This window comes from Microtus pennsylvanicus, chromosome 8, assembly GCF_037038515.1.
Source record: "Microtus pennsylvanicus isolate mMicPen1 chromosome 8, mMicPen1.hap1, whole genome shotgun sequence".
In the NCBI taxonomy this organism is placed as follows: Eukaryota; Metazoa; Chordata; class Mammalia; order Rodentia; family Cricetidae; genus Microtus; species Microtus pennsylvanicus.
This window is the reverse complement of record NC_134586.1, coordinates 105,201,968-105,272,834: the sequence shown is the minus strand read 5'-3', so window position 1 is coordinate 105,272,834 and position 70,867 is coordinate 105,201,968. Positions and strand designations below refer to the sequence as shown.

The 70,867-nt window shown below is 46.1% G+C and overlaps 2 protein-coding genes across 5 annotated transcripts; both read left to right on the top strand.

The window, feature by feature from the left end:
- Positions 1-643: 643 nt before the first annotated feature.
- On the top strand, positions 644-23,952 carry Cyp4f22 (cytochrome P450 family 4 subfamily F member 22). The gene is made up of 12 exons (XM_075984224.1): positions 644-865; positions 3,552-3,696; positions 10,336-10,389; positions 11,198-11,325; positions 11,492-11,616; positions 14,417-14,684; positions 16,780-16,846; positions 16,942-17,071; positions 19,809-19,942; positions 21,818-21,882; positions 22,452-22,534; positions 22,932-23,952. Exons 1-12 carry the CDS (start codon positions 644-646, stop codon positions 23,107-23,109), a joined length of 1,599 nt encoding a protein of 532 aa, XP_075840339.1. The 3' UTR covers positions 23,110-23,952.
- Positions 23,953-50,721: 26,769 nt separating this feature from the next.
- LOC142856591 (cytochrome P450 4F6-like) lies at positions 50,722-69,559 on the top strand. Of its 4 annotated transcripts, none has more exons than XM_075984226.1 (13): positions 50,738-50,865; positions 51,179-51,377; positions 55,694-55,838; positions 60,235-60,288; positions 60,376-60,503; positions 61,360-61,481; positions 64,073-64,343; positions 64,678-64,744; positions 64,911-65,040; positions 67,727-67,860; positions 67,948-68,012; positions 68,169-68,251; positions 68,602-69,559. In XM_075984226.1, the coding sequence occupies exons 2-13, from the start codon at positions 51,180-51,182 to the stop codon at positions 68,777-68,779; spliced, it is 1,575 nt and encodes a 524-aa protein (XP_075840341.1). In that variant the 5' UTR covers positions 50,738-50,865; position 51,179; the 3' UTR covers positions 68,780-69,559. The 4 variants fall into 4 exon arrangements, with proteins under 4 accessions (XP_075840343.1, XP_075840341.1, XP_075840344.1 ...); XM_075984229.1 differs by having other exon boundaries at positions 50,800-50,865; positions 55,694-55,993; positions 58,210-60,288; positions 68,602-69,365; XM_075984227.1 differs by having other exon boundaries at positions 50,857-50,959.
- Positions 69,560-70,867: the final 1,308 nt, after the last annotated feature.

Sequence of the window (70,867 nt, the reverse complement as noted above, 5' to 3'; positions counted from 1 at the left end):
ACACCCCAGAGAGAGAGAGAGAGAGAGAGAGAGAGGGAGAGAGGGAGAGAAAGAGCCGGAGTGTTGATTTACTAAGACTCCAGAGCCATTGGTTGAGAGCTACTTTGTGTCTGCATGCATGTGTGCATGCATGTGTATTGCTTTCTGGGACTCTATCAGTGCCCAAACAGAGAAAGTCCTACAGAGTGTGTCTTGGGGCTGGAGACGTAGAGAGAGGTTAGACTACCTTCTGGATATACCATCTCCTTCCAGTACTGCAACAACAAACAAACAAATGAAAATTAAATAAATAGAAAAGTAAGAAAATAAGGGTGGTGGGGACTAGGGATGGAGAGATGGTTCAGCAGCTAAAAGCAACAACTTCTCTTCCAGAGGACTTCAGTTTGGGGCTCCCAGCACTCATAACTCTTTATAACTCGGAACTCTCTTCTAGCCTCCACAGGTACTGCACGATCCCTTCACCCGGATACACATAATTAAAAATAAGCCCCCTTTAAAATTTGTCTTTGTCTCCTAAAGGAAGGTGTGTGTGCTGCCAAAGTGAAGATTGGGGGTGAGCCCAAAGACACTTGGGGACCCTCCTGTGTGTGGAACAGGCCTTCGGGAGCCTGGTTGTGTTGATTAGTCCCGCGTGTCTTCTAGGATGCTGCCCATCACCGACTACGTGTTGTACCTGCTGGGGCTGGAGAAGACAGCCTTTCGTGTGTATGCTGTGTCCACGCTGCTGCTATTCCTCCTTTTCTTCCTCTTCCGCCTGCTCCTGCAGGTGTTCAAATTATGTTGGGACTTCCGCACCACTTGTCGCAGGCTGAGCTGCTTCCCGGAGCCTCCAGGCCGCCACTGGCTGCTGGGCCACGTGAGCATGGTGAGTGAGCCTTGGTAGAGCTGGGCCTGCTGAGGTTAGAAGCAGATTCACTCTGTGTAGTAGGAGACCAAACCTTAGAGAAGGCAAGCATTTGCCCAGGGTCACACGGTTGGGAGGAGGCAGAGCTGACGATAAAATTAAGTTGGTACCCCCTGATGGCTAACTTTCCTAATACTGGAAGCTGCAATGTAGGCCACTGGATACTGGACTGTGGACATCAGTGCTCTTACTCAGAGCTGAGTGTTACAATAAAGACCTGCCAGGTTGTATGTAGCCACTAGTACAATAGCGTCTCTACAGTTACCGGGGTAACCAACTGTCCTTTAAAGAAAATTATCCATGCTGCCTAGAACAAAATAGTAGTAGTAGTTAATAATGATGATGATGATAATTTCTTTCTGTAGCTTTCTATATATAGCAACAATTCCAGTGTAGCTGGGAGATACTGATGCCCATAAAATTTGGGGTATGGAGCCTAGAGTGGGGACAAGTAGGGGCCTCCTGGAGATTTTGTTTCCCTACCCTTACCTGTTAGGGTGAGTCTTGTTCTTTTTGCTTGTTTGTTTTGAAACAAGGTCTCTTTATGTATCAAGCTTCCTAGAACTTGCTCTGTAGACCAGGCTGGTCTTGAACTCACAGAGATCTGCCTGCCTCTGCCTCTCAAACTGGGATTAAAGACGTGCACTACCATACCTAGCTACTCTCACTATTGGAATACTATGATACTATACTGAGATTCTAAATCTTTGCATTTTTTTTTTACAAAGTCTTGTCATTACAGGCCAGGCTAGCCTCAAACTCATAAGCCTCCTGCCTCAGCCTTTTGAGTGCTGGGATCACAGACATATGTAAGCACGCCTGCCTCATCTAAATTTTTTTTTTTTTTTTTTGTTTTTTTTTTTTTTTTTTTTTTTTTTGGTTTTTCGAGACAGGGTTTCTCTGTGGCTTTGGAGCCTGTCCTGGAACTAGCTCTGTAGACCAGGCTGGTCTCGAACTCACAGAGATCCGCCTGTCTCTGCCTCCCGAGTGCTGGGATTAAAGGCGTGCGCCACCATCGCCCGGCCTAAATTTTTGTTTTTAATTTTATTTTGAGATGGTCTCACTCTGCAGCTCAGCTTGGCCTGGGGTTCGTATATAGCTCAGGCTAGCCTCAAGCTTACAGCAAATCCTCTTGCCTCAGCCTTATGAGTGTTGAGGTTACTGTTGGGAACTCATGCCTGAGACAGAAAGAGTCTCTTTAAAAAGTGGGGAGCTAAACATAAATTGAGAGTCCCTGCTTAGGGACACACACACACACACACACACACACACACACACACACACACCCCATTCAAGACATAAACATTGGTTCACATGGTGACAAACCTTTGGACCCAGTTACTCAGGATGATCACAGAACACAAACATTCATCTTGGGCAACACAGGAAGATCTTGTCTTTTGTAGCTAGCCTGACTTTGAAGTTGCTGTCTTCTAGCCTTCCTGAGAAATTCTGGATTCCAATCATTCCAATCCTTTCCTGCTCACACACCACCATGGCTCCCCATTGCTATCCGAAGGAAGGCTAAGGTTCAAAGTCTTCTGGACTGAGAACCCCAACCTCTTGACTTGTCCCGCTCTCCTTCTGTGGTCTCCAGAACTGACTTCCCATTTCTTAAGCTGGCCCCTATGAAACTGTGTCCTTGGTCCAAATATCTTTTTCTTTTAGGTGAATATTCATGCTGATCTCCAAGCACATACTGGCAGAAGGCCTTCTCTGCTTTCAGGCTTAGTTTGTTTTTCCTGAGAAAAGAGTCTTAATGTGTAACCCAGGCTTCTATAACTGTTATTATCTTCCTGAAAGCTAGGCCCAGCTCTTCTCTCTCTCTCTCTCTCTCTCTCTCTCTCTCTCTCTCTCTCTCTCTCTCTCTCTCTCCGTATGCCTCTGTGTCTCTATCTCTCTATCTTTCTCTCACTCACTCCACAGGGAACTCCTATAACACAGTCTAGTCTCAGACCTATTATGTAGCTAAAGATGATATTGAATTCCTGCCCTCCTGCCCTCTACCTGTCGAGTGTTGAGACAGCAGACATTTGCCACTATAAATGCTTTAATAGTATTTTTTAAACTAATATTGTATTATTGTTTTGTACTTTGCTTTTCTGTGGCTATGCTAAAACACCCTGACCTAAAGCCACTTAGGGAAGGAAAGGGTTTGTTTGACTATGCTTCCAGGTCACCTTCCATCACTGGGGGAATTCAGGAGAGAAGCAGAAACCATGGCGGTGCACTACCTTGCTCCCTTTGGCTTGGGGAGCTTTCTTATACAGCTAGGATCACCCGCCCATGGGTGGTACTGACTACAGTGGGTTGGACCCTCTTACATCAATTACCAATAAAGGTAATTCCTCACACACATAGCTACAGGTCAGTCAGATTTGCACAGTCTCTCTATTCTCAGCCGTCCAGGTGACAAAACTAAAGAGGACATACATCAAATATTTGATAAATCCAATTCTTATTGCTGTATTTACTATTTTCTCTCTCTTTTCCTCTTTCGCTCCCTCTCCCCGTGATGCTATCTTTGAAATCCATGCTCACACAAATACTGGGCAAGAGTTCTACCCCTGAGCCACACCCCTGCCCCTCACTAAGGGATTCTAAGCTGAATTGTCGTGTCTTTGTTGCCTGTTTCTGTCTGCCGCAGTATCTTCCCAACGAGAAGGGACTTCAGAATGAGAAGAAAGTCCTGGATACCATGCACCACATCGTCCTGGCATGGGTTGGACCTTTCCTGCCTCTCTTGGTGCTTGTACATCCCGATTACATCAAGCCTGTGCTGGGTGCTTCAGGTAGGCTGGTTGGGCCTCAAAGGCATGAGTGAACTTCCAACTCCCAGAACCTTCCTGGGCTTGTAGACATGAGGGTACTATAGAGGAAGGGTTACTTGAGTAGGGATTTGAGGAATGAACAGAAGTTCACCAAAGAGGGCCAAGCACTAAAGGCTGGAGAACAACATGGGAAACAGGGGGACTATGTGAGAGTCTCAGAAACTGTGCAAGGCTGTGCACCTACTGGAAGTCACATCTAAGTAATTTGTTCATCCAGATTTGGGTAAGTGTTGCTCAATTCTAGGCCATGGCATTTTCTTCATTAAGATTGTGATCTGCTCACCATGACCAAGCATTTCAGTGATCCCATGGCCAGCTGGCTGGAAGGGAGGCAGATATGGATACTTCTGTCTGCTGTCCTTACTTATCTCCCAAGTGTGCTTGATGACTTCTCAGTAATTCTCAGCACTCAGCTCCAAGGGCCGTGTCTTCCAGGAAGTCCTTCCCGAATCCTCCAGGGGTCTCTGTCTTTTAGACCTGCCATTCTTAGTCCTAATCCTTTAGGATGAATGAGTTTCTATTCCTCTTGAAGTGGATCTCAAGAATGACCTTGCCTGGAGCTGATTGTCTTCATAGCCCCAAGGGGACTGGTTTGGTATTTGGAGAAAAGGGTCTCTTTTTTTTTTTTATAATTTATTTCTATTTTATGTGCATTGGTGTAGGTCTGCGTGAGTGTGTTAGATCTTGGAGTTACAGACAGTTGTAAGCTGTCATATGGGTGCTGGGAATTGAACCCATGTCCACTGGGAGAACAGTCAGTGTTGCTAACAACTGAGCCATCTCTGCAGCCCCGAAAAGGGTCTCTTTATTTAGCTCAGGCTGGTTCACACCAAAGATCCCCTCAAATGTGTGCCACCATTCTGGTACTGGGGGGCCCCGGGAGCTTCCAGCCCTCCTGCCCCTCCCTGTGAGTCTGTCCACTTCCACTGTCACTGTTGCCCAGGCTGGACCCTGTTCCCCTTCACTGTGTTCTCTCCTTATGGAGGCAGAACCAGGCCAGGGTACAGTGCATTGGTGTGAGTCGGTGTGTTCGCAAGGTTGTGCAACAGCTCACTCTTTCTAGTTTCAAAGGTTTTCATCATTCCTACAAGTAGCTTGCGCCTGAGGCAGTTTCGCCTCTGGTTCCTCCCTGCTGAACTTCCCGGCTCCCAGAACCTGCTTTCCGTCTAGATGAACTTGCTGCTTCCAGAATTTTTGTTTTTTGGTGTGGTTTCTCCCAGTCAGCCTTTTGTCTTCCTGGTCCCTCCATACCACTGTGCTCTTTTTATGATCCATTGTAGAGATGGATCGAATTTCACTTGTTCAGCTACCCGATGGCTGTTTAGAACAAACCTGCGGGGAGCGTTCGCTCTCACAGTCCCCCTCCTCCTGCTTCTGCTCCTTTATTCCTTCTTTCTTTTCTTCCCACAACAGAATTTTTTAAAAATTTGTTTGTGTGTGTGTGTGTGTAGGTCAGAGGACAATTTGTGGGAATCAATTGTCCTTCAACCACGCAGGTCTCAGGGATCAAACTCAGGCTGTTTGGCCAGTGAGGCAGATGCCATCTTACGGGCCCTCCTCTGCCTTTCTCCCCGATACCAGGCATGGAACTCAGGGCCTTGAGGACCATTGGCAAACACTTTGCCACTGAATCCTTTCTCCTGAGTCCTTTCTAAGAAAGGCTTTATATATTTTATTTGTGTACGCATGGTTATGTGCTTGTGCATGGGGCTTGGAAGCACGTACCCTTACCTGCTGAGTCAGCCGTGGAGTCCAGGGTCTCTTGTTCACTGCTGTTGGCCAGAGACCTTCACCTGTCCCCACCTACCGCCTCACTGCAGAGGTACCACCCTGTCTGGTCTTAAATGGCTCCAGGAGATCCGAACCCAAGTCCTCACCATTGGGAGGCAAGCGTCTTACCTCCTGAATCATACTCCCCAGCCCTGTATTTTACTTTCTAAGGAATTCCCTTGCCATTTTCCACAGAGACTTAATTGTTCAGCACTCAATCCACAAGTGCTTGCTGCCAATAAGTGATAACTGTAACTAGAGCAACGCACCAGCCAACAGTTGGTTCATCTGTCAATGACACACATGCAGATTTATGGAGTGTCTCTCGGGATAAGGGGCAGGATGGCTCGGCAGGCAAAGGTGCTTGCTGCCAAGCCAGATGACCTGAGCTTGGTTCCCAGAACCCCATGGTGGAAGGAGAGAACCTCCTCCTGCAGGGTGTCCTCTGACCTTCACCTGCATACCTTGCATGGCACTCATACACATACACGTGCCCACTCATACACGGAAATATTATTAAAAATAATAAAGAAAATGAGATGGAGGGTCAGAGTGGTGACCTGTGTAGGTTTTTCATAACAAATATCAGCAGGGCTGAAGTCTGACCCCAGGCCTGGCTGTCAAGCACAGTTTTGTGTGTATGAGCATCTCTGAGCTGGGCACCGTGTAGTAGGAGCCTTTTCCAAGCACTTTCCCTTGAAGTGGCACTGCTGGTCTGGTAGAGATCGTTTTCTTTCTAGCACGACTGTCATGTAAGAACAGGGAGAGAGTTGAGGATGAACTAGAGGATGGGACAGTAAAAGATCCCCTTGCGAGAGAGCTTCCTGGAAAAGGGATCAGTAAAGCCAGGCTTTGAAGGATGTGTAGGCGTTAACCAGGTGTAGAGTTCAAGACAGAGAGGCTTGCCAGTCCAGAGGTACAGAAGTGGGAAGGTTTAAGGGAACTCAGGTGCTCTGAGTGCGTAGAGTGGAGGGTGTGCGCGTGGGGAGTGAGAAATGAGACGGAGAGTTCAGAGGAAGCTGGACCAAGGAGCAGATGGGTCTCCACTTTATCCTGGGGTGCTAGTGCCAATGGCAGGTATATGAGCCAGGCAGCAGTTGACCAGATCTGGGTGTCAGTAAGACTCCTGACTAGTGTAGCCTGGATTCCAAAGTCAAGACGAGAGAGGTTGACTGTCCTGCTACCTTGCTTTCAGTGCTTCTTCCACTTCGAAGCCTTTGGGCCTTTCCAGGATCCCTACCTCTGTGGCTCTCTTAGCACCTGGCACGCCCTCTGCGGGTTTGATAATTGACTGGTGTGGTCCTCTCCTTCCCTTTCCCACCCCACCCAGGAGCTCCCGCAGGCAGGGAGTGGAGCGGAGCCATCCTTGGATCACTGGCTTCACCTTGCATGGGCTGGGCACAGAAAGGCAGCAGAAGGGGCGTGCCTGTGTGCCCATGAGGGATGACTGTGCATGCGTTTGCCAGTGCAGGGAAGGGTGCGAGGGTGGCTGAGTCACACTGGGGGCACGTATCTCTTTCTTGGGTGCCTCTCCACTCAAACCTTTCTATGGTGTTTAGTTTTCTTTTACTCTTTGGGGGCCCACCACCCAGCTCCCACATAAATACATGGAGACTTATTCTTACTTATGAGTGGCCAGCCTTAGTTGGGCCAGCTTTTCTAACTTAAATTATCCCATTTCTCTTTAACTACGTTTGCCCCTGGGATTTTTACCTTCCTTTATTTTATATATCTTTCTTTCCTTCTTACTCCGTGGCTGGATTTATAACTGGGTGGCTGTACCCTAGCGTCCTCCTCTCCTCCTTTTCTCGCTTCTCCTCTTCCTCTTCTCTCTTTTAGATTTCTCTTCCTATTTATACTCTCTGCCTGGTGGCCCCATCTATTCCTCTTCTGCCTAGCTACTGGCTGGTCAGCTCTTCATTAGACCAATCAGGTGTTTTAGACAGGCAAAGTGAAACAATTGCAACTTAAAAGAATTCAGTACATCTTTTCATTGTTAAACAGACATTCCACAGCATAAACAAATGTAACACATCTTAAATCAAACATTTGTGTACAAGAAGGACATATCCATTAATCCAGCCAGCCAGCCACACATATTTCTATATATTCATCTACTCATCTGTCATTCCACTCACCCACTCAATTATACATCCATGCATGCATACATGCAATTTTCCATGTATTCATCTGCTCACCCATCCAACCATCTGTTCACCTGTTCAACCACACATATGCTTATCCATCCACCCACCCATCCATCCATCCACCCACCCATCCATCCATCCATCCATCCACCCAATCATTCAATCATTCATGTACATATCAACCATTAACCTACCACCTACCCATCTACTTATCCCTCTTTTCATCCATCCACCAATCCCACCCACCCATCCATCCACTCATCCATCCATCCATTCATCAATCCAACTATCTATTTCTCCTTTCCTTCCTTCCTTTGCTTTATTCTTTTAAAATAAAAAAACAAGTGTGCACGTGTGTCTCTCTGTGTGTGCATGCATGTGTGCACACACATGTATGTGTATGTACACACTTGTAGTTCAAGGCTCGACATTTTCCAGCTAAACTTGTGAGCCTCAGAGACTCTGTTTTCACTCCCCAGCTCTGGAATCACAGGTGCTTGCAGCCAAGCCTGACTTATTTTAATTAGTTTTTATTTTCTTATTTTGTATGTGTGTTAGGGCAGGTGTGAACCACAGCACATAAGCAGAGATGAGAGAACAACTTGCAAGAGTCTGTTCTCTCCTTCAACCATGGGGATTTGTGGGATCTAACTTGGGTTTTTGGGCTTGGTGACAAGCACCTTTACCCACTGAAGCATCTCACCGGGCTGTAACTTTTTTCCCAGGTTCTGGGGATCCACAGTCAGTCCTCCTGCTTGTACAACAAGTACACTTACTCTCTGAGCCCCTTTTCCAGCTCCTGTTTTTTCTCTCATCTGTCTACCATTTGATTCATTCATTCACTGAATGATAAAGGTTTTTGGTATTTTTTTTTTGAGGCAATGTCCCAGGCTGGCTTTGAACTCACTACATAGCCCAAGGTGTTTCTGAACTTCTGAACTTCCTACCTCCTCCTGGGATTTCAGGTGTGTGCCACAAGTCCAGCTCATTACATCAGCTTTGATTTCTCTTTGTAACATCATCTGATGTTCTGAAACTCATAGTGCCAAATAGCACCCCCATCTTTGAAGGTCTTGGGGACATGATGTCCCACGGTGACATGGGATTCCTTCTTAGATCTCATTGCAAAGCTTATGATTTGCTACTTCACAGATAAACTGTAGTATACCAGGCTTCTGTACGAAGCCATCAGTAGCAGGACGTTCACCCTGGCATCCAGGTGCTGCAGGCCACTCTGGAGTCTTTCCCCTTGAAGAACTGCTGGGGGTTCAGCCCTGGCCCCATGACCTGCCTCATTAGTTCAGGCTCAGCCAAACCTGCCATGTCTGCTTTTCTGGAGCTTCTTGGTCGTCATGGCAGCCAGATCCAGTCAGAAAACTTGGTGGATGTGGGTAAAAAAGCTTCACGATTCCCTAACCTGTGACTCGGGCAATATCTAGCTTTTGGTGTGTGTGTTGGCTTGTGGGTGTGTGTATATGCATGCGTGCATGTAAAGTCCTGAGGGTATCCCAGCTGTCACTCCTCATGTGCCTTCCATCTTGTGTTTTGAGACAGGATCTCCCACTGGCTTGGAGCTTGTGAAGACTGGTTGGCCAGTGAGCCCCAGATGCTTCTTTTTACCTTCACATGGCTGGGATTATAGGTGCATCTTAAAAAATAAATTAACTTTTATTTGGTATGTCCGGAAGGGAGAGGAGGCACTAATGTGCCGTAGTACATATGAAGAGGTCAGAGAACAACACTTGATTCTCTCCACCTTGTACACACCAGAAGAGGGAACCAGAACTCATTACAGATGACTGTGAGCCACAATGTGGTTGCTGGGAGTTGAACTCAGGACCTCTGGTAGAACAGCCAGTGCTCTGAGCCATCTCTCCAGCCCATTTTTTTTTAATATAAGGAAGTCCAGCATTCAGGACCAATGAGGTGGCTCCGTGGGTAAAGTCAATCGTTGGCAAGCCTGACGAACTGAATTTACTCTCTGAGACCCACATGGAAGAGGAGTGCTGACTCCTAAAAGTTGTCCTTTGACCTCCATGTAAGTGCCAGGCACGTGTGTGCTTACACACACACACACACAGATAGATAAATACATACATATATACATGCAGATTTTCTAAAACTTGGGTCTCTTTTGTATTTATTTTTAGTGTGTACATTCGTGCACGTATGTATAAGTATGCACTATATCATGTATGTGGATGTCTGAGCACAGGTTGTGGGAGTCAGTTCTCCCCTTTTTCCTTCTGAGTCCCAGGAATTAAACTCCGGTCATCAGACTAGCAGGAAGCATCCTTACACACAGAGATATCTAGCAGGCCCTTTCCTTTTAGTAAAACTATTAACACAGCAGCCCAGGTTGGCCTGGAACATATTATGCACATAACTGAAGCTACCCTGAAATGTACAGTGATTTCTGACTTAGTGTATCAACTGCTCGTATTACAGGCATGCAACACCAAGCCCAACTCAAGGCTCTCCCGCAAGAGCCATGGGGAGCCATGGGAGGTGTTTGAACAGGAGAGGCTTAGGTTCAGATCAGCATGTTATAAGATTTATCAAGGGATGGATGTGAAGGTGGGGAGAGATGGGAGGGCAGGAGCCCAAAGAAGAGGCCCAAGGAAGTCATAAGCAGAGGTCGGAACTCGGTCTGGGATCACTGCTGCCTCTTCTCTCTCCACAGCTGCCATTGCGCCCAAGGATGAGTTTTTCTACAGCTTCCTGAAGCCTTGGTTAGGTGAGTGCCACAGGGAGGAGGGTGATCCTCACTCAGAGCAGTGGAAGGAAACCAGTTTACTTTGCAACTTTGCAAAGTTGGGTGCTAGCATGGAGAACAGGCAAAATGGCTGCCTTCCCCCTCCATTCAACCCCAACTGGTTTTTATATTTCTTTTTTATTTATTTATGTTTGTTGATTTATTTTAGTATATTGGTGGTTTTTCCTGCATGCATGTCTGTATGAGGGTGTCAGATTCCCTGGAATTGGAGTTACAGACAGTTGTGAGCTGCCATGTAGGTGCTGGGAATTGAACCTGGGTCCTCTGGAAGAGCAGCCAGTGCTCTTAACTGCTGAACCATCTCTCCAGCCCCAGGTTTTTATATTTCTAATGTTTCTCTGCCCTTTGGATTTCTCATTGGCTAAGTTCTTCATGGAGGTACTGTCATTCTGGTGTCTAGCATTGTCCCTTCCTCAGATTCCTGTCCCATTAGTTGAGGACAAAAAGGCTCACCTGTTGTGTATCTTGGGACTGGAGACTCCCTCTGCTTCTGACACAGGGGCTTAGACTTCCTATACCTTTCAGTTTTAGGATAAATTGAGGTCACGTACAGTAGGCACTGGCAGGCAGCTGGGGAAGATGTGGCAGGAGGTGGGGTTGCCCCCTGACTTTCTGTCATTTTCTAATGGACTCTAAACACACTTCATATTGAAAAGGGAGCCAAAATGGTTGTCTTTGAGACAAGAAAGTCAGGGGAGTGTATGGGGTTTCTTGGAGGGCTTAGGTCAGGGAGAGGAGCGGTCTCTAGCCTTTGGTTTTCTGGGTTCAGGGGATGGACTTTTGCTCAGCAAAGGGAACAAGTGGAGCCGACACCGCCGCCTGCTCACGCCTGCTTTCCACTTTGACATCCTGAAGCCCTACATGAAGATCTTCAACCAGAGCACAGACATCATGCATGTGAGTCCCGAGACTCATCTGGGCAGGCCTCAGAGTAGAGGGGCAGGCAGTGTCCTTGCCACACCTGAAATGGGTTGGCAGTGGGTCCCCCTTGTTCCTGTCTGAGCAGCTGTGGTCTGCGGTCTTCACGGTCTTCAAGCCTGGTGGCCTCGTGTTTCCCTTCCAGGCTAAGTGGCGGCGGCGGCTGGCAGAGGGCTCGGTGACCTCCTTCGATATGTTCGAGCATGTCAGTCTTCTGACCCTGGACAGCCTTCAGAAATGTGTGTTCAGTTACAACAGTGACTGCCAGGAGTGAGTGTGACCCCCCAGGGTAGGTGGGGGTGGGAGGAGAGCGGGACCCTCCCTGCTGTGAAGCAAGCTTGGCTGTGCACCCTGAACCTTGTTCTCTTTCTTTTTCTTCCTGGTGGCCCCCAAGGTGACATCACCTCTCTAAGCCTCCATTCTCCTATACAAAACAATCATAAAAAAGGATCAAGTGAGATTTTGGTTGGGTGTGGTAGTCCACACCCGTGATCCATAATTGCAGCATTTGAGAGGTTGAGGCAAAAGGATCTTGAGTGTGAGTTTAGCCTGGACAGCTTAGTGAAGCCTCATCTCACAAACCCCACAGAGCTAGATGGCACACACCTTTAAACTGAGCACTCAGGACACAGAGGCAGGAAGATTGCTCTGAGGTAAGGCCAGCTTGCACAGTGACCTTTAGGATAACCTAGGTTGCATCTTGAGAACCTGTCTCAAAAGCAAGCAAGCAAGCAAAAACCCCATATAAATACATAATTAAGGAGGTAAAATGGTGTCAACCAGTGTCCTCACACTTAGTAGATGCTCAGGAAATGCTGCTCTCCCTTGTTCCTCCACAGAGAGGGCACAGCACAGAAATGTCCACCTCATTCTTTCTTTGATTCCTCCCTCTCCTTCCTCTTTTCTCTCCTTCCTTTCCTCTTGTCCTTTCTATCCTTTTTCTTCCCTCTTATTTTGTCTTATCCCCTCTCCTTCCTCATCTTCTTTGTCTTCATCTCTTTTCTGTATTGCTATTTTTCTTCATCCCTATCTCCCTCCTTCTCCTTCCTTATGCCCACTTTCTTTTCCTCCTTTAAAATATATACGAAAAACTTTGTTTATCTCTGAATACTATGCCTTTGTGTCCATGCATGGGCAGGCATGTGCACATGAGTACAGGGGGCCATAGAGCCTAGAGGTGTCAGAGGCCCCGGAGCTGGAGTTACAGGCAAGCTGTGAACTGTCCAGCATGGGTGCTGGGAATTAAACTTTATTCCTCTGGGAGACTAGCATGTGCTCTTAACTATTGGGTCATTCTTCCATCCCATCCTACAGGCTTTCACACAGTACCCAGGGTGGCCTCTTGATCATCCCTGATTTCCCCTCTTTAGTGTTGGGATTACAGGAGGGAGCCACCACCCCTAATCCTTCTCTGAACAAAGATGAAAATATCTGATTTTGAGAGATGCTCTCAGGATGAAACAATGTGGCATCTTTCCTGGCTTGTAAAAAGCATTCAGTGAATAGTTGTTAACTGAACTAATAAAATAATAATCACGTAGGTTTGTTCATTTCCCAAATATTCCTTATGGGGCTGGTTGTGCACCTCTGAAGTAGAGTGCCTCTTATTGTAGGAGGCCCTGGGTTCCATCTTTACTCTTGCGCAATGAAATATAATAAGCCTGGAACAGGGCTTAAGAGATGATCCAGCCGGGCGGTGGTGGCGCACGCCTTTAATCCCAGCACTTGGGAGGCAGAGGCAGGTGGATCTCTGTGAGTTCGAGACCAGCCTGGTCTACAGAGCTAGTTTCAGGACAGGCTCCAAAACCACAGAGAAACCCTGTCCCGAAAAACCAAAAAAAAAAAAAAAAAAGAGATGATCCAGTGGTTACAAGCACATGATGCTCTCGCACAGGATGGGAAATTTGGTTCTCAGCACAAATGATGGGCAAGCAGTTAACGAACCACCTATAGTTTCAGTTCCAGGGGTATCTGGTGCCCTCTTCTGGCCACTTAGGGCACATGCATGCATGTGGTGAACACACACTCAGATCCCCACAAGAGCTGGCTGTGGTGGCAGAAGTCTGTAATCTCAACCCTTGGGAGGCAGGTGCAGGAGGATTTCTGAATTCAAGACCAGCCTGGTTTACAGAGCAAGTTCCAGGACAGCCAGGGCTACACAGAGAAACTCTGTCTCAAAAAACCAAAAAAGCAAAACCAAAACCAAACCAAACCAAAACAAAAAAAACCTCATGGGCTGGAGACATAATTTAGTGATTAAGAGCATTTAATGCTGCTGTGTAGGACCCGGTTTGATCCCTAGCACCTCCCTGGCAGTTCAGCACCATCTGTAATTCTAGTTTCGTGGGATCCAGCTCCTGTTTCTGACTTCTGAGCGCACCAGGGACACATATAGTGCACAGATGTGCAAGCAAAGCACTCATACACATAAAATAAAAATAAAAGAATAATAAGACAAAACCCTTTAAATAGAATAAGTCATGTGGTGGTGGTGCAAGCCTGCAATCCAAGTACTTGATGGGTAAAGACTGGGCAACAAGAGACTGTGTCTCAAAAAAACACAAAAAGACTGGAGATATAGCTCAGTTGGTAGAGTGCTTGCCCAGTACACGCAAAACCTTGCAGTCCATCTCCAGCCACACACACACACACACACACACACACACAGAGAGAGAGAGAGAGAGAGAGAGAGAGAGAGAGAGAGAGACAGAGAGACAGAGAGAGAGAGAGACAAAGACAGACACACAGAATACAGGGCTGGAGAGGTGGCCAAGCTATAAGAGCACTTGCTGCTTTGGAGAACTCGGCATTCAGTTCCAAATACCCACGTGGCAGCTATCAATCAACTGTAACTCCAGCCCCAGTGGATAAGACTCCTTTTGGTCCCTTCACGAACTACACACAACTGGTGCACAGACATAGATGTTGGCAAACACTCATACACATAAAATAAAAACAATTTTAAAAATAACAAAATATTACAGAAGGTCTGTCTGTCATTATGCATCGGAGACGGGGCTCATGCATGTCTCTGGGCCGCACGGGTGGCTCACTGCCCTTCTCTCTGCAGGAGAATGAGCGATTACATCTCTTCCATCATCGAACTGAGCGCTCTGGTGGTGAAACGCCAATACCGCCTGCATCACTACCTGGATTTCATTTACTATTTCACGGCCGATGGGCGGCGCTTCCGCCGGGCCTGCGACACCGTGCACAAGTTCACCACCGAAGTCATCCAGGAGCGGCGGCGGGCGCTGCACCAGCAGGGCGCAGAGGCATGGCTGAAGGCCAAGCAAGGCAAAACCTTGGACTTCATAGACGTGCTGCTGCTAGCCAAGGTGAGGCTGGGTGGAAGTAGGCTCCTGGCTCCAAAATTACACCCAGTGCTGAAAAAAAGATTCTCAGACTCGTGGGGATTACAGTTATGAGCTGCAGTTCTTCTACAAGAGCAGCAAGTGCTCTTAACTACTGAACTATCCTTCCAGTCTTTTTGTTTTCGTTTTTCGAGACAAGGCTTCTCAGTAGCTTTGAAACCTGTCCTGGAACTAGCTCTTGTAGACCAGGCTGGCCTCGAACTCACAGGGATCCGTCTGCCTTTGCCTCCCGATGCTGGGATTAAAGGCATGCGCCACCACCAACCGACACATTCCAATCTTTCTTGTTTGTTGCCTCTTCTTTACTTTTGAGGCAGTATCTTATTTAGCCAATACTAACCTCAAGCTCTTTGTGTAGCTGAGGATGACTTTGAATTTCGGATACTCCTGCCTCCGTCTCCCTAGTGCTGGCATCACAGGGATGTGTCACTTAGCTTCTTGTGCGGAATTTTTGATACAGTTCTGGATTCCAGCCCTGACTCAGAGGGTATCTGATTGATATCATCAGACCCCAGCAGGATAAATGGCTGTCAGGAGTTGCTCAGTAAATGCAGGTGTGCAGCATGTAAGAGTAAACGGTGGTGTGCAAATACGACGGTAGCCCTTGCGGAGATTTAAGTCAGCTCTAGGTAACTTAGAATAGCTGGGTATGGCGACACAAAACCCCAGAACTTGGAAGGTTGAAACAGGAGGATTGAGAGTTTGAGACTACTCTAGGCTATGTGACCTGTGAAGAAATGAAGAGGAGGAGAGGGAAGAGGAAGAGGGTTGGCAAGATGGCTAGGGGCTAAAGAGGCTTGTTAGCAAGTCTGATGGCCAGAGTTCTAGCCATAGAACTCACGTGATGGAAAGAGAGAACTGAAAATTGTTCTGACCCCATAGGCCGTATCTCCCAGGAGAGATTTGAGAGGCAGGTGTGTCTAGGAAATACACAGTCCTGACTCCATCTGCAGCAGCAGCAGCAGCAACAACAAAAACACACATATGCACACACTCCTAATCACTTAGTGAAACTGTATCTGGTAGTTTATGTAAATGGTGAAATTACCTAATGCATTTCCTCCTTTTCTTTTTACATTTATTTGTTTGTTTGTTTGTTTATTTATTTATTTTGTGAGTACATGAAGGTGTGTGAGCATGCTGTCATAGTGAAATTACCTAATGCATTTCCTCCTCTTCTTTTTACATTTGTTTATTTATCGAATCTATGAAGGTGTGTGAGCATGCATGTGCCACAACATGAATGTGGAGGTCAGAGGGCAAACTGTGGGAGTTGCTTCTCTCTTACCATGTGGGTTCTAGGGACTGAACTCAGGTTGTCGGTAGGAGACACCTTTATGTACTGACCCATCTTTCTGTCCCCCTCACTCAGTTTTTGAACTGTCACATAATTGTCAAGTGATGCCTGTATGAACTCCCTTTGACATTCCTTCCCCTTTCTAACCTTTCATCGTTTATAGTACGTTGCATCCTTCACTCTACTTGGAGTATTTATTCCCTGTTTAGTTTCGGAGAGGGGTGGATGGGAAGCCAGGCACAGTGGTGCACAGAAGTGCACGGCCCTTGGGAGACTGAGGTGGAAGGAAGTTTGAGATGAGTCTGGGCTGCATATGGAGTCTCAAGAGAGGGTGGAGTAGAAAGGGCGAGCTGAGGATATGGCTCATCAGGTAAAGATGCTTGCTACAAAGACCGATGACCTGAGTCAGTCCCTGTGATCCACATGTTCAAGGGAGAAAGGATTCCAATAAGTTGTCTTCTGATTCTCTCATGTGCAGCATGTTGTGTGTGCATGCAAGTACACACAAATGTGAACACACACACTAAATAAGTAAATACGTATGCACACAATAAATAAATAAATGTAAAAATAGAAATAGGAAGAGAGGAAGAAAGACAAGAAAAAGGCAAATGCAAAGAGGTAGGTCTTACTTTGGGGGTCTTCTAGGTTGTGGGAAGTGGGGTAGAGTGGGCTCAGCATCCTCCAGATCTGACTTTGGGGGACCTGTAGGATATGGGAAGTGGGGTAAAGCAGGCTCAGCATCCTCCACTGCCATTGCAGGATGAAGAGGGAAAGGAATTGTCTGATGAGGACATCCGGGCAGAGGCTGATACATTCATGTTTGAAGGTAAGGATGCCGAGTTAGGCGGGGAAGTGCGGCTGTCCCCCTGGTTTGGGGAGTCTGCCTGGAGGTGGCAGCTTTACCATACCTATCTGCCCCAGGTCATGACACAACGTCTAGTGCGCTGTCGTGGGCACTGTTCAACCTGGCGAAGTACCCGGAGTACCAGGAGAAGTGCCGGAAAGAGATCCAAGAAGTCATGAAAGGCCGGGAGCTGGAAGAGCTGGACTGGTCAGTTGGGAGGGTCAGGAGGATTGAAGGGAGGAGTCTCTGCTCTATCACTTTCGGGTTATGTGGCCTTAGACAAGCCCCTTCAGCTTCCAGAATTCCAACTAGTAACATAGGGCTGACCGTGATGCCTACCCCTTCTTCCGTAGTTCTCAGAACCATTCCACCTAGCAAACATCCCTCAAATTCAATGGCTTGTGGCCAGCATTTAGTTATCACTTTACCGGCACGTGATTTTTTGTGGTTATTGAGCCCCGTTGTATGGAGTGGGGCTACTTCCAAACTGTTGTCTGGATTCAGGTTTCTTCCAGGAATCTCTTAATTCTGCTAGGATCCGGTGTTCCTCTGGGGCTTGTTCTTCTCAAAGATTCCAGAAGTGGGAAAAAAAAGTTATGCATGCACCAAAACATCGTGGAGGAGGCAAATCCCACAGTGAAACTCAACAAGAGTGGGGCGAGAAGATGCCTGTAGACACATTACTCTCTGGGAAGGGATGTTTCAGTTTGGCAGCAGCGGCATGCCAGGGTGATCATGTTTGCAGGGAGGAAGTGCAGAAGAGAAAGCAGGAAGACAGTCTTGAGCTGTGAGCTGACTCTGAGGGATGCAGAGCAGAGCCCTGTGGCCAGGCGTGGTGGCACACCGGCCATTCCAGCCTTCAAAGGCTGAAGCAGGAAGAGTTCAAGGTCAGCCTTGTCTATCATGTTTGAGGCCAGCCAGGGCTATATGAGTCACTGTTTCAAAAAACAAAAAACAAAAGAGGTCTGGGAGATGCCGTAGTTGGCAAAATGCTGACTTGTGAACATGAAAGAAAATCACGCTAAAAAAAAAAAGCTGGTGTTTTAGTTATTGTTTTATTGCTATAAAGAGACACCATGACTATGGCAACTGTTATAAAGGAAGGTATTTGACTGGGGCTTGCTTATAGTTTCAGAGTTTAGTCCATTTCCATCATGGCAGGAAGCATGGCAGCATGCAGGCAGACATGGTGCTAGAGAAGGAGCTTAGAGCTCTGTAGCTCAATCTATAGACAGTAAAGACAGAGACACTGGGCCTGGCTTGTGCACTTTACGACAGCCACATAAAGCTTCTCTGGGGCTGGAGATACTGCACGGTGGTTAAGGGGTCCTGAATTCCAATCCGAGCCCTGAGCAGCTCACCATTGCTTGTCATTCCAAGTACAGGTGATATGGTGACCCCTTCTGGCTGTCACGGGCATCTGCATACATGTGACAGATACACCCAAAACTAACCTGTTAGAGTTAGGTGTGGTGGCGCACAAGTCTAGTCCTGGAGGCTGAGACAGAAGGATTGCAGTAAGATCGTGATTAGCTTAAGCTATATAACAAAACTTTGTCCCAAACAACGCAATGCACACATACATGCATGCACAAGAAAGAAAGAGTTTTGATTTTAAAAAAATGAACTAATAGTTATAACTAGTCCATTTTGGATTTCTGAGTACAATAAACTATTCTGAAATTGGCAATGAAACAGAAAATACAACAGATGAAATCTGCAAAGGATGCATACAGGCTGGTAACTTGCTCCTGCTCTTAGGTTCCCAACTGCTCCATTACCTCCTTTGATTGCACAACAATTCATCAATGCTAGGTTAGGGCTGGCCCCAGAAGCCAGCCCCATTGCTTGCTATTTCTTTTGTCACTGCTCTGACCAGTTGATGGTCAGATAAATGTGTCTGAACCTAGGACCTCATATATACCAACCAGTTGGACTATCACTGAGAAACATCCTCGGCCATCTTTTCCTTTTTTGTTTCTATTACATTTATTTCTTTATCTAACGTGTGTGCACGCATGTGTGTATTACTGTATACATGTGGGTGTTGGAGGACAACCTGCAGGAGCTGGCTTGCTCCTTCTCCAGGGACTGAATACAGATAGTCAGGCTTGGAAGCAAGCTTAACTCACTGAGCCTTCTCACTGCCTTCCTCTGGTTTTTGTTTTGTTCTGTTTTAGGACAGGGCCTCACTAACTAAGTTTCTTGGGTTGACTTTGAACTCACTCTCTAGCACAGCTTCCCAGGTAACTGGAATATAGGCCTGGTGGTCAGATACTTGTATCCTAAGAGTTTGTTATGAGGCTTGGGGTCACAGTCAGTGCCTTCAACAAACCAAGTTCAAATAGGCCATTCTCAACTAAAGCAGCCAAATTACTAATGGAAAGCAGAAAAAGGAGATTTATTCAAAGTGGCCACATTGGGAAGGGGAGGAGGTAGAGGACAAAAAGTAACAGTGTTACTTTCTCAAGTCCATTTTTGCGGCCTGAAATGAGGTTAACGTTTAAGGAGAGGCCAGGGTTATATCTGTGTAAACAGACCTGTCAAGGTGTGGTTCCACCCAGGATTGGCTCATCACCATATGTACTGTAAAGTGATCTAACTGTAAGTCTCTTCCTGGGAGAGAGATTCCCTCCTGGGTGCTGAGCCTTTACATTTTCCCCTTTCCTGGTATTAGATCCTTGGAGGAATTCCAGTTTCCTGGACTCCATTGCTTGAGTAATCAGATCCTCAGATTGAGAGCCGCAGGGTCTCTTCAGAACATCTTTCTTCCTTCCTGGCCAGTCACACTCCTGACACCAGCCTGGGACACTGCAGACTGCAGAAGCTGTGGGGCCATGGCGGATCTCTGAAACCATTCCTGTGTGTGCATGCGTGTGTTCGGGGAATTACACGTGTGTGCGTGCGTGTGTTCGAGGAGGAGTCACAGTTCCTTTCTCTTCAGGGACGACCTGACTCAGCTGCCCTTCACCACCATGTGTATCAAGGAGAGCCTCCGCCAGTTCCCACCCGTGACGCTCATCTCTCGCCGATGCACCGAGGACATCAAGCTGCCAGACGGGCGCATCATTCCCAAAGGTGCCTGCTCCGGCATGGTTTACAGGGTTCCAGCCATGCCTGCTGTGGGTGCAGGACCCCTACAATGCCTGTGTGTCTGTTGCTAGTGATGCGGGCGTCTTAGTTTCTTTTCCTGCCGATGTGACAATATACATAACCCGGCAAGAGCGATTTTAGGCGTAAAGTGTTTGTTTGGTTCATGATTCCCAGTTATAGTCTATCATGGTAGATGGATTAGGGTATTGCAGCCACAGACAAAAGCAGAAAGAAAGGAATGACTCTATGCATGCCAATGTTCAATTCTCTCCTTTTTATTCTGTCCAGGTCATAGCCCATGAAATGGTACCACTCACACTCAGTGCGTCTTCGCACCATAAGTAATCTAGTTAAGATCTTTTATGGGGGCTGGAGACATGGCTCAGTGCTTTAAGAGCTCTGGCTCCCAGTACTCATATGGTGGCTCACAACTGTCTGTAACTCTAGTCCCAGGGGATCCGATACCCTGTTCTTAACTCTGTAGGCACCAGGCTTGCATGTGATACACATACATACATGCAGGTAAAATACTCATACACACAATAAATAAATAAATAAATAAATAAACCTAAATATATATAAAAAAGAATAAAAGGGCTTGCTATTATTGTAGAGGACCTGATTTTAGTTCCAAGCACCTTGTTGGGCAGTTCACATCCACCCACAGTTCCAGAGCCAGGGTATCTGACACTCACTTCTGGCCTCTGTGGGCACCTTCATACATAAGTCATACATAAGACACATACATACATACAAGTACATATAAAATAAAAATAAATTTTGAAAAGGAAAACTTCTCACTGGCATGTCTACAGACAAGTCTGACGAGGCAGCCCCTCACTGAGACTCCTTTTCCAGGTGATTCTAGACTGCAATAAATTGATATAACTGGCAGGCACAGAGGGCAACCTGGGTGTGTGTGGAGGAGGTAGATGTGTCTGTAGCCAGAGTGGAGAGGCCTGGACCTGTGTGGGTGCTGATGGTAGAGGGTTAGTTTCTTTAAAACAAATTATTCTCATTTTATTATTACTACTGCTACCCCCTTTTTATTATTATTACCACTACCCCTTGTGTGTGTGCATGTGTGTGTGTGTACCTGCACATGTATGGAGGTCAGGACAGTTTTCAGCAGTCAATTCTTTTCTATCACCATGAGTTCTAAGGTTTGAAACCAGGTCCTCAGGATTTCACAGCAAGCATTTCTACCTGCTGAGCCTTTTTAAAAAAATTCTGACCCAGAAGGTTAGGTTCATTCAGTAGCCATCTCTCCCCTGAGAGCCAAGCTATATTTGGGGTGATGCTTGGGGCTCAGATTGAAGTACCACCCAGTTTCCAGAGAGGTGCAGTAGGCTCCACACATTCCTGTCCATGTGGCATCAAGGATGAGCAAAAGGAAGAGGCTGGCTTGAGAAGCCCAGGATGGAGGGAAGACCTCATCCAGGGAAGAGATGTGGACAGCCATTCTCCAAGATGTAAGATAAGTATGTTTATGGAGCAGAACTTCAGGGTGTAGGTGGTGAATGAATGGCCTTGAGGGCCGAGTGCAGGCACCTGACTCCATCCAGAGGGCAGAAGAGCCAAAGGAGGAGCTACATGTAGAGGGAGCATTGCTATACCTGTGAGCAGAAAAGTCATTCTGTATGGACAGTCAGGTGATGGGGTTTGCTAGAGAGAGGCAGGGAGAACAGACACGGCAGCAAATGTTTTCAGAAAAGGACGGACAGGAAGTGGTGGTAGCTGGCGGTAGTCTCTCCCTGACTGCAGAGAGAAGCAGGAGTGTGTGTGTGTGCGTGCGCGTGCGTGTGCGCGCGCGTCCTCAAAGGCTCCCTTGAGCCCCACTGATTCCAAATGTCTCTACAGGTATTATCTGCCTGCTCAGTATCTATGGGACACACTACAACCCCTTAGTGTGGCCTGACTCTAAGGTAAGTTCCTCCCTTTGTCCTCCTGTGGCCATGGCCGTGGATCCTTCTCAGGGCTGGTTGCAGGAACTGTCCCCCCCCCCCCCCCCCCAGAGCTGCAGTCAGTCCTTGTTAGGAGGTCAACAGTCACTGAGCTGAGGGACTACCGGGCTGTGTTCGGAGCTCAGTACTGTCTGAGAACCTACAACGACACCGCCTTTGCCCTCAGGACAGCAAGCCAATAGATAAGATCACTTTGGGAACTGCTAAACGCTCTAAGAAAGTAAAAACAGTTGTGTGTGTGTGTGTGGGGGGAAATGGAAGCATTTGCCTCAGGGGGTTAGGAGAGGCCTTGAAGTCGAAATAGTGTTTGAGCTGAGAAGCCGGTTCCAAGCAAGTGCAAAGGCCCCTGGGGTAGAAAAGAGCCTGGACGCAGGTGCTTGACCACAGGAGATAGGCATAGCTAAACTGTAGTGTTGGTAGGCTGGAACAGATGGCCCTGAGGTGTTCCAGCTGCAGAGGCCCTCAGAGGTTGAGGTGCAGACCAGGCAGTTGGGCTAGTCCCCAGACTCACCCAGGCAATTCCTCACTAGGTGTACAATCCTTACCGCTTTGACCCGGACATCCCACAGCAGCGCTCCCCATTGGCCTTCGTACCTTTCTCAGCAGGTCCCAGGTAAGGCTTCTACTGACCTGAGATGTTGCCACAAATGGGAGGGACTGGGCCAGTGTCAGGTCAGGGGTGTCCTCCACGGAAGTAGAGACCAAGCCTCACCCACAGGTAATTTCTGGCAACACAAGTCCCTTTGTACCCTTGGATAAACCAAGGGTTCGGAATCAGATGGCAATTCCATCCTTGAGGACAGGGTACCCCTCCTGTATGTTAGCCGGGGTTTTTGGACTCACGTTTCTTACAGCTCTGTGATGCGGTCTTCGGTTTTACAGAGACAGGAACTGAAGCTCAGATAAGGGTGCTCGTCCATCAGGATGTACTATAGTAGTAGGTTTGAACCTTTGACTCCAGGGTTGCAAGTCCTAAGGATCCTTGCCTCTCATTTGAACCCTTCCTGCAGGAACTGCATTGGGCAGAGCTTCGCCTTGGCAGAGATGCGAGTGGTCGTGGCGCTGACACTGCTGCGCTTCCGCCTGAGCGTGGACCGAACGCACAAGGTGCGGCGGAAGCCGGAGCTCATTCTGCGCACGGAGAACGGGCTTTGGCTCAATGTGGAGCCCCTGCCCCCGAGGGCCTGAACGTGCTGGGCGGGGCCCGGCGGATCCCGGGGTTCAAGCTCCGCCCACTCAGGCATAGACCACGCCTCCAAGGGTCTGGGTCCGCCTCCAGGATCTTGAAGGCGTAGTACTCGAAAGTACAGGAGGTTAAAGCTTTGTGGAGGAGCCTCTTGTTGGTGACGACCACGCCTCTCAGGACAAGGCCCAGCCCCTTGGGATCTGATTCCTCCATTTGAGGTCAAAGTCCCGCCTTAAACTACCCTCATCCACCTATCAGCGTGAGGGAATCAGGCTAGGCCCCGCCCCCTCGGGCTTGGGCCACGCTCCCAAGACAAGGCAGATCAACCTGGCCCCGCGGATTCAGGTTCCCAGACCTGACCCACAGAACCTTCCTTAGACCTAAGACTCAACGCTGGGACTGGATTCTCGTCTTACCTCCGGCTTCGCCCAGGTTAGCTTCTAAACTGAGGTTTTAGAAGCTGGAGCCTGGGGTTGCAGCCCTGAACCTTCAACATCACCTTTCTAAGACTCGCACCTATGCGGAAGGACTGTACAAGCTGAATCTCAGGACTTTGGCTGTTTGCTTTGTTGTTGTTGTTGTTGTTGTTTTGAAACCCGGACCCTTACAAACTCCCTCCTTCTTGGTCACCATCCCTTTGCTGAGTTTTCTCACTTTTTAAGAGGAAAAGCAAAGGGATGCTTTCACCTTTCACTTCAACCCATCCCAGATCCGGAGCCCAAGATGGGGAGGAGGGGTTCTTGGCGGTTGGGAAGTGACTGGAGGGAAGCTGTTTGTTCTCGAACTAAACTCTGATTTTGGGGGGCAGTTTGTGCGCTGTTTATATGGTCAATAGATTGCAAATTAATTCAATGTCTACTGTCGTGGGGCCGGGAGCACAGACCAGCCTAGTGCCTACTCTCGTTGGGGAGAAGCAGATGTTGAACGAACAATTATACATATCAGCGATTTATTTGAAACCTATGACAAATGCTTCAAACACGAGACCCTGGTTCTGGGTGGATATGATCAAGGTGTGGGGGCCAGGGGAACTTTGATGCTGAAGACTGGAAGCTGGTCAGGAGGGAAGAGTCACAAGCAGAGCTGTTTGCGTCCATCTGGGTGGTGGGAGCAGAATGGAGGAAGGATCGTGGCCAGGGAGCACACAGCAGCAGGGAGTCATGGCAGGTGTGAGCAGGGACAGGGAAGGACATGGCTAGATCAGGCTTAGTATGAAGGAGGTATATTGTGAGTTAGGGTCCGGGGAAAGATAGAAATTAGGCCCAGACAGGATGGCTCTGGATCATCCTGTGATCCTAACTCATATGATCATCCTGGATCATAACTGTGGAACTAAAAAGAGGTAGAAGTAAGGGAGGCACCCACGCCTGACTGAAGGAGCCAGGCCGTGGAGTAATTGCTGACATGCAGAATATTAAAGTTGGGGGCAGTGATGATATTGACAATATCAGTTCATCCAATATTAATAGGCATCTGTTAAGAGCCATGCATACGTTGGGCCTCGGCGTATGTGACAGTTAGAGGGCAAGGTGATGAATGACAATAGATATGTGAAGAAACCAGCATGCTCACTAAGCACCCTGGAGGACAATAGATGTGTAAAGAGACCAGCATGCTCACTAAGCACCCTGGAGGACAATAGATGTGTAAAGAGACCAGCATGTTCACTGAGCACCCTGGAGGACAATAGATGTGTAAAGAGACCAGCATGTTCACTGAGCACCCTGGAGGACAATAGATGTGTAAAGAGACCAGCATGTTCACTAAGCACCCTGGAGGACAATAGATGTGTAAAGAAACCAGCATGTTCACTAAGCACCCTGGAGGATACTGTCTGGAGGAAACGGGGAACCACAGAGGGGCCTGGACAGAGGTGGGACACGATTGGTCAGCTGTTATGTTGAATGAACTCTTCAAGAGGCAAAGGAGACCGGTCAGATGGAGGTAGCTGTGTTGGTCCTGATGATGATTGAATCAACATGGTGCTATAGAGGGGATCAAGGTGGCAGGATTCTTGGGAGGAGCGACCATTCCATGAAGGAAGTTCTGGCAGGTTTGCCTATGTGGGGTTCAGTAGAAGGTGGGGAGGCTCTAGGTTTGGGCTCAATCTCTTGGCAAAGTAGACCCGCCACAGGCTGACTGACGTAGGGGGTGCAGAGCAAAGGCGAGGTCTTGGTGAGATCAGGGTGTCAGTTTTTGAGATGTGAAAGAGGCCCTTTGTAGACCTCCTTGGCAGGTCACTCAGTCTAGGGTTGTAACCCGCCTGGCAGGTCAGTAATTCCAGGGTCCCGGAGAGGTGCTGTCTGGAAGATATGGGCGGGAGAGAAGAAGGAGGCCAAGCTAGGTTTGTCGAAGCCTCCATTTATTAGAGTCATGGTTACAGCTTATATAGGATGAGGAATTTGGGGGACAGGGGCATGGGCAGGAAGGAATCTTGCAGCGGTGGTTCCAGCCGGTCGCGAGGTCCTTGGCCAGGAGGTTACGATCGGTCAGGTCACGATTCTTCGGTCAGGAAGTCGCAAGTTGACACTCCTAGATAATTGGAGTGTGGGGCGGGTTCCGCTAACAGATAGCTCTCTATTAACAGATAATTGGGTGTGGGGTAGGCTCTGTCAATAAAACAATTGTTAGGGTGTGGAGCTCTTTGCAAACTCCTCAGGGTGATGGTTCCTGTAATGATTTTTTGGGGAAATGGCTCCTGACAGGCCTTAGATGTGTGCAGTGTGGGAATCAAATCTAGGGCCTTGTGCGTGCTAGGCAAACACGCTAACCACTGAGTTGTACCCCTGTTGAATAGGCCTTGAGCCTGAATGTGGATTCCAGGCTGGGACATACATTTTGGAAGTCTACGTATTTAGATAACATTTCAAGACTTAGGAAGCTGGGCTTGGTGGCACATATCTTTCATCCCAGCACTCCAGAGGCAAAGGCAGGTGGATCTCTGTGAGTGTGAAGCCAGCTTGGTCTATACAGGGAGCTACAGGACAGCCAGGACTATAGAGAGAGTGTGTCTGAAAAAAAAAGGAAAGACGGAACTAAGAGGGCTGGGGCGGGACTGTAGCTCGTTTAGCAGAGCACTACGCTTGCTCTAATGTGTGTTTGAGCTCAGCATTACAAGAAACATCACCCCCCACACACCCCGACGAAGACCATGTGTGTGTCCTTACATTTGCGTGTTCATGTGAGTGTACTGTAATGCTCACACACAGGTGATGAAGCTTTGGAGCACTCCACAGTTAGTGTCCGAATGAGATTTGGGTGAGAGCTAATTCTTCCTATGTGCTTGGCAGAGGTGGACACGCACATCTAGTTCTTGTTTCCTTGAGACGGGGTTTCCACCTGGGCCAAGCTAGCCCTGAACTCCAGATGGAAGGACTATCGTCACTTGGTTCCATTGTCTTTCCACAGGCTCTCATTTAATCCAGGCACCGCTCCTCAGTTTAGATGACTTCTGATTATTTCATTTAATAGACGCTGAAACTGAGGCCCCAAAGGGAAGCAACTCACTAAATATCCTTATCTTGGGGTCTCTGCGCAGATCTTCTCCTGTAGCATCGTTCAGGGTTCCTGTCTGGTTGGGTCCCTAGGCCAATGTGCAGCGGTGTCTGGAAGATCCGCTCAATTGAATTTGAAGACAGTGGCAGCGCCGCTGTGTGTCCTGGGGCGACCCCTGATGGCATGTTGTGGGATCGTCGGTCCGTGTCCACTGTCCGCGGTACTAGTGGGTTGAGCTTCTAAACTGGCCGACCCGGGTTCTACCTAAGCCACGTGACCTTCGTTGGTGCTGTTGCTCCCACATCGTCGCCACGATGAAGGGGCTTCAAACGCGCATCATTTTCCAATACCTTTCTACTTCTGTCGTGTGCAACCTTATCGCCCTCCAGGCACATGGCAAAACAAAACAATCACAAACACTTGGTCTTGGGAGCCAATATCTAACTTTGGTAGGGCCGCTTCCTAGAGGTAGTTGTGGGCATCGGATTGCTCCTCTCTGCGGCTCAGTTTCCCTGGTACCATAAGTCTTACCATTTCATAAACCCTGTGAGGGTGAATACATGAGAGGAGGAAGGGAGGGATAGCGCCAGAGTTCAGGGGGCTGCCCCTCCTCCTTCTTTCTTGAGACAGAGTCTCATGTAGCCTAGGGTGGCCTGGAACCACCTATATAGCCACTAAGGGTGACTCTGAACTCCTGGATTTCTTGCCTCTACTCTCATGTGTATTGAGATTACAGGTATACATCACCAGGACTATGTGTACACAGTCTGTGGGATTGATGTTTTTAAATCCCTTTCCATCTTGACCGCAATTTCAGTGACTGATTCTTTTCAGACCACGAGGCTGGGGAGGAGGCACCCTATTCTTCTCACGTGTGTAAGAGGCTCCCCCTGCTGGTTAGCGACACCAGTCCAGACATTCTTCCTCCAAGAATCCCCGTGTTTATGTGTCAACACCTGCCAATTGACTTGTGTGTACCTGTGACCCTGAATGTGTCTAGGCAACTGCATGCACACATCTCAGGGTCTGTGCAAATGTTTATGTGCATGAAAATTTGTGTATTATGTAAATGAGTATGCCTGTGTGTATGTGACTGTGTGTGCATGTATTGGTGGCAAAGCAGGAAAGACACCACTGCGCTTGCGACTGTCCACACAGCTGTGCTCACGGTCAGTGCCGCAGCTCTCTGCCCTAGTCTCCGGGTTTGACCCTTTCCATGCAGGCGCCACACTCCAGAGGGACACTGTCCTTGGAAGCAGCCCCAGGTCTTCGCTCTGGCAGGGATGACTCCGAGGTTGGTGTTCCTTGCTCTCTGTCCAGAACTGAGCACTGCTTGTCCACAGCACAAACTTCCTTCAAACTGCCGTGGCCCTTTCCCAGCCCACTTCCCATGGAATGTTTCTGGTGTTTCCCGGGATCCCCTCCCAAAGAGATGCTTGGCAGTTAAACCTTGTCTTAGGATTGCTGCCAGGGAAAGTCTTGAGCTAGAATCCTTGTATCAGGGTCTGATGTTGAGCTCAAACTCACAAGACATGATACTGGCTGGTTCCCCTGACTCCTATAGTCATATTCTTGTGTACTGATCACCAAGGAGGGATTTGATCTTAGAGGGTAAATCACTTGTTCAAGCCACACATAGTTGGTGAGTGGCAGAGCCCCCAGCCTTGACCTTGGTCTGTCTGATCCCAAGTCAGACGGTCAGTGCTTTCCCAATAGCCTGCTGAGGGTCAGCGAATTCATGACGGGCGTTCATAGCAGTGAGTTCCTTGACAAAATGACCCCAACATCATAGCTGGTGTATATGTCCTCATTCTGACACCAAAGCAGGTGTCAACACATGCTTCATTCTGCCCATTCTAATCATGTGCTAAGGAGTATTGTTACCCCCATTTTCTTTCCTCCCCCACTGGCTGTTTGTTAAAAAAAAGTAGTATTATGAGAAATCACTTATAAATGTACAAATTCATGCTTTGGTGAGGGCTCAACAGGGCTGGCTTCCTATACTCTAGTGAACATTATCCTGTCCGAGTAGGAAGAAGCCATTGCCAAAATGGCTGACTCTCACGGTGGACAAATGGCTGGGCATCTCAGGTCTTTTCAGGCAAGGCCTCTCTGTGGGGCTGCTGGGGCTTCCTCTTACAGTGCCCATTGGAGCCAAGATTATGCAGTCCAATGGGCCTGGAAGAAAACTGTACACCATCTGTGACATAAACGCCAATGTCCACGGTGTCATGGGGACTGCCCGGATTCCAGGAGAGAGGAATTAGGCTTCCAGCCTTGAATTGGTAGGGTTCTCTGGAGAACCAATAGCTAGATGGCTTTATGTGTATAATATTTTGACATTTTAAAATGACTGTCACCTTTGAAGTTGGTGCTTAAGAAATACATAATCAAGTTACCAAAAAAAAAGAAAAAAAAGAAAAATGTTAGCTGTGTGCCTACGTGTGTGAGTGTGTGTGTGTGTAAGGAGGCCCCTTTGCAGTGAAGAAACTGCCTACGTGTGTGAGTATGTGTGTGTGAGTGTGTGTGTAAGGAGGCCCCTTCGCAGTATAGAAGCTGCCTACGCATGTGAGTATGTGTGTGTGTAAGCAGGCCCCTTCGCAGTGTAGAAGCTGCCTACGGGTGTGAGTATGTGTGAGTGTGTGTGTGTGTAAGGAGGCCCCTTCGCAGTGAAGAAGCTGCCTACGGGTGTGAGTATGTGTGTGTGTGTGTAAGCAGGCCCCTTCGCAGTGTAGAAGCTGCCTACGGGTGTGAGTATGTGTGAGTGTGTGTGTGTGTAAGGAGGCCCCTTCGCAGTGAAGAAGCTGCCTACGGGTGTGAGTGTGTGTGTGTGTGTGTGTGTGTGTGTGTGTAGGCAGGCCCCTTCGCAGTGTAGAAGCTGCCTACGGGTGTGAGTGTGTGTGTGTGTGTGTGTGTGTGTGTGTGTGTGTAAGCAGGCCCCTTCGCAGTGTAGAAGCTGCCTACGGGTGTGAGTATGTGCGTGGACCCCTTCACAGTGCAGAGACATTTGGAGCCCACTGATTTGGGAACCAAACTCAGGTTCTCTGCAGAGTGGCACAGGCTCTCAACCACTGGGACATCATCTTTCTACCAAATCTTATAATGATTTGAATAAGTGTATGATTTTGTATTAGGGACACTCAGAACTGTCCTGGGGGCACCATGTAGCCCTTAAGCTGCAGGTTGGATGTACCTGGATTATTTGAAAGAAAAAAAAAGAGTTGCATCTCTTCTTTAAAATGTCTGTTAATTGTGCAAATAATGGGTTCACTGTGACAGTTTCATAATATACGCGGGTCATATCCTGCTATTACCTTTTCTTACCCCTCCCTAACTTTATTCTCCTCTTCTCTAATGGCCCTCCATTTCGTGTCTTTCTCTTCCTAGCTCCCACAAAGGAGAAGGAATGTGATGTTTGTGTTTCACTAAACCTGAAAATCTCCAGTTCTGTGAACTTTCCTGAACACAATGTGATTTCACACTTTCCTATGGGGTGAGTAATACTCCATTGTATTTATATGGAACATGTCTTTTAATCATCCAGACATCCATTGACAGGCACATAGGAATATATATATATATATATATATATATATATATATATATATATATGCATACATTTAACTGATATACATATCAGTTAAAGAAAAAGAGGCCAGAGTCTATGAATTTGGGAGAGAGCACAGTGTGTGTGTGTGTGTGTGTGTGTGTGTGTATACATTAGGGGTTGGAAGGAAGAAAGGGAAAGGAGAAACTGATGTAATTATATCTTAGTAAACAACTCAACAGCTCCAGAAAGCTCCAGAAACTGACCAGATTGACCAGCCCTCCATCCCCGAATTGGCGTAATCTGTAAGAATAGTGGCTCTGTGATCTACTGGGCTGCCTTCAATTGTACATGCAATGAGCTTCAGAGTTCCAGCTTCTGTGAGCTATCACCCATGTTGGAAACGAGCTTTGGATGATACAGCTTTCTCCGAGTCATCCTTGATTGTGTAGGTGACCCCTCACCCATACTTCTGTAAGAAATACCAACAGGCTCATTGCTTTGCCACATCTGTCCTTGACTTCCTGTCTGAGTGGACACTTATTTGCATCTCCTCAGGACTAGTGTCCCTAAACACATCCACCACAGCGCTTTGTTTTTAACTAATTAGTTAAATGAATATGGACGTTTTGCCCACATGTCTGTCTGTATACCATGTGTGTCCTGTGGAGACTTCCTGGGACTGGAGTCACAGACAACTGTGAACTGCTTGCTACCTGGTTGCTGGGAATCAGACCCAGGTCCTCTAGATGAGAAGTCATTGTTCTTAGCCACTGAGCTGTCTCTCCCATGGACATAACACTTTGAAATATAACATCCCATCTGTAGCCCCAATAGGCACATTTTTTATCTCACAATGTAAAATTCATTTACTCTTTTTTTGGAAGTCTTTTTTTTTTTCTTCTGAGACAAGATTTCTTTGTGTATGTAGTCCTGGAACTCTTTTTGTAGACCAGGCTAGCCTTGAACTCAGTGATCTACCCGCTTTTGCCTTCCAAGTGCAGGATTAAAGGTGTGTGCCACCACCACCCAGCTATCAAGGCAGTCTCTCATGGGGATCTCATTCCTATAAAATCAATACGCAAGTTGCATATTCCAATACATCAGGACACAGAATACAAAGGGGAGAAATGAGAGTGTAGCAATACTAAAAGCCATCAGGAAAACACAAAACTTCAGCTCCATCCATAGCTAGCACCTGGAGCTTGAGGTCACCTCATCTGGGCTCCAGCAGTCCCGCCTCTCCAGCTCTGCCTACCAAGCTCACATGGACTCTCCAACGTCTTCTGATTTCCACTGGAACTGAGGCTTCATCTTCCCAGTTTTAAGTAACCGCCTCGCACGTCCTCCAGTAGGGAATCTTAGCTGGACACACACTGCTCAGTCTCGGAGGTTTTCTGGAATTTTAGTGCAAGCCTCCACTATTCTTGGGATGAGTACCCCTTACTTTATGCATCTTTCAAGCTTGAAAAAGAATTGCCAGATGGAAGATGCTCAGCATTGCTGCCAGTTTGAGATAGAGCCTGGACCACAGCTGCTGTGACCTCTGTGTGCCTCTGAGGTTAACCTCAGGAAAATCCCTCTTGGTGGCCATTTTCCAGTAGGGATTCCCTTCAGCAATATTCCTCACAAACATATTTATTTACATATATCTAATCTATTACTACTATCACTACTCTTGGTGTGTGTGTGTAGGTACATATGTGTCATGGTACACACGAGGAGGTCAGAGAATAGCACTGAGGATCTAGTTCTGTCCTTCACACACGGGATCAGACTAAGATCATCAGGCCACTGAGCCACTCCACCGGCCCACAATTATATTAGAAAAATTCGTGGTTGGGACCTTGCTTTAGGACATATCTTGTGGGACCAAGGCAGTCCTGTGAAATTAATGCAAGTGTGAGATTTCTTTTTTTCCTTAAAGATTTATTTATTATGCATAAACATTCTGCCTTCATGTATGCCTGCAGGCCAGAAGAGGGCACCAGATCTCATTACAGATGGCTGTCTATGCACCACATGCATGGCTGCCATCTGTAGAGGCCAGAAGAGGGCATTAGGTCCCCAAGAGCTGATGTTATAGACCGTTGTGAACTGCCAATGTGGGTGCTGGGAAGAGCAACCAGTGCTCTTAACCACTGAGTCATCTCTCTAGCCCTGTAGTAAGATTCTTTATCATATTACAATATGAATGATCTCTAGAGAGGTTTTTGTTTGTTTGTTTGTTTGAGACAGATTTCTCTGTGTAGCCCTGGCTGTCCTGGAACTCACTCGGTAGACCAGGCTGACCTCAAACTCAGAGATCCCCCTGCCTCAGCATACTGAGTGCTGGGGTTGAAGGTGTGTGCTACCACTGACTGACCCCAAAAAGTTTTGGTCCCTGCTGAGCCTCCCCTGTCCGCATAGCTCTCAGCTCGCTATTGTCCAAACTCCTACCCTTATGGCCCATCACTCTCTACTCACGGTTTTCTAGAACTTTTCTAGACGGAAGCTCAAAACTTATCCTCCTTCCCCTTGCAAACCAGGCCCAAAGCCTGGGAGCCACCCTGTCAGATTTTATCACAGCACTGACTTCATCTTGACACTGGTTTGTATATTCGTTACTCTTCTTGCTGGGACAGAACACCCAATGAAGGCAGCTTCAGGAAGGGAGGGCTGTTTGGTTCACAGTTGAGAGTGCAGTTCTTCTCTGGGTGGCAGCGGCACATGCAGCACTCAGGAGGCAGAAGCAGATGGATCTCTGAGTTCAAGGCCAGCCTGTTCTACAGAGTGAGTTCCAGGAAAGCTAGGGGTATGCAGGGACAAACTCAGTCTCAGAAAAAATAAGGGGTACGGTCCCTCATGGTGGGTAAGGCCTGGTGGCAGTAAGAGAAGACAGTTTTCCACATTGTATCTAAAGTCAGGAAGCAGAGAGAGTGATGCTGGTTCTCATCTTGCTTCTCCTTTTAATGTTTTTAATTAACACATATCAATCATGCCTAATCATGGGTTTCATTGTGACATATATAATGCATTTGGATCTAATCAAGCTCTGTTACCTGCTATTGTCCCTGTCCCCTTTCTTCCCCTGCCTAGCTTGTCTCCTTCTACTTTCATGCCATTAAAAATTATCTTTATTTTATGTTCATTTGGTGTTTTACTTGCATGTCTGTGGGAGGGTGTCAGATACCCTGAAGTGGAGTTATAGATGTTATGCCCATATAGTCCCCCAAAAACCAACTAGGAGGCTGAGTCCTGCATGTAAAAGCAAAAAGCCTTTATTCTTATTCAAGTTCAAACTTGGACTGTCTGTGTGTCCAATGTATTGGCATGATCAGGGAGCCCCAAGCTCAGTTGGGCAGGGATTTTATAATAGCTGAGGTTAGGGTGAGGGATTTCTAAGGTTCAGAACCCTTATTGGCTGACATTTGCAGGTGTCCTGGTGAAAAGCAATGGGTGTGTGCTGGCAGGTGATGCTATCTACAATGGTTAGAGTGGTAGGAATTTCCTTTGGATGGTCTGTTCCTGGGTGGTGCCTGGGTGGTCTCAGTTTGTGGTCTTTCTTTGAACCAGGTATTGCCTTAGGGTAAACTACTGAGCCTCAGGCCTCTGTTGAGCTTGTCATGGCTGTGTTCTACATTCCCCCTCCACAAGTACCAATGGAAGGACCCAATCATGGGTCCTATTTGTCCCCTGTTTAAGGGGGTAGTTGTAACGTGACGGCTGGCTTGTTGGGGTTTCTGTCCTCCCTGGTACCCCACAGCCTGCAAGTTCCCAAAGAAAATCATACAGAGTCTGCATTAATGATAAACTGATTGGCCCATTAGCTCAGGCTACTTATTAGCTCTTGTAGCTTATATTAACCCATTATTTTTATCTTTGTTAGCCACATGGCTTGGTACCTTTCTCAGCAGGGTAGGTCACATGTTGCTTCTTCGGTGGTCTGGGCTGGACTGGGAGAAATGGGCTTCCTCCTTCCTAGCATTCTCCTGTTCTCATCACCCCACCTCTACTTCCTGTCTGGTTGACCCACTTATACTTACTGGCTGGCCAATCAGCGTTTATTTAAAACAAGATTGACAGAATACAGACAATTATCCTGCAATTAGTATTGGGACCTAAGAATCATTATTTAACAGATTTCACTAGGTAAATGGCCATCCTCTGCTACCAGGCCCTGTATCTCTGAACTTTGAGTACAACCAAATTGTAATTGTAATCTCGAATGTCCTCTTTGGTTCTGTGGTTCTGCATAAAGAACCAAAGAATCTTATTATAGAACAATTTTTAGTCAATAAATCCATTAATTGACAACTTTGGTCCCATTTTCTTGATGTGTCAGGACACTATAGGTAGCCATTTTTGTTCCCCATGCCAGGGAGTTCCCCCTTGTCTTAGCATTTCAACCTATTTTGGGTAGGGAGCATGGGACAATGTGTTCTTTTCTGTAACTACTTTGAGCTGACATTGGGTCATTGTTATCAGGACCCATGTAGACTGAAATGTTGGTCAAGGATAAAGGAGGGAATTCAGGCAATGAGGCATTTATCAGAAGCTTCTGGTTTGTTCACTGTGCTGAAGAGACAGGGAGCATCAGCCCACATCAGGGCTCACAGTCATTCGGAGCAGGTTGTAGTCAGCAGCTGATGCTTGACTGTGCCTGTCAGTCAAGTGGAAACCTGTTGAGACAAGTTTAAACTAGGAACAGAAGTTAAAATTTATGAACTTAGGTGAAAATATTACATTTGAAGCTTTCAGGAAGGGGAGGAGTCCCAAGACCAGGGAAAAGAAAATTCTCATCTTCAGGAATAGACAGATGGGGAAAACTTAGGTTGTACTTACCTGGAATCATTTTGTTCTGTGAGAAGTGGTTCTAGGTTTTTTCTGAAGCCTATATGAATTTTTATTTTATGAAAGGAAATAAAAGTTTTAGATACATTAATATTACAAATCTATACTTGTCGGAAGATGCTTGTTCATATCCCGGCTGCCCAGAACTGAAATAATCACACAGAAACTACATTATTTGTAATACTGTTTGGCCAAGAGCTTAAGTGTATTTCTGGCTAGTTCATATCTTAAATGAACTAATTTCTATTAATCTGTGTATTGCTATGTGACTGTGGCTTACAGGGAAAAGTTCTGGAGTCTGTCTGCCCAGGTGCCTACTCTCCCCTCCTCTGTCTGCTTGGAACTCCTGCCTTGCCCTATTCTGCGAAGCCCCTGACTGAAACAGTTTTATTCATTAACCAATAAAAGCACAACATAGACAGAAGGACTTCCCACACCATGTACTGAAATCCACATAGCAGAAAAAGCAGGTAATGGGTGTCTGTAAAACATCAGGACTGGACTCATTTGAGTCCTAGCAGAAACTGACGATTTGGGTTAGAAGCATGTATGTTTTTGTTCTGTACTGAGAGCCAGGTATAGATTGGAAAGAGATATTTTGGCCTGAGGAGAAGCACCTTTAAATTTATATTTAGATGGCAACCAAAATAATCCAAAATCTTGAGCTTGTGACTGAGCAGGAAGTAGTCACTGCTCTATCAACTTATTGGAACTCTATTAAATGCTAAACTCTGAATTATGGTCATAGAAGGGGAAAACAATCTGAAACTCTTTTTATATCTTAAATTATTTGTTTATATTTTTATACCTTGCATTTACCTCTCAAATAATTTTTGACACTCTTAAAGCTTATAAGCTTTTATATCCTCAGATCGTTTTTTAGACCCATATCAAGGCTTGATTTTTATTTTTTGTAAGGCTTGATTTTTATATATAAAATAAACTAACAAGTTGGCTATAGCTACCCCTGTAAAAAGGTTTTATTTCTAACCCCCAAAGGGTCAAGACCCAAAGGATTGAGAAACCGTCCCGAGTCCTTTGGCAGACTGCACAGCTCATTGTCTTGCTGCATTACAAGAAATGAACATTCCAGTTTCTGGTTACCATTTGGTGCTTATGACTCTAACCCTAATTTTTAACCTTTTAAGTCCAAATATTAACAATATAAAACATTTTAGAGCACAATTGTCCCATAGCTTTATAAATTTAAATATTTTAAAAAAATTAAAATCTCTCAAATGTCTTCCTACAATATCAAATAAAGTACCTCTTTGGCCCCATCTTTGATGGCACATACATAGCCTGTCTTTTATTTTATTTTTTATTTTTTTTAATTAATTAATTTATTTATTAAAGATTTCTGCCTCCTCCCCGCCACCACCTCCCATTTCCCTCCCCGTCCCCCGATCAAGTCCCCCTCCCTCATCAGCTCGAAGAGCAATCAGGGTTCCCTGAAGTGTGGGAAGTCCAAGGACCACCCACCTCTATCCAGGTCTAGTAAGGTGAGCATCCAAACTGCCTAGGCTCCCACAAAGCCAGTACGTGCAGTAGGATCAAAAACCCATTGCCATTGTTCTTGAGTTCTCAGTATTCCTCATTGTCCGCTATGTTCAGCAAGTCCGGTTTTATCCCATGCTTTTTCAGACCCAGGCCAGCTTGCCTTAGTGCTGGAGAGGTTGTGGAGAAAGGGGTACACTCATAGCCTGTCTTTTAGATCTCAGTCTGTTTCCTTTCACCATAGCTGGTGCGTCTGGTGACTGTCACCTGGCATAGGCATGTCTAAGACTGTGAAGGTCCATCCTCGAAACTGGGCTCTTTTTGGGGCTCTAGTCCTGCCATGCATTTGCAAACCTCGGCTCTTTCCCACGATCCCTTTATGTCCTAAAAAACCACTATCACCTGGGTGACTTTTAAAATCACAAAGTTTAGCTGACAGAGCAACAAAGAACATTTTTGAGTATAAAAAGCACTGAGGTGAGGCTTTAATATTTTAAATTTTATTTTGTTTATAAACCTTGTTTTTAGGACACGACATGAATCATATAAACACCTATACCAATCCAAATTATCTTGGAGATCAGTTGTTGTCTCTTAATCAGGCTCATTTTGCATTGTCATCTGTAATCAAGGAGGCAGTGAATCCTGTGACATCCATCTTTTTTTTTAATTGCATCAAAATGAAAGCTAGCCATGTGACTGATTAAAAAATGGTGGCAATCCAAATTGAAATCATGTCATCTGGTTCCTTTAAAGTTACCATTAAAATCTTAAATTATCAATTTAAGTTACTAGTTTTAACTTTCTAACAAGTTTTAATTTTTAACCATATTTAACAAAATAAACTTATACATTTTAAAGTACAGTATGGTCACATAAGAAAATGTTTGGGCCATTCTGCTTTGTTTCCTTCTCCGGATCAGTGTGTCAGAGGCACGGATGAACAGAGTGGTACAGAGGAGAATTTGAATATGCCTGGGCCAGCTTTCCAATAGTGAACACCACAAAACAGTTTTAACGTTATCTCTATCAAGAAGACACCTGGGAGACCGGGAAAGCCATCATTGGGGTGAGTGAGTGTGGCGGCAGCCGGGAACAGGGAACTCAGACGTTCCTCATCCCTCCTACACTTCCTGGTCATCCTGCAGGGGCTATACTGCCCGATACCTCCTCTCTCTTCCTATCCCACCCAGCTTACATCCAGATCCACCCACCCCCTGTCTCCCTCCCTCCCTCCCTTCTTTGGCGGCATAGCGCCTCCCAGCTTAGTCGGCTCGGGTGCTGGGACTGAACCTGAATCGGGAGGGAAAATGGGAGGGCGGTAGTTCCTTTGTCTCCATAGCCTGCCTGCAACAAGCAGGGTGGGCCCTTTGTTTGCGAGCTACCCAAGCAGCCCGGAGATCCGATCTGGACACCAGGAGAGCCATCACTGGGGAGTGACATCACTGGGAAGGTACATCAGTGGGCAAGAAGACCTGATCCTGTAAAAGAAGATCCATAGGGGAGCATTCGGAGGAAGAGATGGGCAGGCGCCAATGCAAGAATTCACCCAACAATCTGAAAAACAACATGAAACCACCATAACCCAGCGACCTCACAACAGGAGGACATGAACACCTTAATCAAGAAGAAGTAGAAAAAACTGACTTTATGAAAGTGATAGAGGCCCTTAAACAGGAGGAGTAGAAGACTGGAAATAATCAAACTGAGGGCTGAAATCAACAAAATAGAAACACATAGAACAATCCAAAGAATCAATGAAACAAAAAGCTGGTTCCTGGAGAAAATCAACAAGATTGATAAACCCCTATCCAAACTAATGAAACGGCAGAGAGAGAATATGCAAATTAATAAGATCAGAAATGAAAAGGGGGACATAACCACAAACACAGAGGAAATTCAGAGAATCATTAGATCTTACTACAAAAGCCTGTATACCACAAAACTAGAAAATGTAAAAGAAATGGACACATTTTAGATACCATATACCAAAGTTAAACCAGGACCAGGTGAACAATCTAAACAGACCTGTTAGTTGCGAAGAATTAGAAGCTGTTATCAAAAACTTTCCTAAGAAAAAAAGCCCAGGACCAGATGGTTTCAATTCGGAATTCTACCAGAACTTTCAAGAAGAGCTAATACCTATACTCCTTAATGTATTCCACAATATGGAAATGGAAGAGTCATTACCAAATTCCTTTTATGAAGCTACAGTTACTCTGATACCAAAACCACACAAAGACTCAACCATGAAAGAGAATTACAGGCCAATCTCACTCATGAACATCGACCCAAAAATCCTCAACAAAATACTGGCAAACCGAATCCAAGAACACATCCGAAAAATCATCCATTATGATCAAGTAGGCTTCATCCCAGAGATGCAGGGCTGGTTCAACGTACGAAAATCTATCAATGTAATCCATCATATAAATAAACTGAAAGAAAAAAAAACTATATGATCATTTCATTAGATGCTGAAAAAGCATTTGACAAAATTCAACATCCCTTTATGATAAAAGTATTGGAGAAATTAGGGATACAAGGGTCATACCTAAATATAATAAAAGCTATATACAGCAAGCCGACAGCTAACATCAAATTAAACGAAGAGAAACTCAAAGCCATTGCACTAAACTCAGAAACATGACAAGGATGTCCACTCTCGCCATACCTCTTCAATATAGTGCTTGAAGTTCTAGCAATAGCAATAAGACAACATAATGGGATCAAGGGGATTCTAATTGGAAAGGAAGAAGTTAAACTTTCGTTATTTGCAGATGATATGATGGTGTACATAAGCGACCCCCAAAACTCCACCAAAGAACTTTTACAGCTGATAAACAGCTTTAGTAATGTGGCAGGATACAAGATCAACTCCAAAAAATCAGTCACCCTCTTATACACAAAAGATATGGAAGCAGAGAGGGAAATCAGAGAAGCTTCACCTTTCATGATAGCCACAAATAGCATAAAATATCTTGGGGTAAATCTAACCAAGGAAGTGAAAGATCTATTTGACAAGAACTTTAAGGCATTGAAGAAAGAAATTGAAGAGGATACCAGAAAATGGAAGGACCTCCCTTGCTCTTGGACTGGGAGGATCAACATAGTAAAAATGGCAATTCTACCAAAGGCAATTTATAGATTCAATGCAATCCCCATCAAGATCCCATCAAAATTCTTCACAGATCTGGAGAGGACAATAATCAACTTTATATGGAAAAACAAAAAAACCCAGGATAGCCAAAACAATCCTATACAATAAAGGATTGTCTGGAGGCATTACCATCCCTGACTTAAAACTCCATTACAGAGCTACAGTAGTGAAAACAGTGTGATACCGGCATAAAAACAGAGAAGTCGACCAATGGAATCGTATAGAAGACCCGGATTTTAACCCACAAACCTATGATCAACTCATTTTTGATAAAGGAGCTAAAAGTATACAATGGAAGAAAGAAAGCATCTTCAACAAATGGTGCTGGCACAACTGGATGCCAACCTGTAGAAGAATGAAATAGACCCATATCTATCACCATGCACAAAACTTAAGTCCAAATGGATTAAAGACCTCAATATCAGCCCAAACACACTGAACCAGATAGAAGAGAAAGTAGGAAGTACCCTACAACAGATGGGCACAGGAGACCACTTCCTATGTATAACCCCAGCAGCACAGACATTAAGGGCAACATTGAATAAATGGGACCTACTAAAACTGAGAAGCTTCTGGAAAGCAAAGGACACTGTCACTAAGACAAAAAGGCAACCTACTGACTGGGAGAAGATCTCCACCAACCCTGCAACAGACAAAGGTCTGATCTCCAAAATATATAAAGAATTCAAGAAACTTGACTTTAAAATGCTAATTAACCCAATTACAAAATTGGGCACTGAACTGAACAGAGAATTCTCAATAGAAGAAGTTCAAATGGCCAAAAGACACTTAAGGTCATGCTCAACCTCCTTAGCAATCAGGGAAATGCAAATCAAAACAACTTTGAGATATCTTATACCTGTCAGAATGGCTAAAGTCAAAAACACTAAGGATAGCCTTTGCTGGAGAGGCTGTGGAGGAAGGGGTACCCTCATCCATTGCTGGTGGGAATGCAATCTTGTGCAACCACTTTGGAAATCAGTGTTTCGGTTTCTCAGGAAATTCGGGATCAACCTACCCCTGGACCCAGCAATACCACTCTTGGGAATATACCCAAGGGATGCCCGATCATATGACAAGAGCATTTGTTCAACTATGTTCATAGCAGCATTATTTATAATAGCCAGAACCTGGAAACAACCTAGATGCCCTTCAATGGAAGAATGGATGAAGAAAGTGTGGAATATCTACACATTAGAGTACTACGCTGTGGTAAAAAACAATGACTTCTCGAATTTTGTGTGCAAATGGATGGAAATAGAAAACATTATCCTGAGTGAGGTATCCCAGACCCAAAAATATGAACATGGGATGTACTCACTCATAATTGGTTTCTAGCCATAAATAAGGGTCACGGAGTCTACAATGGGTGATCCTAAAGAAGCTAAATAAGAAGGTGAACCCAAGGAAAAACATATAGTTATCCTCTTGGCTATGGAAAGTAGACAAAATTGCCAGACAAAAAATTGGGATCTTGGGGGTGGGGTGGGATGGGGGTAAGGGGAGATGGGGAGAGAAAAGGGAGAAGGGGAGGATGGGGGGAACTTGGGGAAAAAGGATGATTGGGATAGAGGAAGGTTGGATAGGGGAGCACGGAAGCACAATTCTTAGTTAAGGGAGCCACCTTAGGGTTGGCAAGAGACTTGAACCTAGAGTGGCTCCCAGGTGCCCAAGGCGATGTCCCCAGTTAGTTCCTTGGGCAGCTGAGGATAGGGAACCTGAAATGACCCTAGCCTATAGCAATACTGAAGAATATTTTGCATATCACCATAGAACCTTCATCTGGTAATGGATGAAGATAGAGACAGAGACCCACACTGGAGCACTGGACTGAGCTCCTAAGGTCCCAATGAGGAGCGGAAGGAGGGAGAAGATGAGCAAGGAATTCAGGACCACGAGGGGTGCACCCACCCACTGAGACAAGGGGGCTGATCTACTGGGAGCTCACCAAGGCCAGCTGGACTGTGACTGAAAAAGCATGGGATAAAACCGGACTCTCTGAACATGGCGAACAATGAGGGCTGATGAGAAGCCAAGGACAATGGCACGGAGTTTTGACCCTACTTCATGTTCTGGCTTTGTGGGAGCCTAGCCAGTTTGGGTGTTCACCTTCCTAGACATGGACGGAGGGGGGCGGACCTTGGACTTTCCACAGGGCAGGGAACCCTGACTGCTCTATGGACTGGAGAGGGAGGGGGAGAGGACTTTGGGGGAGGGGGAGAAGGGTGGGAGGAGGGGGAAAAGGGTGGGAGGAGGGGGAGGGAAATGGGAGGCTGGGAGGAGTCAGATACTTTTTTTTTCTTTTCTCAAAAAAATAAAAAAATAAAAATAAAAAAAAGAAGACATCCGGACTCCTGTTAACTCAAATACAGGGACCTGAGTTCAGAAATAAATTTTGAGCCCTGACCAAAAATGCAGTCACAGTAGCCGTGGGCGGTGATTGGCTGCTGTAGGCAAAACTGTCCAAACCATTTCTGTTTCAGCTCCACACTTTCAACAAAACTTATGAGCACACCAGAAATCACAGACAAGTTTTTCAACAAAATAAGCAGACATTATTTTCTCAAAAAATAGACAAAACTCTCCAATAGGACAATGTTTTCAAACCAGAATTAACCATCATGAAGTGTCCGACCCCTTTAAATGATACCATAGGTCATAAATATCATTTAAAGGGATGCACAAAAGACAAAACAAAACTGCACCCAGAACAACACAGAGTCCTCCTGGCCCCTGGAGGCAAAACTGACCCCAAGACTCCGGCTCCACGCTGGAATGCGGGCGCGCAGCCCATACAGAAGGGTCTGGTCCTGGGATCCATTTCTGTACAGATGGGCACTGGAACATCTTCTTGGATACCCCACCTGTGGTTATTTTGTGCACATCTGCTCAGACTGTCAACAGGCTCTCACAGATTCTGGGCCCATTTACAGAAGGATATCCAAAACAGAAAGACATGAAACAAAACATAGACACAGAAAACAGCTGAAGGCTCTATAGGACGGTGGTTCCTGTGGGCTTGGAAGATCCTGGTGAGCCCCCAAATGTTATGCCCAGATCATGAAGTCCCCAAAAACCAACTAGGAGACCGAGTCCTTTATGTAAAAGTAAAGAGTATTCTTATTCAAGTTTGAACTCAAATTCTTTGTGTGTCTAGTGTCTAGTGTATTAGAGTAACCAGAGAGCCCCAAACTCAGTTGGGGTGGGTTTTTTTATAATAGCTGAGGTTGGGGTGAGGGATCTCTAAGGTTCAGGACCCCTTTACTGGCTGACATTTGTCTAGTCGTGTCCTGGTGAGAAGCAGAACATGTGTGCTGTCAGGTGATCCTAATCCCCAATGGTTGGAATGTTAGGCATAGTGTTCAGATGGTCTGTTCCCGAGTGGTGCCTGGGTGGTCTCAGTTTGTGGACCTTCTTGGAACTAGATATTGCCTTAGGGTAAACTACTGAGACTCAGGCCCCTATTGAGCTTGTTATGGCTGGGTCCTATAACAGACTGGTGTGAGTTGCCATGTAGGTGTTAGAAATTGAACCTGGGTCCTCTGAAAGAACAGCCAGTGTTCTTAACCACCAAACCATCTCTCCAGCCCTTTTCTTTCATGCCTTTAAAGTGTATTTATTTATTTCCTTATTCATTTGTGGGCATGCATATGGCATGGTGTGTGTGCAGAGGTCAGAAGACAACTTACAGGAGTCAGTTCTTTCCTTCCATCATGGAGGCCTTGTTGGTGGGAGGGCCCTTGTTCATTCCCGGCTGCTCAGCCCTGAAATAATCACACAGAAACTATATTATTTAAATCACTGCTTGGCCAATTAGTTTAGCGTATTGCTAGCTAGCTCTTATGTTTTTGGTTAGTCCATTTCTATTATTTTATTTTTTACCATGAAGTTCAAGGCCTACTGTTAAGGTTTTGGCTGGTGGCTTGTGTCTTTCTCCTCTGGCAGCTCCATGGCTTCTCTCTGACTCTGCCTACTCTCTCCCAGCGTTCAGTTTAGTTTTCCCCACCTATCTCTACTCTGCCCTATCACAGGCCAAGGAAGCTTCTTTATTAACCAATAAAAGCAACACATATACAGAAGGACTTCCCACACCATTTCCCCTTTTCTGTTTAAATGAAAAGGAAGGTTTTAACTTTAACATAGTAAAATTACATGTAACAAAACAGGTATTAAGCAAGAATTACAGTTACAATATTTATATATACTTTATCCTTTATCATAACTAAGGAAAACTATATCTATTCTTCAACTCCATCAAAGACTCCAGAAGGATATAATGTTACCTAAGTAACAGGAAGCAACTTCTTTGTAAGCAACTTTGTAAGCAACTTCCAAAACTCTAGAATTGACAGAGACATCTCACTGCCTGGAAAGTCACTCAAAGTTCTTCTGTAACATTGGAGCATCCGATCTTCAGCCCACAGGCACATATTATCTAGCAGACTTTTCCATGAAGCAGGAAATTTCAAAGACAGCTCCACCTGTATGGCACTGAAGAACATGTCTCCCCTCTTTCGGCAGCCAGTAACTGCCTATAGATCTTCACGAAGGGGTGAGGCCTCGTGAATCCCTCCCACTCCATGACAGGCCCAGTTTTGTGCAGGCCTTAGGCAGGTAATCATAGCTGCTGTTTGTTCAAGAGTGCAGTAGCCATGTCATACCTGGAGGACAGAGTTCCACAACAGTCTGCACCTTTATCTGCCTCCTACAGTCTTCCTGCCCCTTCTTCATGAGCCTTGTCGGTGGTGATGTAAATACTCCGTTTGTGACTGAGCGTTCAACAGCCACATATGTAATCATTCTGACCAACTATGAGCACTTGCAACAAAGAAGCTTCTCTGGCCAGGGTGGAGAATAGCACTAATCTGTAGTGTTTGGTTTAATCTGAAGAAAAACCCTCCTCCAACACAAATAACTCCAATTAGACCAGATTAGACCAAATTAAAATGCCCGCATTTAATAAATGCAGCAATCTCGGGTGGACTAAGACAGCATGGTGGGGAGAGCAGCCCACGCAAACCCTGGTGACCAAGTGTTTCTTTTTCTGGCATGAGCCTAAATAGCCTTTGAGAGTGGTCCTGACATGGGGGCAGGGTCAGTGCTTGGCAGGCTGGGAGTTGGAGTCTAAGTGCTTGGCAGGCTGGGAATTAGAGTCTGGACCAGGGCAATTCCCAGGCCAGGGGCTGGTGTGACACTTCCAACTCAATATTACATTCCAGACTCTGTGGATATAGGGGTGTTAGAGGGCTGGGGTCTTACTTTTGACCAAACATCCCAGAGTCCTTGAGTATAGGGGCATCGGCTCAAGTCTGGCTATTCCCTGCGGGCATGGAGCGATGTGGGAGAGGGGAGATCTGGGAGTTGGTGCTCACGCTCAGTGAGAAGTGTGACTGGGAGGCACCCTGTTTGCTTCATCCTGGAGTCCTTAGGCAGCTGCTGTTTGAGGGAGATGAGAAGGCAAGGAGAAAAAATACTGTTATCACTGGTCCTATGCATTAACTGCCAGAAAGAATGGGACAGGGAGATGCCCTGATTGTACAGGTGAGGCTCAGCTGTATCAGATACAACCAGATTTTAGTTGGTGGGTGTCCTTGGTCTAGGAGAGTTGGTACCAATGGTGAAGTCCCAGGAGCTGTTGCAGGAATTATCTGGAGAGCACTTTGTGAGTTGGTTTCAGCCCAGGTAGCAGGAGTGACCTGTAAAATATGTTTGAAACTGGCTGGGGTTAGTGTAGCAGAACTTTTTCCTGGAACCTGTAAGAGAACTGGAACAGAATAAAAGGCTATTGCTTTAGGTTAAAAGGTAAAAGAAACTGGGAACTCTGGACCTCTGAAGACATTCCTGAAACCTGTTAGTCTGGACTATGTAGCCTGTGAGAGAGGCACACCTGTCTGTGTTTTAGCAGGAAACTTTATTAAATGCCATGGAAGAAGTAATAAGTTAACAGTACCTTAAGTTGTCAAATGCCATTAGACAGATCTGGAAGGGATAAAAGAGCAAAAATGAAACAGCCTTTTAGCTATGCAGGCAATCCCAAATCCTCTCCTTAGTCCTTGAAGAACTCCAGTGTTAAAAGCAGTGCTTGCCATGAGCTGCTGAGTACAAGAGGCCAAAGATTTTTATGTGGTGGTGGTGTGTGTGGGGAGATTTAATCTATTTGGCTTGGCAGGATGAGGAGATCTATTCCCTTGGTGAAGAAGCATCCAGGAAGCTGAAGAGGTCAAAGGCCGCTTTTTGCTGCTAAAATACAGACAGGTATGCCTCTTTCACGGGTCCAGCCTGCCAAGTGCTGACCCCTCCACCAGGGAGGGTCTGGACCACTCCCAAAGGCTATTTAGGCTCACACTGGAGACACGGGGTCTCCAGAGTGTGCATGGGCTCCTCTCCCGCCATGCTGTCTCAGTCCACCCTAGAGTGCTGCTTTATTAAACGCTGGCATTTTAATTTGGTCTAATCCGGTCTAATTGGAGTTATTTGAGTTGGCAGAGCAGCTTTTCTTAAGATTAAACCAAACATGTAGGCATAAAAATAAAGATTTAGAAAGCAATTTGATGGGCACAGTAGCTTATGCCTTGTCCTGGTTAGTTTTATGTTAACTGAAAGTAAGCTAGAGTGATTTGGGAAGAAGGGCTCTCAGTTGAGAAAATGCTCTCATCTGTATTGCCTATACAAGGCAAGTCTGTAGGGTATTTTTTTGCTTAATAATTGATGCAGAAGGGCCCAGTCTACTGTGGGTAGTGCTACCCTGAGCCAGTGGTCCTGCATTGTGTAAGAAAGCGGTGAAAGCCATGAAAATCAAGCTAGCTGTTATGCCCCCATCCACGAAGCTCCACAAAACCAGCGAGGAGACCGAGTCCCATACGTAAAAGCAAAGAGCCTTTATTTTTCTTTCTTTCTTTTTTTTATTGAGAAAAGGAAGAAAAAAAAAACAAGTTTCCACCTCCTCCCAGCCTCCCATTTCCCTCCCCCTCATCCCACCCTTCTCCCCCTCCTCCCACCCTTCTCCCCCTCCTCCCACTCCTCTCCCCCTCCCTCTCCAGTCCAAAGAGCAGTCAGGGTTCCCTGCCCTGTGGTAAGTCCTAGGTCCTCCCCCCTCTGTCCATATCTAGGAAGGTGAACATCCAAACTGGCTAGGCTCCCGCAAAGCCAGCACATTGCATAGGATCAAAACCCCGTGCCATTGTCCTTGGCTTCTCATCAGCCCTCATTGTTCGCCATGTTCAGAGAGTCCAGTTTTAACCCATGCTTTTTCAGTCACAGTCCAGCTGGCCTTGGTGAGCTACCAGTAGATCAGCTGCACTGTCTCAGTGGGTGGGTGCACCCCTCGTGGTCCTGACTTCCTTGCTCATCTTCTCCCTCCTTACACCTGTCAGAATGGCTAAAATAAAAAACTCCAATGATAGCCTTTGCTGGAGAGGCTGTGGAGGAAGGGGTACCCTCATCCATTGCTGGTGGGAATGCAATCTTGTGCAACCACTTTGGAAATCAGTGTTTCGGTTTCTCAGGAAATTCGGGATCAACCTACCCCTGGACCCAGCAATACCACTCTTGGGAATATACCCAAGAGATGCCCTATCATATGACAAGAGCATTTGTTCAACCATGTTCATAGCAGTATTATTTGTAATAGCCAGAACCTGGAAACAACCTAGATGCCCTTCAATGGAAGAATGGATGAAGAAAGTGTGGAATATCTACACATTAGAGTACTACGCTGTGGTAAAAAACAATGACTTCTCGAATTTTGTGTGCAAATGAATGGAAATAGAAAACACTATTCTGAGTGAGGTAACCCAGACCCAAAAAGATGAATATGGGATGTACTCACTCATAATTGGTTTCTAGCCATAAATAAGGGTCACGGAGTCTACAATGGGTGATCCTAAAGAAGCTAAGTAAGAAGGTGAACCAAAGGAAAAACATATAGTTATCCTCTTGGCTATGGGAAGTAGACAAAATTGCCGGGGAGAAAATTGGGATCTTGGGGGTGGGGTGGGATGGGGGTAAGGGGAGACGGGGAGAGAAAAGTGAGAAGGGGAGGATGGGGGAACTAGGGGAAAAAAGAGGATTGGGATAAAGGAAGTTTGAATAGGGGAGCACGGAAGCACAATTCTTAGTTAAGGGAGCCACCTTAGGGTTGGCAAGAGACTTGAACCTAGAGTGGCTCCCAGGAGCCCAAGCCGAGGTCCCCAGTTAGTTCCTTGGGCAGCTGAGGATAGGGAACCTGAAATGACCCTAGCCTATAGCAATACTGACGAATATCTTGCATATCATCATAGAACCTTCATCTGGTGATGGATGGAGATAGAGACAGAGACCCAAGGTCCCAATGAGGAGCAGAAGGAGGGAGAACATGAGCAAAGAAGAGCCTTTATTTTATGCAAGTTTGCAAACTTGGTCTCTCCGCATGTCCAAAGTATTGGAATAAACGGAGAGCTCTGAGCTCAGTTAGAGTTGGGTTTTTATAGTAGTAAAAGTGGGGGTGAGGGGTTTCTGAGGTGATCCTATCTACAGTGGTTGGAACATTAGGCATTTCCTTTGGGTGGTCTGTTCTTGGAAGGTGTTCAGGTAATCTCAGTTTGTGGTCCTTCCTGCAACCAGGTATTGTTTCAGGGTAAACTACTGAGATTCAGGCCTCCATTAAACTGCTGGATGTCTGAGTCCTACTCTGGCAGGCGATAATGGTTGGAAGTAAAGAACTTCCTTTGGGTGGCTCCTGCACTAGTAAGCAGTGCTCTTTCATGGTTTATGCTTCAGTTCCTGCTTCTAGCTTCTAGCCATGACTTCCTTCAGTGATGAACTGTTATGTACAGGTATAATGTGACATAAACCCTTCTCTCCCCAAGTTGCCTTTGGTCATGGTATTTCATCACAGCAATAGAAATCTCAACTAAGATGCCTCCTAAGTATCTATGACCGCCATAGCTTCAGTGTTTTGATGGGTTCACAGTACCAGTCAGAAAGGAGTTGGTTACCCCCATAACAGTCTTGACACGTCTTGCCTGCTCAGTCACTAATGTCTTGTCTTAGTTGCTGTAAGAAAGCACAGGACCAAGGCGATTTACAGGGAGTGCAGGGGAGCACATTTTGCTTTCTAGTTCCAGAGGTTTAGAGTCCCCAGTGGCAAGAAAAGCATGGCAACATGTGGCAGACATGGTGGCTGGAGCAGGAAGCTGAGAGCTCACACCTTGTAAGCATAAGGCAGAGAACAAACTGCAAGCAGGGGAGGCTTTTAAAATCAGAAAGCCTTCCCCCAGTGATATACTTCCTCCCAGCAAGGGTGCAGCATCTAAATATCCCCAAACAACTGGGGATCAAGTGTTTAAATGCTAATATTATGAGAGACAGTTCTCATTCACACCACTGCATACTCCAAGTACACAGGTGAGTGGGACTGTTGACAATTCTTCTTCATCACCCCACACAGCATCTGCAGTCCTGTGAAGGTTACCCAGTTGGGAAGAAGCTTCCAGCTTAGTTTCTACCTGAACATCTTTTTCATTCAGTTTGGAACTGCAGAGCAGAGGATGGGGCTACCTACATTCAAGGTGACTCTTCAATTCTCAGCCAAACCTTTCTGGAAGCATTATAGACACACCCAGATGTGTGTTTCCATGGTAATTCTAAACCAAGGAGATAATTTAGGCTCACCACTAACTCAGATGCTCGGTGTGATGGTTAGTGTTCACTGACGACATCCAGACTCACCTAGGAGGTGGGCCTTGGGCATGCTTCTGGTCTGTTTCAGGGACAGCTCCCCAGGCTGCTGAGAAGAATGGGTGTTTTGCTGTGTATGCACAGAATGTTCTGCAAATGTCTGTTAGGCCCATGTGATCAATGGTGCCACTTAATTCCAACACTGGTAAGAATGCAATGTTAGGCCCATCTGTGGTGGCACACACCTTTAATTCCAGCACTCAGGAGGTAAAGGCTGTTACCCAAGAGCCATCTCACTCTCCCCTGAAATACTTCTACCTATTGTTTCACGCTAAGGTTGTGCCTGTGTTTCGTGGTGAAAAATTTCTTGGTGGCAACAAAGAGATGTTTCCAGATGTTTGCTCCAATTTACTAGCCTGTGCCTTTGAGGGCAGAATTGAGACCAATGACATTCTGAGTTATTATTAAAAGGTATGTGTTAATTCCTGCCATTCTGATGTGTTTTTTCCGCTTTATCCCTTTCTTAAATATTATTCTAGCTTGTTTTATTTTTCCTGGGCACCATGGACTGTTTTTTCCCTCTTCATCCTGAAGGGTGCCGTCAGGCATCTTCACAGAGCTGGCTCCGTGCTCACACATTCCTTTAGTCTATTTTTACCCTGGAAAGTTTTTCACTTTTCTTCCATTATGACAGATAGATTTGCTGGGTGCAGTATTCTGGGTTGGCAGTTGTTATCTTTCACGACTTTGAATAGATTACTGCATACCCTCGGGCTTTTACTCTTTCAGCTGAATGGATAATGGTGTTGTTCTGACAGCCTGCCTTAAATGTAAATCGGTGTTTTCTTCTTTCAGCTCTCATACCCAGTTCTCTCCTCTCCCGCCTGTATTCCCGCCTGTATTCCCACCTGTATTCCCTACCCACCCCCCACCCCGCCCACGGCCAACTCCAGCTTAACCCCTCCCATCTGCTTCCTATATGAATTCTGAACTCTGGCTCCTCAGCTGGGAGTTTTAGTTTCAGAATCAATCCCACTCTGACCCAGTAGGGCTAAATTCTTTGTTTCTGGAAGTCGTGTCTCCACTCAGAACTTGGATTACTTGGAGGCTCGGCTTGAATTCTGCCAGGCTTTGCAGCTGTCGGGCAGAGGCTCCAAGTCTCTCAGTTCTGCACTGAGAAATGCTGGCCTGCTGTGCCCCAGCCTGCTGTGCCCCAGCCCGCTGTGCAGAGAGCCTGCAGAGGGCGAGGGAGGCTGGAGACGTTGGCTGTTAAGACACCGTTGTCCTGGCTGAGATAGAAGGTTCTCAGAACCTCCTGCCTGCCTGGGAAGGTCACTCTAAATCCGCTTCGGGTTGGCTCCGCCCCTCATTTTGGCCTCTTGCCGGGGCTGGGAGGAGACGGCTAGGCCTGGGGATGATTGGCTCAGCCCAATAATCAGTCCACACACACACACACACACACACACACACACACACACACACACACACACACAGTCCGAAGCCAGAAACTTAAGCATTTCTGGAGAAGAAGAGAGGAGGTCCCCTGGGACTCATTGCTCCAGAGAGAAGGTGCCAGGCTTGGGGACACAGGGAAGGCCTTGACTGAATAGTGGAAGCTCTGTCTACAGCCAGAGTGGCTCCAGGAAGCCCGCTGGTTCTGGAGGTCCATGGTTTCCCAGTGCTTCAGTCTGGGCCAGTCTAAACTCTAGACAGTTCCCAACTGCCTGTCGCTCTTTCCTGTCCCCCTCTCTCACTGTCTCTCCCCTGCATTGCCCTGGGTGTCTCTTCTCCTTTCTCTATTTCAGTCCTGTCCAGTGACGCAGGCGGCTCACCTCTGTTTCCTGGACCTCGGAATTTCACCCTCTGTCTATCTGCCCTGCAGGATGCTACAGCTGAGCTTGTCCTGGCTGGGACTGGGGCCCGTGGCTGCCTCCCCATGGCATCTTCTGCTGCTGGGTGGGGCCTCCTGGTGCCTGGTCCGAATTCTGGTCTGGATCTATACCTTCTATGAGAACTACTGCCGGCTCCGCTGCTTCCCTCAGCCCCCTTCGGGGCACTGGTTTTGGGGTCATATGGGCATGGTGAGTATGGCGGCAGGTGGGTCTGGGGGTGTCAGGAGGAATGTGTTCTCATAGGGTCAGGAACGGTTCTTAGGAATCTGGGGGTCGGGAGAGGGCTAGGGGCCTACAATAGTAGTAGTGAGGGAAGCCAAGGGGTCCCTCTCTACTCACACACAAAGCAGGTCCTCTCCTAGCCTCTGTCCACACTGTTCTGAAGCTTTCTTCCTCCTCCCCCCCTCCCCCTCCCCCTCCCCCTCCTTCTCTTTTGGTCTTTCTTATCCCTAGCTAACTTTGGGCCACATTCTCATCAGGACTCATGGCCTGAGGTTTCTTCCTGTCATTTGTCCAGTCCTGTTGTATGTTGTAGTTAGAGGCCCCAAGACAGGTTGCGTATGACTGAGCCCCCTCCCCACCTGCTGTTCTTACTACCCACTGTTGGGCTTGTGGCCTTCTAGTGGACCGCATGTGATAGGACCCTTCCAGGCCCATCTCCGTTGTTCTCAGGCCAGTGCCTGTACCTCTCTGAGATGCCTTTTCCCCTGTGGGAATGAGGTATGATCCTTCTACCTCCGCCCAGAGGACTCTGAATGTCAGAAGACAGATGAGATCTCCCCTCTCCAACAATTCAGGTTCTGTCCTTCCTTACTTACCTAGCTCTCTGTTCTCTAAGTGTGTCAGAGGCCTCCATTGAACACTCTGTTTTCCTTTGTGGGGTCAAGATGAAACATGGAATGTCCTGGGTTCCATCACTATCCCAACCACTTCTTCTTTTTCCCTGTGACCTCTTCTATAATGGCTACGCTTTCTGGAAATGGTTTCTTAGTCTCATATCTGTGCCCCTTGCTCCATGGTTTCCAATGCCAGAGCCACACTTAGATTTCAGTGTCTCCACCTCCAATGGCATTGATTCAAGTGTGGCTTTTCTCTCACCTCTCACCACGGACTTCTTATTTTATAGCTTCCCTGTCTGCTTTCCCTTATCTCATATCTCCTCAGGACTTCCTCCCCTCTACCTCCCAGCCCAGAAAGTTCCTTTCAATCTCTCTGCATTAGGCAGGGTTAAGTCAAGCTACTCAAGTTAAGTTTCCCTCTTAGGGCTGGGCCGTGGAGGTTCATGCTTTTAATCCCAGCACCTGGGAAGCAGAGGCAGGAGGATCTCTATGAGTTTGAGGCCAGTCTGGTCTACAGAGTGAGTTCCAGGACAGTCAAGGCTACACAGAAAAACTTTTTCTTTCTTTTTTCTTTTCTTTTTTTTTATTTTTCTAGACAGGATTTCTCTGTAGCTTTTGGTTCCTGTCCTGGAACTAGCTCTTGTAGACCAGGCTGGCCTCGAACTCACAGAGATCCGCCTGCCTCTGCCTCCCGAGTGCTGGGATTAAAGGCGTGCCCACCACCGCCTGGCTGAAAAACTTTTTCTTAAAAAAAGAAAGCAAACAAAAAAGATTCTCTCTTAGGACATAGTTACAAGCTTTTAGACAGGTTGTCACCACTGGAGCTGGGAGACTAAGCTCATTTTGTGTTTATTTGTTATTTTATCTAGAAACATTGGAAGCAACTAGCTGGCATATTATATTCCTTATTTTCCCAGTCATGTTAAAAAGTTTTATTTAGAGAGTCATTACGGCCTTGCTCCTCTCAGTGGGTGAATCAGGATTATCAGAGCATTTATCTTGCATAATTCTTTAAGCAGTTCACACCACTGGTTATCAGTAGTCTGAACTACCAAGCCTTCAGCAATGGTATCAGTTAGTGTCCGGCTCTGTGATTAAACACCATGACTGAAAGCAACCTTAGGAAGAACTAGTTTACTTTCATTCAAAGTTCCAGAGTCCTTCATAGTGGGAAGGCCTGGCAGGAGGAGCAGGAAGCAGAAAGCTCACATTTATCCATAACTAGAACAAAGAGGGAGAGAGGGAGAGGGAGAGAGAAGAGTAGCACAGTCTATAAGACCTCAAAACCTGTCCCCCATGATCTACTTCCTTCAGCAAGGCTCCACCTCCCGAAGGTTCCATAACTTCCCCAAACAGCACCACCAACTGGGGATCAAGTGATCCATCTTCTGTGGGCATTTCTCATTCAAACCACTAAAGCATCTTTACAGTTAATCAAATTGCAGAGTTAGCACCAGATTCCAACAACCCATTAGAGAAAAAGTCCTTCCTTCCTTCCTTCCTTCCTTCCTTCCTTCCTTCCTTCCTTCCTTCCTTTCTTCCTTCCTTCCTTTTATTTTTCCAAAGACAGGGTTTCTTTGGTGCTTGACCTGGAACTAGCTCTTGTAGACCAGCTGGCCTCAAACTCACAGAAATCCGCCTGCCTCTGCCTCCCGAGTGCTGGGCTTAAAGGCGTGTGCCACCACCACCCAGCTCTGAGAAAAGTGTTCTTATAATTCAGTTTCCTTCGAGCCACTCCTGGCACGACAATTTGTGTTAGTCAAGGTTCTCTACAGGAACAGGCTCACTACAAAGTATGTGTAGTTTAAAAGAGACTGGAATGATGCTCCACTAGAAGGTCCTGGATGAACTCAGCCACCCCTCATGTTTTCTTGATCACAATGATGTTGGACAGTTGGGTGACGTGTAAGCTCCCATCCATCCACCCCACCATCCCTCTTTTGTTCTTCTCCAGCCTGCTCATTCGTCATAGCCTCATGGGCAGAGTCTTCATACGCTGCCCCCTCCCTCTGCCTGCTCCTTATTATTCTCACCTTGTCATTTCCAGTTCCTCAAATTCTGGCCCCATGGAATCTTTCTTGCCAAGGCTCTCCACTGTTCTGTCTCTATCATTCTTCCAAGAATCTCTTTTTGTTGTTCTAGGATGAGACTTCCCTGGTCTCCCTGATTTCCCTGTGGTCCCCCTGTGTCCACTTTTGGGTCCTCCCTCCCCTGAACTTTGTATATCAGCTCTTTCGCTATCTTCTCCCTTCTCTTTCCCAAGGCTGCTTCCTTACATGGGGATCCAGCACCTAAGCTGGCTGTCAGTTCTCTCCTGAGGGGAGTTATTTCTTTCCCCTGGGACAGGGTTTCTCTGTGTAGCCCTGGCTGTCATGGAACTCACTCTGTAGACCAGGCTGGCTTTATTCTCACAGAGATTCACCTGCCTCTGCCTCCTGAGTGCTGGGATTAATTCTCATCTCGTTTTCCTTCTGAACTGAGAACCAAGACTATAGGTGTCTCTAAGTATTCTTTGCTTCAGAACTGCAGAGGCACTTGGCCAGTGCTGGGGAAAATTAGCTGAGTTTACTCTGAGTCTATATGAATGGTAAGAAGAGAGGGGGAAGATATCAGAAGAATCAGATGTAAAAAAAATATAATAAAGACACATGAAGAGGGATATAGGGGCAAAGGAGAGAGGGAGAGAGAGAGAGAGCAAAAGAGAGCCAGAATGATACAGACACAAAGAGAGTTACACAAAGTGGGACAGATAATTGGTGGTGAAATATATACACAGATACACTCATAAATTTAATTATATCTAAGATATTTTACCTCTCTGTCAGTTATCTATTATGTATTCCTATTCCCTTTACTTATCTATTAAGTATCATATCTATAAATCATTTGTGCATCCATACTTATCCATCATCAATTGTCTGTCTATCTATCTATCTATCTATCTATCTATCTATCTATCTATCTATCTATCTATCTATCTATCTATCTAAGAAACAGAGAGGGGTTGAAGAGATGGCTCAGCAGCGAAGAACCCTTGCTGTTCTTGCAGAGAAGCTGGCTTCAGTACCTAGCCCACATATCAGGCAGTTGGCATCTGCCTGAAACTACATTTTCAGTTGTTCCAACACCTTCTTCTGGGCTACATGGGCATCTGCATAAAATATGTATATATATATATATATATACATACAGATAATAAACCAATAAATCTCAAGAAACAAGACAAGCTGGGTAGTGGTGGTGCACACCTTTCATCCCAGCACTCAGGAGACAGAGATAGGCAGAATTTTATGAGTTTGAGGCCAGCCTGGTCTACAAAGTGAGTTCTAGGACAGCAAAGGCTACACAGAGAACCCTGTCTTGAAAAACAAAATAAAAAATAAAAAAAGAGAGACAGGAGAATAAGTCTTCAGAGAGAGAGAGAGAGACAGAGAGACAGAGAGAGACACACATAGAGCTATGTATATAGATGTAATAGATGCATATAGAGACATAAATTTAAAGAAAGATGCACACAGTTTAACCCAGGTTTCTAGGTTGCTTTAGCAAGAGCCATAGCTGAATGAACCAATGAGAAGTCTAAGAGTGGTGTGTGATTTCATTGGCAAGAAAATGTGACTATCCGAGGCCCCCATCAAGACTAACCTTCGCCTTCTCCATCCCCAGGTCAAGAGCAATGAGGAAGGCATGCAGCTGATGACTGAACTGGGCCACTACTACCCTGATGTCCACCTCTTTTGGTTTGGGGCCTTCTACCCCATCCTGAGGCTCACCCACCCCAAGTTCATTGCTCCCGTGCTCCAGGCCCCAGGTATTTTCCCCAGGATCCAATGACTGGTCTGTTCTCTTCCTTTTCTCCCAGCCTTTCCATACGTGCACAGGCCAGGTGGGCAGGAGAGAGTGAGTCATGTCTAATAGAAGCCACAACCCTGCTACTAACCTGACTGACCCTGGATAAGGCTTTTGGTTCCTTCTGTTTCTATATTGTGGAATACATTGAGGAGTATAGGTATTAGGTCTTCTTGGAAGTTCTGGTAGAATTCCGCATTGAAACCATCTGGCCCTGGGCTTTTTTTGGTAGGGAGGTTTTTGATAACAGCTTCTAGTTCTTCGCGACTGACAGGTCTGTTTAGCTTGTTCACCTGGTCCTGATTTAATTTTGGTAAATTGTATTTATCTAAGAAAGTGTCCATTTCTTTTAAATTTTCCAGTTTAGTGGCATACAAGCTTTTGTAGTAAGATCTAATGACTCTCTGAATTTCCTCTGTGTTTGTGGTTATGTCCCCCTTTTCATTTCTGATCTTATTAATTTGCAAATTTTCTCTCTGCCGTTTGATTAGTTTGGATAGGGGTTTGTCAATCTTGTTGATTTTTTCCAGGAACCAGCTTCTTGATTCATTGATTCTTTGGATTGTTTTTTGTGTTTCTATTTTGTTGATTTCAGCCCTCAGTTTGATTATTTCCAGTCTTCTACTCCTCCTAGGTGAGTCTGCTTCTTTTTTTTCTAGAGCTTTCAGGTGGGCTGTTAAGTCTCCAATATGTGCTTTCTCTGTTTTCTTTAAGTGGGCACTTAGTGCTATGAACTTTCCTCTCAGGACTGCTTTCATAGTGTCCCATAAGTTCGAGTATGTTGTTTCTTTATTTTCATTGAATTCAAGGAAGACTTTAATTTCTTTCTTTATTTCCTCCTTAATCCAGGTATGGTTCAGTAGTTGACTGTTCAGTTTCCATGAGTTTGTAGGCTTTCTGGGGGTAGCATTGTTGTTGAATTCTAACTTTAATCCATGGTGGTCTGATAAGACACAGGTGGTTAGTAATATTTTTTTGTAGCTGTGTAAGTTAGCTTTGTTACCAAGTATGTGGTCAATTTTCGAGAAGGTTCCATGAGCTGCAGAGAAAAAGGTATATTCTTTCCTATTTGGGTGGAATATTCTATAGATGTCTGTTAAGTCCATTTGCTTCATTACCTCCATTAATTCTCTAATTTCTCTGTTAGGTTTCTGTCTGATTGACCTGTCCATTGGTGAAAGAGGAGTGTTGAAGTCTCCTACTATTAGTGTGTGCGGTTTGATGGCTGCCTTGAATTTTAGCAATGTTTCTTTTACATACGTGGGTGCTTTTATATTAGGGGCATAGATATTCAGGATTGAGAATTCTTCCTGATGAATTTTTCCTGTTATGAGTATAAAATGTCCCTCTCCATCTCTTTTGATTGATTTAAGTTTGAAGTCAACTTTGTTAGAAATTAGTATGGCCACACCTGCTTGTTTCTTAGGTCCATTTGCTTGATAAGCCTTTTCCCAGCCCTTTACTCTGAGTAGGTGCCTGTCTTTGTGGTTGAGGTGTGTTTCTTGTAGACAGCAGAATGTTGGATCCTGTTTTCGTATCCAGTCTCTTAGCCTGTGCCTTTTTATAGGTGAGTTGAGTCCATTGACATTAAGTGATATTAATGACCAGTGGTTGTTAACTCCGGTCACTTTTTAAGTAGTAGGGTTTGTGTGTTTCCCTTCTTTGAGTTGCGCTGGTGAAGGGTCTCTAGATGTCTGAGTTATTGAGGTCTTTGTTGGACTCCTTGGTTAGTGATTTTCCTTCTATTATTTTCTGTAAGGCTGGATTTGTGGCTACGTATTGCTTAAATTTGTTTTTATCCTGGAAAATTTTGTTTTCTCCATTTATGGTGAACGAAAGCTTGGCTGGATATAGTAGTCTGGGCTTGCATCCATGGTCTCTTAGTTTTTGCAGTACATCTATCCAGGACCTTCTGGCTTTCATGGTTTCCATAGAGAAGTCAGGTGTAAGTCTGATAGGTTTACCTTTATAAGTAAGTTGGCCTTTTTCCTTTGCGGCTCTTAATATTCTTTCTTTATTCTGTATATTTTGTGTTTTGATTATTATATGGCGAGGGGATGTTTTTTTTTGATCCAGCCTATTTGGGGTTCTGTATGCCTCTTGAACCTTCATAGGTACATCCTTCTTCAGGTTGGGAAAGTTTTCTTCTATAATTTTGTTAAGTATATTTTCTGGACCGTTGAGCTGCACTTCTTCTCCTTCTTCTACTCCAATTATTCTTAGGTTTGGTCTTTTTATTGTGTCCCATATTTCCTGAATGTTTTGTGATGAGAGTTTGTTGGACTTGCTGTTTTCTTTGATCAGTGCGTTTATTTTCTCTATGTTATCCTCAGTTTTGGTTCCTTTAGATCCTGCGTTCTGTTAAGTGAGTGAAGGAAATTCAGCCCAGTGTTGTCTTAGGAAAGAAAGAAGTTCTACTGGCTGGAGGTGTAGCTTTGTAGTGGAATGCTTCTCTGCAATGTACAGAGCCTTAGACTGCATGCGTAGGCACTGAAATTAAACAAACAAACAACAACAAAAGAACAACTAAAGAAATTTGTTGGCAGAAAAATCCAGGGAGAGTTCTCTTCAAGCACATCTGGGTTCAGGTCTCAAACATGCTGCAGGATCTTGGTTCCATCTTCCTCTGGGATGATTTCATGCTCATCTAGGGAAAGGTGAACCCTAATGGCTCAACCCCTTGAAAAAATTCCCTGTGGGTCCAGCATGAGTTCTGGGACTCCCTTAACTTTGCATCATTTGGGTGACAGGACAGATTCTTCATCTCCCACTGTGACTTGATTGTCTCATACTATTTTAGACATAAAATGACGAATAACCAGACTGCATTTTTTTTTGTCGGATGGGGTTTCTCTGTTGTAGTCCTAGCTGTCCTGGAACTCACTCTGTAGATGAGGCTGTCTTTGAACACAAAGAGATCTGCTTGCCTCTGCCTTCCAAGTTCTGGGATTAAAGGCTTGAGTCATGACTGTCCAACCCGTTTTGTGAATTCTTCAACAGAACCAAAGCAGAAAAGGACACATGAGTCTTTATAGCACTTTCTTAAAACAAAAGCAAAAGGCTAGAAGGTCTTTTGCATACTTAGGGAATATGATCTTTCCCTACGTTTTGATCCTTGACAAAACATCTCTAGTAAAGAAATAAAATAAAACATGAAGATCTGCTGGGTGTAGCGTGCACCCCTTTAAGGCCAGTGGTAGGGAGGCAGAGACAGGTAGATCTCTGTGTGTTCAAGTTCTATGGGTCTACAAAATTTATTTTTCACAAACAAAGAAATCTATTCAATGGCCATTTGTCATAGGATCCAGAATATAGCATGGACAAACATCATTGCAAGCATTCATCATTTTATGGGCTCATTAGCATAATCAGATCAATTCATCAGGACACCTCTCAAGAGGTCGTTGCCAGGAATGGAGGCTATGACCGCCCTTCTAACAGAGATCTGACACAGATGAGATAGAGCATAGCCGAAGAGAGCAGAAGGGTTTAGAGTTCAGGAAACTGATGCCCGAAGAGGCACACAGCCCGCCAGGGATTCCACCCACCTGAGTTTAGTGTCTTACAGTTGCTTCAGCCGCTTCTGATGAAAGGGACCTTAAACTGGAAAGTGACTCGGGACGGACAGAGGGTGGGTGGATTACTTCAGGAGATCTGGATGGGTTCATCTGTGTGTGGCTGGCCCTGGAGTTGCTTGATTGCTTGAGAGGCGGTGGCAGTTCTTGGAAGGAGCCATGGGGCCAGCATCCTGTGGCCTTTGAGGATAGGGGAGCCTTTAACTCTAAATACTCAATGCTTAGCATGGTATAAAGGAGGATACATGAAAATTATAAGGCAAGTTTAGGTCACATTTGGAGTGTGAATGGGACACATTTAAATCCTATCTGGGGTTATCTAAAGGGCACAATTAGATCATGTCAGACTGTTGCATTCCAATGTTAGACCATACTGTATCATCTCAGGGAAGATCAAATATGTTGTGTTCCTAACTGTGTCCCTGTCTTACCTTCAGGATGTATCAGGACATGTCAGAGAGTGTGTCCCAGATCTCTGTAAAGGCATACAAGGGTGTCGTACTGGGGTTCAGATGTGGAGTATGTGCTGGACTATGTAGTAGCCGTGTGAAGGCATGTTGGGGCATGCTGTGCCCTGTCAGGCTGATGTTGGCTCTCCCTGCTACTGCAGCCTGGTCTAGCCTTGTCTCAGGTCCTTCTTCCTCCTAGTTTCCTTTGTCCCTTTCCCCTTCCTGCCTTGCTGGACTTGGAGGGGAAGTGCACAGCCCTAGGACTGAGAGTCCCCACCCACTCCCGAAGTTCACATTTGATTTCTCCATGGCCCCTGATTGTCCATCACGGCAGCCGCAGTGGCCCCTAAGGAAATGACTTTCTATGGTTTCCTGAAGCCATGGCTGGGTGAGTAACTCAAGGTCAGGGTCAGGAGACATCCCTGTGGGCCCAAAGAAAGGTAACCTTTGCTTACTGCCATGGCTGCCCTCCTAGGGGATGGGCTGTTGGTGAGCACTGGAGAGAAATGGAGCCACCAACGCCGCCTGCTGACACCTGCATTCCACTTTGACATCCTGAAGCCTTATGTGAAGGTTTTTAATAAGAGTGTGAACATCATGCATGTAAGTTTGTGTCTATTTGTTTGTATTGGATAGCTTTCAAATATTTAATCTTAAAGAATTTGAATATATATATTTAAGATATATATATTTGTTTTATGTGTATTGGTGTTGCCTGCATGTATACATTCCTAGTGCTTGTAAAGTCCAGAAGAGGGCACTGGATATCCTACAACTGGAGTTAAAGACAGTTGTGCGTCACTATATAGGTACTGAGAATCAAACCTGGATCCTCTGTAAGAGCAACAAGTGCTCTTAACTTCTGATCCACCTCTTCAGCCCCGTGTGGAGTTATTTCAGTAGGCACACACCGGTTGACATTTATGGTGTACCTACTATCCATCCGCAATACTATGCCAGTTACATGATCTATATTGTCTGTTGTAATTCCTGCACCATCCTGAGGTCGAGGTGACTATGACAGTTACATCATAGATGAGGGAACTGGGGCCATACGGTACCAGGTTCATCAGCAGTAAGTGTGAGTGGTGGACTGTGGCTTATGGGACAACAGATGTGGTCAAGTTAATTGTTGCTGAAGGCTTAACAAGTGGGAACCAGGAGAGGGAAATGTGCTTACCAGAGGCATGCAGGCATTAGACTTGAACTCGGGGTTTCTGATTCCTAGCGTGTCTTCTTTTCTTCCATCCACATCTGGCTTATTATGGAGGCAGAAAACCAAGTGCGCTCTCTCTCTCTCTCTCTCTCTCTCTCTCTCTCTCTCTCTCTCTCTCTCTCTCTCTCTGTGTGTGTGTGTGTGTGTGTGTGTGTATGTGTGTGTGTATGTGTCTACCCCAGTGTTTGAAGTTAGGGAAGGACACAGGAACCAATGCCTTGTTCTGCTTCCTTCTCTGTCCAGGCCAAGTGGCAGCACCTGACTGCCAAGGGAAGCGCCGGTCTGGACATGTTTGAACACATCAGCCTCATGACCTTGGACAGTCTGCAGAAATGTGTCTTCAGCTTAGACAGCAACTGTCAGGAGTGAGTCACTGTCTTTGTCTGGGAACCTGAGCTGTGGACCAAGGCAGGAGGGTGGGGAGAGAAGACTGGCCAGAGGGAACAGAGGGGACTCCCTGGAGGATGTGGGTCATAACAGGCATTGAAGGATGGTGAAGGGAAAGAGTCAGGGAGGTAAGATTGCCTGGATAAAGGTAAGGTGTGGCTAAGCAGTAAATGAAGCAAGCAAAGCCGGGCAGTGGTGGCGCACACCTTTAATCCCAGCACTTGGGAGGCAGAGGCAGGTGGATTTCTGTGAGTTTGAGGTTAGCCTGGTCTACAGGACAGGCTCAAAAACTACACAGAGAAAACCTGTCTCAAAAAACCAAAGCAAACAGGCAAGAAACAAACAAACAAAGTAAATCAGACAATCAGTCAGACAGGCAAGGGGGTGGTCTTCTGTCACTATCTGAGTGAGACAACTGAAGAAGGAAAGGCTGATGTCGGCTCCTGGTTTCAAAGGTTTCAGTCCATTCTGGGTGGGGCAGGGCATCATGGAGCCCCTCCCATTATGAAGGAAGGCCAAGAAGTGGAGAGGGAGAGGTAGTCTGTCCTAGCAAGCTTCCCCCTCTGTTTCCTGCTCTTCTTTCTGGGTCTCTAGCCCGTGGGAAGAGACTTTTGCCCCCTCCCTCAGCCAGTGCTCTGGGGAACACCCTCATAGAGGAACCCAGGGATGTGCTTTATGAGGGCCAGGGATGGGGCTCGGTCAGTGATGTGCTTGCCACGCAAGGCCACAGACTTGAGTTCTGATCCCAAGCTCCCCAAGCCAGTGTGATTGATATCTGCGATCCTGTGCTGGAGGGAGCTTTAGACAGGGGAAATAACTAGAGCTCATCCGCTAGCAGAGTCAATGAGCTTCCGGTTCAGTGAGAAACCCCTTCTCAGAAATCAAGGTGGAGCCGCGTGCTGGTGGCACGTGCCTTTAATCTCAGCAGTCTGGAAGCAGAGGCGGGGAAATCTCTGTGAGTTCAAGGTCATTGTGGTCTATAGAGCCAGTTCCAGGTCAGGCTCCAAAACTCCCTGTCTTGAAAAAACCAAGCTAAACCAAAACAACAACAACAACAACAACAAAAGTCAAGGTGGAGTGCAATTGAAGAAGATATCTGAGGGCAACCTCTAGACTCCACAAGCATGTGCACAAACGTGTATCAGCACATGTACATGAGACAACTACACGGCATGTACACATAAGACATATGTGAGACATGCACACACACATGCGTACATGCACACACAGACACACACACTGAAAGTAGTAAGTGATTTGATCTAAGCACTTCTTAATCTATCAGCACATGTACATGAGACAACTACACGGCATGTACACATAAGACATATGTGAGACATGTACACACACATGCGTACACGCACACACAGACACACACACTGAAAGTAAGTGATTTGATCTAAGCACTTCTTAATCTAATCAAGGGGGTGGTCTCCTGTCACTATCTGAGTGAGACTTCTTGTCACTCAGATAGTGACCCAGGGAGTGACTTTGTAGACCCAGGGAGTCTACAAAGAGAGTTACAGGACAGCTAGGGCTACTCAGAGAGACCCCGTCTCGAAACTTGCCCTCCTGAAATGAAAAAAAAAACAAACAAACTCCCCCAATCATGCGGAGTTAACAGTGCCCCCCCTCCCCGTCGCCTTCCTGCGTCACTTGCTTTTCTGTTGCTGTTATAAAAACTTGGTCTTTTAGAAGGAACAGTATATTTTGGATGACTGTTCTGAAAGGGAAATCCATAATGCAAAGGAGGCATGGTATCTGGAGCAGGAAACTGCCCCACCACGTTTCAGCAGCTGCATCCAGAAAGCGAGGAGCACAGACTGGAAGTGGGGCAAAGATACAGATTCTCAAAGTACACTCCACCAAGGCTTTCATCTTAAAAGCTCCATAAGCTCTTCTTCCCTCCCTCCCTCCCTCCCTCCCTCCCTCCCTCCCTCCCTCCCTCCCTTCCTTCTTTTTTCTCTTTTTCTTTCCCTCCCTCTCTCCTTCCTGCCTTCTTCCCTTCCCTTTGGTAATGGTATCTTCCTATGTTGTCTAGGCCAACTCAGAATTGAACTCAGGCTGAACTTGAACTCATGATCCCCCTGCCTCCCTCTCCCAGGTGCTGGGATTGCAGTCAGAAGCCACCATGTCTATCTAGTGGGCAGATCTTAAGGATGTTGTATACCCAGCAAGAAGGGCATGAACTCTCTGAGTTTTCCAAGCAGTCATGAAAGGCATTTAAGCATTTGGGAGTCAAAGTCACAGCTAAGACCAGACAATTGACCTAGTAGAGGAATGTCACATAGACACAGGATACAAGGGATCTGAAGAAGAGGATATGAACTTGATTGCAAGAAATCAGGAAAGAAAAGATGGAGCAGATGCTGAGTGAAAGAATGGTAGGAACAACCATATCTACCTCTGAGTCCTGGTGGGCCAGGCTACTCACGGGGAATAGGGAGCAGGAGAGGTAGGCCTGGCTAGAGCCCTTTTCTGGATAAATTATGCTTTTGTGACTCTGGCTGAAACTTCTCTGGGGTTTCATGTGTGTTACGTTGCTTTCTGTCTTTGGCCTGCCCTGCAGGTCTCCCAGTGAATACATTGCTGCCATTTTGGAGCTCAGCTCCCTAATAATGAAACGGCACTTCCAGCCCATCCTCTATGTGGACTTCCTGTACTATCTCACTGCTGACGGGCAGCGCTTCCGCAAGGCCTGTGACCTGGTGCATAACTTCACAGATGCTGTCATCAGGGAGAGACGCCGCACCCTCTCCAGCCAAAGTGTTGATGAATCTGTGAAGGCCAAGACTAAGTCTAAGACTTTGGACTTCATTGATGTGCTCTTGCTGGCCAAGGTGGGCTTTTGAGGGATCTCAACTGAGAACTTAACCAAGAACCTTGACATTAAATGTTAGATAGAAGTTGGACTTGATCAAGAGGGTATTTGGGGAAGCGATGGGTAGTATTTATAATAAGTAAGGACAGGATACAGAGACATTTTAGAAGTTCTTCTGTTGAGCACTGTGTGGAAGGAGTGGACAACAGCAGGAATCCAAGGAGGGAAGTGTGGGACCAACTCTGGAAAGGACAGGGAAGGCATTCTTTGTGCACAAGGGGACAAGAACCTGTCTCAGGTCAGAGTCACTTCTCAGACATGGAATGAGTTGAGGGTACTAGTTTTGTCTTCAGGATGAACATGGAGAGGAGCTGTCTGACGAGGCCATCCGAGCAGAAGCTGACACCTTCATGTTTGGAGGTGAGGGTCCCTGTGTAGGTCTACAGTGAATGTAAGAGTCTATCAATCCCAATTAGGTGTTTTGAGGAGACACCAGATCCCTCCGTTCCAACATCCACCCTCCCCTCCCCTTTCCTTGAGATGCTAAAGCAGCCCAGACACTCAGACTTTTCTTTGTGCCCCTCAGGTCACGACACCACCGCCAGTGGGCTCTCCTGGACCCTGTACAACCTGGCAAGGCACCCGGAATACCAGGAGCGCTGCCGGCAGGAGGTGTGGGAGCTGCTGAGGGACCGAGAACCAGAGGAGATAGAATGGTGAGTGCAGGTTCAGTGCCATGAATACAGTTGTGCACCAGAATGGTAGTTGCTATTTTTGATTTGTACAATCTCACTGATTTATTTATCTGTGTGTGACTGTGATGGGGGTGTGCACGTGCCAGGAACACATGTGGAGGTCGGAGAACACCTTTCAGGAGTGGGTCTGTTCTTCTACCACGTGGGTTCTAGGGACTGAACTTGGGCGGTCAGGATCAACAGCAAGTGTCTCTGAGGAGTCACCTCCATGGCTCTACTTTAATTTTTTTTTCTAGTTATAAGCTGGCCTGGAACTCACTGTTCTCTTCTCCTGTGTCTCTCTCTTAGAATCACATGAACACCTTGGCCATCTCTTGTTAAATCTCTACTGTCTGACCCCTGAGAATGCCTAGATCATAGCCTCTACTCTTCTCTTGGGTTATATGTCCTTTGTTTATTTGAAACACTCTCTCACACACACATACATACATATACACAACATACACACTCACCCCCTTACACACTCACACACATACACACAGTCGCACATATTCACCCCCACACACAAAACTCACTCACACACACATTCACACACACACACTCACACACATTCATCCACATACACACTCACATACACACTTACCCACACATGCACCCCCCACACATTCACACACTCACTCACACATATGCTCACACACACACTCACACACATTCATCCACATACACACTCACACACACTCACCCACTCACACACACATTCACCCACATACACATATTCACACACACACACACGTACACATTCACCCACTCACACAATACACCCACATACACACTCACACTCCCCCCACACTCACACACAAACACACGCTCACACATATGTCATTGTAACTGGCAGACAGGATTGTAGGCATGCCTGAATCACTCCTTTGAATACTATTCATGGTATCACATGACATATAGATTCTTCAGTTGTATGAATAACGTACCTCCCTTTCCTTCTGGTCTTTCAGTTCTAGCTTTTGGAGTTTTAAGAATTCTTTGTGTTCTGTCATGAGAATGTCACTTATGCTGTCTTATTGGACTCTGTAGATTTTTCATTCTCCTTAATCAGTCCGGTAAGGGGTGGGGCACATGGAGAACTGGTAAGTGGGTACAGAGTTGCAGTTAGTCTGGGACGCTCCCCACTCTAGCTCAAAGTTAGCAATAACCTGCTGTGCACTTATTCTCGCCCCAAAGAAACAATAAATCTTGGAAAATGTTAGATGTGATTAACTAATGTTATAGGCCCAGTTTTTTAGATGCAGTGGAAAATCCATGCTTTAGTCAGCATAGGCAAGTATTTATTTTTTACTTATTCGCTTTTAAAAAGATTTATTTTTATTTATGTTTGGATGTACACTTGTGCCCCTCAACAACCAAAAGGGTTCAAATCCTCTGGAGATGGAGTAACTGGTGGTTGTGAGCTGCCCCGTGTGGATGCTAGGAAGTGAGACTGGGTCCTCTAGAATAGTGGTGAGCACCCTTAACCTTGCTGAGACACAGTCTCCTAAAGCTAAGGCTGGCTTTTAACTCAATGGGTAGCCTAAGCTGGCCTTTACATTGTGATCCTCCTGCCTCCAACTACAATATCTTGAGTGACTCCATTTGATTTTTAAAGGTCGTTCACATAAGTGTATGTGATAATTCTGTTTTGGCAAAGATACCTTTTGATAAGTATGTTTTTCTTAGAAATGTTCCTAAAAATATTAAGTAAATTTTCCCACTTTTTCTTTTTTGTTTTGATTTTCTAATGTTTTAGTCTTTGATTCAGAGTCAAGGGTAGTGGCTCACTCCTCTTCTCTCAGCACTGATGAGGCAGAGGCAGGAGGATCAGTGCAAAGCCATCCTCTGCCTTATAGGGAGTTCAAGGCCAGCATGGGCTATATGGAGACCTTGTTTAAAAAACAACAACAACAAAGCAATGTATATCCAGGTATGGTAGCACAAGTCCTTTAAGTCCAACACTTGGGAAGCAGAGGCAGGTGTATCTCTGAGTTTGAGGCCAGCTTGGTTTACAGGGAGTTCTAGGGTAGCCAAGGCTAGTTAGTGACATCTTGTCTGAAAAACTAAGTAAAATCTATAAACAGGGCAGGGGAGATGGCCCAGTGGTAAGGTACTTGCTGCTAGCATGAGGACTTCAGTTTGGATACCCAGAAACCACGTAAAAAGGCTCAGGGAGTGGGAGATCAGATTGTGCTGGACAGTCAGTGTAACCTAACCATCCAGTTCTTACATGCAGGGAGAGACACACTATCTCAAAACAGAAAATATAGAAGATGCCCAAATGTGACCTCTGACCTACAAACACACACACACATACAAATAAACATCATAAAATGAACAAGTATGTTTGATTCATCTTAAGTTAACTTTGTTATAGGACTAATAATCACGGGGAGGCAGTAGGAATTTCAGCAAATGGCAGTGAGGCTGGTCAGTACCGTTTATACCGTTTACTCTGTGTGTGTGTGTGTGGTGGTGTGTGTGTGTGTACATGTAGTACATAGTACATGTGAGGAGGTTGGAAGACAGTCCTCGAGAGCTGGTTCTCTCCTATTACTCGGTGTGGTCAGGCCGTGAAGCGTGGGTGCTAACCCTCCAAGGCCAAGCCATCTAGCAGGCGCGGCATTGTTTTTACTATCTGGATAATTGTGTGTTGTTTCTTTAGGGACGACCTGGCCCAGCTGCCCTTCCTGACCATGTGCATCAAGGAGAGTCTGCGCCTGCATCCTCCGGTCATCTCCATCTCTCGGTGCTGCACCCAGGACATTGTGCTGCCAGATGGCCGGGTCATCCCTAAAGGTGTGGGCTGTATGGGGGGGGGGGTGGCTCCTGGTGGTCCCCAGTGGCAGGGTTGACTTCCTCCTGACTGTCACTTCTTGTCCAAAGGGAATGACTGTATCATCAGCATCTTTGGGGTTCATCACAATCCTTCAGTCTGGACAGATCCTGAGGTGCGACCCCCCTCAATTCTGGGGTGGGGGGAGGGGCAAGGCTTGTACCTGGGAATCCAGAACTGTCCCTCTTCTGTCACCATATCTATCTTTTCTGGGGTTGGCTGGGTGTGCAGAAGGACACGGCCCATCAGTTTAGTCTTGCTTGGCCCGCAGATCTATGACCCCTTCCGCTTTGACCCAGAAAACCCTCAGAAGAGGTCACCTCTGGCTTTTATTCCCTTTTCTGCTGGACCCAGGTGAGAGCGATAGTGACCAGGAGCTGACAGCGGGGGTTTGGGGGGAAATGGGAAGTCGGGATGGTTAGGTTCTGGGTCTCCTTCCCTCCCTCTGCTCAGGGTGTGTGCAAAGGTCTAGAGAGCCAGGATTGGAAGGAGGGGGCTCTGTGCTCAGAGCTTCGCCCTGGTTTATCTTGGGCGTGAGTCTGAGTGAACTTCGGGCGTGCGAATGCACACTCGGGGTCCAAGGAGCATCACTGCCCCTCCTGCCCCTAGGCTGCCCAGGCCCAACCGGGACTTGGCCAAGTTCAAACCCCAAGGGTTGGTTGTGTCCGGATGTATTCCGAGTCCCCCACCCTGTCCTCCCGCAGAAACTGCATAGGACAGACTTTCGCCATGAGCGAGATGAAGGTGGCGCTGGCGCTCACACTACTGCGCTTCCGCCTCCGGCCCGACGACAAGGAGCCGCGCAGGCAGCCGGAGCTGATCCTGCGCGCGGAGGGCGGGCTGTGGCTGCGGGTGGAGCCGCTGAGCTCAGGATCTCAGTGACTGGGCCTGGGACTGCCCCACTCACTTTCCTTGGAGAATTCGGAATAAGCAGAGCCTCACCGAGAGCCAGCAGGCGGCGCTGCAGGACAGTAGAGGTGGCCTGGATGAGACAGGTGGCGCTGGTTTCCTCCTGGGTCATCCACAGGACCTGCAGGCTGATGGGAGTCACCCAAGCTCAAGCGCGGACTTTATTTTGGCGATAGAACCACCATAGATGTTTGAGCTGTGAATTCCTGAACAGCCAGGGCTATGTAAAGAAACCTAGTCTCACCCTACCCCCCAAAAATGCGTGATGGGGGAGCATTACTCATATCCCATAGGTCTTGTTCTTTGGGGAAAAAACTGGCAGGTGACTTTTGGGCTTGACTGCCTTGGGTGTGCAACCATTGTCTTTGAGGGAGAATACCGAATAGGTATTTTGGTAGACATTGGGGTGGACTATTTCAGTGACTGATTTCCACAGTTTTATAGTGCATCTTAGAAGGATAATGGGAATCCTGCAACTGTATTTTTATTTTTGAATAATTTTTGAATCTCCTATGCCGCTTGTGTTTTCATATAAAGTTCACAATGAATTTACTCATGCAAAGAGCCCTGCCATGATTTTGAGTTCTGTAAATTAAAGGAACAGGTGAGGAGAATCATCATCTTACCATTACTGAGCCATTCTATCCATAAATATTGTATAATTCTGCATACAATACTGAGTAATCCTGGATTTCTTTCACCCAGTGTCTTGAAGTTCTCATCACAGATAAGCCAAATATATTTTGTTCAACTTTTACCTGAGTAAAATTTCATAGCATATATTCAATAATGATTCTTGAAAAAATTATACTAGTTATTGTTATACATAGAAGAATTATTTTTAAAAATAATTTACTTATTTATTTTATGTATATGAGTATTTTGTCGGTATACACCAGAAGAGGGAATTGGATCCCATATACTTATAGACAACTGTATTGTTATACATAGAAGAATTATTTTTAAAAATAATTTACTTATTTATTTTATGTATATGAGTATTTTGTTGGTATACACCAGAAGAGGGAATTGGATCCCATATACTTATAGACAACTGTCTATAACTGTAATGTGGTTTCTGGAAATTGAACCCTGGACCTCTGGAAGAGCAGCCAGTGCTCTCTTAATCACAAAGTCATCCCTTCAGGCCTTCCTTCCTTCCTTCCTTCCTTCCTTCCTTCCTTCCTTCCTTCCTTCCTTCCTTCCTTCCCTTTCTCCCTCCCTCCTTCTGTTCTGTTCTGTTTTTTTTTGAGACAGGGTTTCTTTGTGTAATCCTTACTGTCCTGGAACTCATTTTGTAGACCAGGCTGCTCTTGAACTCACAGAGATCCTCCTGCCTCTGCCTTCTGAGTGTTGGAATTAAACGTGTGCACCAACATTGCCCAGCTTCCCTCTTTTTTTCTTAAAGTGGATATAGACTTGCAGGTGTTCCGGTATTCCAATTCATTTTGTACTCATTCTCCTCTCTTACTCCAACTTTTTTGCGATTTAAAAACCATTTTTAGCCCATAAGTAATACACAAAGAAGCTTGATGCGTGGGTAACCACAGTGTGCTGAGCACTGCATAGGATAGATTTTTGTGCATTGTCTAGGTATCATGCTATCAGAATACAAATAATGGCATGTCCTTAATCACAAAACCTTTTTCCCTTGACCTACCTTTCTTCCTTCCTTCCTTCCTTCCTTTCTTTCTTTCTTTCTTTCTTTCTTTCTTTCTTTCTTTCTTTCTTTCAAGATGTGTTTATTTAGCTGGGAGGTGGTGGTGCAGGCAGCACACTAATGACCTCTGCAAGAGTAGCACATGTCCTTAATCTCTGAGTGAGTCAGCACTTCAGCCCCATTTTCTTGTTGGTTTTTTTTCCATGTAAAATTTTCTAATATGGGTATCTACTTTATCAGAGAGTCCTGATGTGATTTTAAGTCTTTAACTTGTTGATGATTTTTGTGTATGTCTGAGTGTGTTTGTTCATGCATGCAGTCATGAATGTGTGAGTGTGGCAGTCAGAGGACAATATGGATTGGTCCCTACTTTCCCACATGTTTGAGGCAGGTTCTCTTGA

Coding starts and splice junctions, on each gene's coding strand:
- Cyp4f22 (XM_075984224.1), top strand. CDS start 644: ATGCTGCCCATCACCGACTACGTGTTGTACCTGCTGGGGCTGGAGAAG. Junction 16,847..16,941: donor TGATACATTCATGTTTGAAG/GTAAGGATGCCG, acceptor TATCTGCCCCAG/GTCATGACACAACGTCTAGT. Junction 19,943..21,817: donor CGGGCGCATCATTCCCAAAG/GTGCCTGCTCCG, acceptor ATGTCTCTACAG/GTATTATCTGCCTGCTCAGT.
- LOC142856591 (XM_075984226.1), top strand. CDS start 51,180: ATGCTACAGCTGAGCTTGTCCTGGCTGGGACTGGGGCCCGTGGCTGCC. Junction 64,344..64,677: donor ATGTGCTCTTGCTGGCCAAG/GTGGGCTTTTGA, acceptor TTTTGTCTTCAG/GATGAACATGGAGAGGAGCT. Junction 67,861..67,947: donor TGGCCGGGTCATCCCTAAAG/GTGTGGGCTGTA, acceptor TCTTGTCCAAAG/GGAATGACTGTATCATCAGC.